Source organism: Gallinula chloropus (assembly GCF_964237585.1).
Source record: "Gallinula chloropus genome assembly, chromosome: 15".
Lineage (NCBI taxonomy): Eukaryota > Metazoa > Chordata > Aves > Gruiformes > Rallidae > Gallinula > Gallinula chloropus.
The window spans coordinates 2,375,474-2,445,869 of NC_140100.1; the positions used below are offsets into that span (position 1 = coordinate 2,375,474).

The following is a 70,396-nucleotide window of genomic DNA, read 5'->3' on the forward strand; positions in this document are numbered from 1 at the left end:
GACATGGATGTGTGTGCAGAAGAGTTGGGAAAGACGAAGCTCTGCAGCAGTGTCCCTGTGGTCTCTGATGGCTGGAAGACCTCGCAGGTCCACAGAGATGTACAGCAGCCTCTATTCTGAGTCTTCTCCCAGCCAGGCCCTTTGCAAACCTCAATCCCTCCACTTGCTGCACCCTTCCTCTCTGCTCCCACCTGTCAGCACCCTGCTCGTGTGATTGTTCACTTGGAGGGAAGAATGGCAGTGGGTAATGAGTGGAGACAGGAACTTATTCCCTGCCTGCATTAGAAAAGTCCCTTCTACCACCTCATTTCAATTTCTCTGTCTGTGAAATGGGAACTCAGGCAGCTTCGTGCATCCTTGACACACAGTTACTTAATTCTTACAAAATGCCAAGTGTTGGACAGCTGCTAAGCACCACCACTGTAGAATCCCAGGGAACAGTGTGTGAGAGCACGGTGATAAGGATGATTGTCCATTCACAGAGATGTGCTCACAGGAATGATGCTGTGAGGCTGCAGCATACCAGAGGGCAGGAAACAGGACCAGTACAGACACAGACATTTACAAAGCTTATTTTTGTTGAGGATCTGGAAATACGCTGCTATAAGCTGCCAAAGATGGATGCCGTCTAAGCTCACAATTTGAAGCATCTCCAGAAAATGTATGCACTTACAAAACTTCCACACACACAATTCAGAACTCAGGTTGAGCAAAATAACTAAATAAAGCAGGTACACCCAAGCATGAGAAAAGAAATGTCATAGCTACACCCAAGCAAAAAAAGAGTGGAAGTCTCCCGGCCTATCAGTTATATGCAAACCCAAGCTTTCTTCTTGGGAAAAAAAGCCTTAAAAATCCATTTTCTGTGTTTGCTGCCATCCAATCACAAAGCTAAAGCAGCAGGGAGACAGGAGGATTCTCTAGATGTCCAGTACAGGCCAACAGCAATGACAGCAGGGACACGGGGCCACGTTAGCTACAAGGAGAGTTTACAGAGAAGTCACAGATACCGAGCAGGATCAAACTGGCATCAGGGAAAATTGGTGGAAACGTGGACATTACCTTGCCCCATCCTTTCAGCTGTCCATCTCAGTCCTCCAACACTTCCATGGCTGGCCTGGCTCAATCCTCACTGCCACTGCAGACACTGCGTGTGCCGGCGCTGGGAAGCAGGTGGTTCTCGTCAGCAGTGAGTAAGGGTGAAGCTGCTGGTGCGCGGCCAGGGGCTGTAGTGTAGTGGAATAGACAGCAATAAATGGCGGTTGACGTCACCGGTGTATCAGTATTACTGTGCCGATAGAAGGATGTGGTGAGCAGAGGAGGCAATGAATGCGGGTCCAACCACCCACACGACACTACTGTATTGCTCTGCTCTCTTATGTGAGAAAGAGGTGGGAGAGCAGAGAAAAAAACTCACAAGCCTCAGATCTAAAAGGTCATCATGGGGCTGGTAGAGGTGTAGCCCTGCAGTGGGAGGTATCAGTGTCGAGGCATTAAGGGGTTAAGCCTCACTGCGTGTACCACATGGGACACTGCCAAGCACCACAGCGCTCTGCTTCCACCTGTCCCCACAATGGCCCTGCGACCAGGCAGCAGCACCTGGCCTCAGCCCACGGCCAGGGAGGTGGTCTGGCTCCTGCACAGGTGGAGGGGCTTCCCCCTACCCCGATCTCACCCCACAGCTCGTGTCTGGGGTGGGGCACAGCAGATTGCAAGGAGGGAGGGAAGGTCAGCTCATCTCTACATACCTTAAAAGAGGCTGTGAGGAGCACAGGGCATGCTCCTTGCATCCCTGCACAAGGGGGGGAAGGAGCAGCGCTGGAGAGGGGACTTGGCACACACAGCATGGTGTGGTGGCTGGGGGTGAAGAACAAGGAGCTGGAATAACCCCAGGAGGCTGCAGCAGGGGAGCAGGCACAGAGGCACTGGGTGCAGGGTGAGTGGGCTCTGTGCTCAGCCCCAAGACCTCCTGAGCTGAAGAGCCCACTGCTCCCACCACCCCACCGCCCAGCGAGAGGAGATGCAACGACCTGGCCCAGCCCAGCCCAGCCAGGCAGCCTGGGGCAGCAGATGGACAGGCAGCAGGGACCAGCTCTTACCCAGACCTCAGGGCTCCTCAGGTGGCTGCCAAGGAAGTTACAGGTACGGGACAGTCAGGCTGGGCAGTCTAAGCATGATACTGTCCTGGGTTTCGGCTGGGATAGAGTTTTCACAAGAAGCTGGGAGGGGACACAGCCAGGACAGCTGGCCCAGACTAGGCAAGGGGTATTCCATACCATATGACATCATGCTTAGTACAGAAAGGGAGAGCTGGCTGGGGAGGAGTCACCGCTCGGGGTGGGCTGAGCATCTGGGCAGTGAGCACAGTGCATTGTGTCCTGGTGTTACTTCCCTCTCCCTTCACTGTCCCAGTAAGCTGTTCTTAGCCCCACCCATGAGTCTTACCTTCATCTTCCAATTCTTCTCCCTGTCCCACCCCCCGGGCAGGGGAGGAGCAAGCGAGCAGCCATGTGGTGCTCAGCCACTGGCTGGGGCTAAAGCAAGACAAATACTTTTTCATAGTACGTAAAGAACAAAGTAACCCCCATCCTTCAGGTGAACAAGGATGCAGCAATCGCAGGCTGTAGAGGCCAGACGATTGTCAGAAGATGCTCAAAGCAGAAGGTCCTGGCTCCATTCAGCAGCAGCAGCTGTCTCTCTCTCCTGGGTAATTTGAAAATTAACCTGGAGCTTACAGCTTCCAGCATATATAACATCTGTTTGAACAGGAGAATCCAGGCATAACGGGGCGCCGATCCCAGTCTGGAGCAATGCATACACAGCCACAGGGCAGCTGCTGATGGCAGTGCAAAAGAGAGCAGCTCAGGTTTCCGTGCTGATACACAGGCAGGAGCAAGGTGAGGTGTCACTATGTCAGGGGAAGTTTCCAGGAGGTTGTAAGGCTGCCAATAACGTGCCCAAGTTTTCATTAAAGGAAGTAGGGTATTCTGGGCCACAAAGCAGGCCAGCAGGTCTAAACCAAAGCTACTGGAGTTAATACACAACAAAAGGATAAAAACACAGAATAACTGCAGCCTGAGCACTTCTACAAGTGAGTTTTCACTTGTAAGGAGTTCAGTTTGAGAGAGATGGGCATTTAGGTGTGATATTATTGCACGTTTCACAAGTGGTGTGGCTTGTGCCTGCCAGACTGTTGCTCTTTGGACTGATGACACTTGCTGCCCCTTCCTCTTCGCAAATAATGGTGTTGGACAGTCCCGTGTAGCCATGGAGCAAAAGCTGCAGCCCTGTCCTGCTCCTCTACCACCACAAGAGAGAGGTATTACTAACAGCCTGGGAAACATCTAGCTTCACTGCTCAGCCCAGCTGTCACCACCAGGTGCAGTGCGGGGTAGCACAGGGTCAGTCTCCACAGCCCGTAGGCAGCATCAGCCGAGACAAGACTTTTCTAGAAGCTTGGGCCTGACACCACACCTGTAAGTGTGCAGAGGGAAGATCTGCTCTGTCTCACAGAGACTCTGCTCCAAACACCACGAGCAGTAGCTGGTGGGCTTAGGAAGTGATCTTCTCCCTGTGTTCTAACAGTGCACAACCAGCCCACGGGCCAGCCCAGCCACCTGGCAGGCCAGGACAAGAGCCACCTGCCCTGGCCCAAATGGTCCAAAACACCCACTCACTGGGTGAGCCAGGGGCATGGAGCAAGTTGGGAGGGGGGTAGGAAGAGGGTGGTGGTGGTCAGCATGCCATCACCAAGAGCACACAGCTCTAGAGCTACTCTGGGCTGTGTGGGCACCGACTCCTCTGCAGCAGAGGTTCCACGGCACTTCAAGGCAGCTCAATCCAGCTCCCCAGGGTTAAGCACTTGGGGACCTGAAGCAGATGAACTGACATGGATTTATGCTGATCCAACTACTTTCACCCAGCTGGAACCTCAGCCCAGCCTGCAGTGGCAATACTCCCCAAGAGCCAAGTGCAGAGGGCACACCAGGGAAGGCTTGGGAGATTCCACTAAAGTTACTGATGACCCAAAAGCACTTTGCCATGACTGGAAGAAGGGCACCATCCATCTGTTTTTATCAGCAAGGATAAATACAGGCAGAGAAAATAACAATCAGAGCTGACAACTCCTTTCTCTAGAACAGAGAATTATTGACACCTGCAGTTACCAAGTTCATGATGTGGGGGAAAAAAACCCACACAAACAATACTACCTCTGTGTTTTTCTCCCTTCACAATGGAATTAAAACTATATCCTCAGCATCGTCAAAGATACAGACCTGGTGTAACTCCAGGGTCAAAGGCACCTTTACTCACTGGTGACATTTAGGAGGAAGATAATCATCCATTACGATAAATAATGAGTAAAAAATAGCTAGAGAACAGCTGAGACATGAGTAACAGTGTTCTACTGTAAGGGAAAGCAATAGAGGAAACCACCTCAAAGCTCAGGAAATGGGGTAAAATATGAATGAGCCAGGCAGAAGGCGGAGGTGTTAGTCAGCAAAGCAGCGGGTCGGAAAACAACAAAGCCCCCAGCTGGCAGCCCACGAGCTGGCACAGGATGCTGCAGAGAGGAGTGCATTGCTTTCCAGCTGGAGAAGAGAGACCCCACCATCCAGACCCCCTTGTGCCTTCACCAGGTGCCTCTCTGTAGCCAGCACTGGGCTCTTCCCCAGTACACGTCAAGTCTGCACCTATTCCAAAGGAAGGTCCTTGTAGCAGGGCATCACTTGGGCTGCTGCCAGAGGAAAAGGGCTTACCTTCACAGAGCTGTGACTATGTACGTCTTGCTCACACGGAGGGGATCGCACAGAGGCTCGTATCTTCTCTTAGGAAATCACCAGACACACGGTGGTGAACAGAAACAGGAATGACTGTGCTGGTGAATTCACCCTGACCATCTGGAACAGAAACCTACAGCTCTGCTCACTCGAACCCACTGCCCCCATCAGCACCACACAGAATGTTCCCAGAGCATCTCCAGAGATACTTTTCTACACTGTTTACACTCAGCCCCCAGGAAAGCACACTTTCCCCAGGACAGCCTATACACCGCCTTCTTCTGTGAGCCTCGACCCCTTTGGGTAGCCAGGAGGCAGTGCTCTCCTTCCTGACTCTGCCAGAGCCTGGCATCAGCCTTTTCTTGGCTGTTCAGCTCGTGTGTCCCATCCTCTTGTCCCTGCCCTACCGCAGCCATCCTCTCAGCCTGATCCCAGGCCACACCTGCTGTGCTTGTGCTTCCTACGAGCGCTGACTCCTCGTGAGGTCAGCCAATCCATCACACCTCCAGCAGTGCTCACCTGAGGCAGCTGTGCTGGCAGGACCCCCTCTGCTCCATCCAGGGCAGAAACCCACCTGCTCAGAGCCGACATCCATCCGTTGCTCCCAGGTCTCCGCTCGCGGGGGGCACCAAGCCCAGCGCTGCTGGCGTAGAGCGATGGCCGGCGGGCACCTCACCTGACCCTCCTGGAGCTTTGTTTTACCCCAGCTGCCCAACCCTGCAGGCCTCACCCACACTGCCTGGCCACAAGCGCTTCCCACAGGCCTTCCACACCAGGGGCTGGCGGTAGCAGCTGAGTGTGTGCCTCAGACAGCTTCTGGCGTCTAACAAGGGTGGAAAAACACACGAACTATGTTCAACCTCCCCCTGTGGAAGCACTTTGAAAGCAACAGCTAATGGCCCACACCGCATGCTGCCTCCATGTGGCAAGCGCCGAGCTGGAGGCGATGAGCGCCGGGCTGCGCACGGGCCCCGGCAGCCTTGCTGGCCCCATCCCAAACCCACAGAACATGCAGTCCTAACGCAGTTCGGGGCTGCTGCTGCTGCTAGCGGGGATGTGTCGTGTCTTCAGACGGCTGGGCGTGCAGGCCGGACAAACAGGCAGTTACGAGAAGCCCTTTGCAATTCGTTGGGGCGTATTAGCACGAGTGGAGATAAACAGGATTTTCACAGAAACCCATCGCTCCAAAGTAGCCAACGTTTCCAAGAATTCAAAATACTTTTCTGCCTAGAAAAGCCAGAAGCTTTTGTGAGACTTTCTCAAGGCAGTCCAAGCTGCGGGAAGCTGTGGCTTGGCTATGACACTGGTACAAGGTCACTGTAAGGCAGCAGAAGGCAGGAGCTTTTCTTTGAGGCTAAAAAGGCCAAAACATGGGGTTGTTGGCTCCTCTACAGCATACGGTCTTTGTGTGATGAAGCTGTGCTCAGCTAGAAGAGAAGCAATCTGCCTGTTGTTCCTACAAAACACAGGGCCTGGGGGATTCCATGTTCCACAGTGGCTTTGGTTGTGGTGCGAGGCTCTTGCTCAAACAAGGAAGCTGCCTGGGTGCCACAGTTGCTGTTCTGTGACCAGCTCTGCTTTGCCTGGTGCAACACCCCTCACCCTGCCCACAGACGTCTGCAGAAATTGGAAAGTGATGTGTGGGAGCAGCAAGAAGCTAAAACAACACAGGTAACATGAAAAGAGAGAAAATAATGGACAGCACTTGAATGTGCTGGTCCTTCACTCCTGGGAGCACAGCTGGAGGTTTTTAATACCAGTCATAAGAATACCAGAGGTGGCTGGTTAGGAGTGGGAAGAATCCCTGATGCTTCCAGAAGACAGCATCAACATGTTGGAGGGCCCCAGCCATGCAAGCACAAGCTAAACTGTGGGCACTAATTCCTGCCCTCATAGAGGAAACAAGGCACTTGATGGCTCTGGTGCCTCCCTCATGTTGCAGAGGAACATATTGTGAGCTGCTGGGGCACCTCAGGTAGGCACTGGGGGAACAGGCCACCCAGCAACGAACGGCCCTGCACAACCTTCAGGCTCAGAGCCTGCCAGACACACACGCTGGTTGGTGACCACAGCAGAGCCTGAGCCAGCCCAGGCCAGCTCCCAGAGACCTCTGCTGGCTGCTCACCAAGCACCAAGACCACTCAGTGCAGGGCTGACCATAGCCAGGGCAGACCTTGTTCTCACAGCAACTTGTTATAGAGCATCAAGACAAAAACCGAGGAGGGTTACACCCCTGAGCCAGGTGTGGAAATTCTACCCCCAGAAAGCAGCCCAGTGCCTGCTCACCCTGTTGTAACCGTGTGTGGGTGGCTCACTGCAAGTGAAACCAGCAGTGGCTGAGCTGGGGAGAAGCAGCCAACCTCAAACTCTTCAGTTTATGGCAAATTCCCCTATGCCTAAGAGCTGGGGAAACAGCAGGCAGGAAAGTCCCAGTGATATGTTAGTCACCATCTCAGTTAACCTTCAAGCAGAGGACAAACACCACACTGCTGTGAACGCCCTGTGCTTGTACAAGAGCACAGACAGGACCATGGAAGCACCTTCTCCATTCCTGAACTGGGACAGGAGCTCCTTTGGGCACTTGCCACACTCCATGGAGCGGGGCAGGTCTAATGCAGCATCCCTCTCAGAGACAGGCTGCAGTCCCAGGCTGGTGCAGTGCCAGCTCGTGCCATTGCGATTGCTTCTCTGCAGTCACAACGGCCGGGTTGGATAGGAAGTGTTCTGGCTAAGGGCAAGAAACCATCTGCTGCACCCCCATACAGCCAGATGTGCCCCAGCAGTCAGCTCCCCACTCTGTCCACCCAGAGCTGCAGCCAGCTTTGCTTTCCTTCTCTTTCATCTTGCAGTCTTGTTGGGAGAGGGGGGAAGGAAGGGGGGAGCAGAGGGTGGGGTGTAGAAAGTGGCCGTGGGTAGATTTCCATGTTGTAGAAAGCCACAGAAGGGACCGGATGGAAGCAGGGCAGCAGAAGGGATGACAGCAAAGCACCTTTGGCCAGGGACAGGATGGAAGCAGGGCAGCAGAAGGGATGACAGCAAAGGACCTTTGGCCAGAGTTGTAAAGTTCCTCTCAGCATTGCTTCCTCAGCTTGCCAGAGGAACGACTCCATCAGGACTTAGCAAACCGGTGCTGCTGCTGCTGGCTGTTGTTGGCTGCTCTGGGGAAACACAAGACTGCACAGTCAGCAATTTAGTAAGCTGTAGCTTTGGTTAAATGTGTTGGTGAGGCACCTGCGGAGTGTCCTCTTCCTCCCTCGGCTCTTTTCCCTTTGCTCGGGAGCAGCCTGCTCCCAGAGATGGGAGTCACAGAATCACAGAATATCCTGAGTTGGAAGGGACCCCTAAGGATCATCAAGTCCAACTCCTGGTTCCACACATGGCCAGCCAAGTCAGAGCATGTGACTGAGGGCATCATCCAGATGCTTCCTGAACTCCTGCAGCTGAAAACCAGACTGGTTCATTGGTCTCATTGCTCTGTCAGCAGGTTCATGCTGAGGTGTCGCTTGGCTTCTGAGCTCCTCACCACAGTTTAGTCAGGGGGTCCTTGAGGGCTGTGTGCCATGGCTGCAACATCCTAAAACCCCCAGTGGCATGACCTGGCTGCCTCAGCCACAGCAAAGAATGAAAGCAGTGGGTAATGCATGATCCTGATGCATCACCATGTGAGAGCCTGGAGCTGACCTTGTGCCCAGTGTCTGCAGAGGGGGTCAAATGAAGTGTCTGTGTGTGTGTACGTGCCTGAGCATCGCACGGGCACGCTCTCCCTGAGAATTACTCAAAACCTCCCATTCTTTGTGAAGGCAGCTGTATGCAAAATTACCCATTTTGGAAGCAGCTCCGTCAGAGCTAGAATCCAAACTGCACAGACCACACTCCCTGATGAGATTTCTACAGAAAAGACATGGCCAGGGGAAAGCAAACTGTCTTCACTCTCTATTCACTATAGAGATTTGTCACATAATGCCACAGGCTGAGATAAGCATTAGGGAGCAGGGTTTGGAAGTCACAACTCCCTCCTTTCATCCTCTCCCCCTCTGTTCTTTGGCCATGTCACTGCTAGAATGCAACACCTACAAGAACTTCCCTTAGTTTGTAGCTCCTGATGGCCAAGTACTCCAACATCCCTGCACCCTGCCTGAACAATGCAGGGTCCACAAGCAAGATGCAGGGACAAGTTATTAAAAAAGCTGACCCCTCCCTCACCCTAAATTAACTTGTCCATCCTCAAGCTCCTGCTCCGTAACAGTCTCACCTTCATCCTGTGGTTGTTTTCCACAGGCAATGACAAACCTTACAGCTGACAGGAATGCACCAACAGCTGTTCTGTATGGTATTTCCAAGGAGCTACCTTTGTTAGCAGAGAAGAGAAAGGAAAAAAGGCAAGGCAAGGCATACAAAGGGAAAGCAGCGTAAGGGAACCAGCTTCTCCTGAGCTGGGAATGCACCTGCCTTTCTCAGGAACCCATTTCACTCACGGTGAGTCAGGCTGCTAATCTTGGGAGGCAGCCAGGTGAAAAAGACGTGGAGGTGGAGTGATGGCAAGCAAGTAATAGATGGCTTTATAACTAGGCTAAAACTTGGCACAAGCCTCTACTTGCACTGCAGTCTTACAAAGCTAACCAAAAATCACAGAAAATACACTTATTACATGCCTGTCCTGGTAGGAGTCCTCCACTAGCTAGGACAGGACATGCTTGGAGGATCCCAGCCTCCAGGAACTAAGTTCATCTCTTGAAGCTGCCTTCGCAGTCACAGGCTGGTCCCTGGGAGGTGCAGCACAGGCCAGGGCACCTCGCTGGCGGGTCCAAGAGCCAGCCCCAGCTCAGCACTCCTGCACACTCCGGGCAGGTCATCATCTCTGGCCAGAAACCTGTCCCATGCAACCTACCTGCAGTTCACAGCCCGGGAACAGCTCCAGATGGCTAGAGCAGAGGTAGTGGAGGATGAACACAGACTTGGCTCCCACTGCAGTGCTGAACTGTGCTGTCTGCGGAGTGGGCGAGCTGGCCAGCTGCCCGGCCAGCCCATGTTTATCACCAGTTCTGGCGCAGGAGTAGGCTTCCCCCTTCTCCAAGTGTTACCAGTCTGCTTTCACCAGAGAAGGAAACTGAAGGGAGAGAAGAGGAAGAATGCCCACGTACAGCAAGGCATCCAGTGGCAATGAGCAGACAGGCGGGCACGGGTACATCGGACTAAAAAAGCCAAGGAAAGGCAGAGCGAAGCTGGGGCTCAGCAGAGAAGTGCTGCAGCGAACAGCTTTCCAGTCCTGGCCTGAGCAGAGCTCTCCTGGCTGCTCCAGCCAAGTTGAAGCCTTCCAGGAGGATTTCACAAAGAGCACGAGGGAGAGTGCAGGAGCAGAAGGGGAAGAAAGTCCCACTGGTGTCCCTGCGCCTCCCTTGGCGCTGCATAAACAGTGAGTAACCCATTCCAGGAGCTGCAGTAACCAGCCCAGGGCTCTCAGCTAGGCTTGTTTGGATTTGGGGAAGTGAGTGAGCTTACGCAGGAGGCAGCCCACGGCCTCTGGGCATCTTCCTGTTTCGCCACTTCAGTGCGGGGTGAGTTGGTGGGTCCTGGAAAGCCTCTTCCGCCTGTCTGCCTCACAGTCCTCCTGCCTCACCGCCTGAGAGCTGGTGTTAACTACAGCCCTGGCTGCCCTCGCACAAAGCAAGCCCATTCCTGATTGCATTACACCTCACCAGAGGGAAAACAAAATTCAACCTGGTATTTTCAGCGAAAGCAAATAAATAACACCTTCATCAGCACCTTAGCTGCAAACAGCAAGATCGTTCACTAGCTACCACCTAAGTGAAAGTGAGCTACAAAACACTGCCTGTGCAAACAGTAACTACCACATCTGAGGACAGACACTTACTGTGAGCCTCCTTCCAGGGCTCAAGTACCCTTTTCAACCTGCTGAAACCTCTACACTACTTGGCCAACCTGAACTTTGAAGAGATTTGCAGAACAAGAGTCTTTCTTACAAAACATACCAAACCAGTCTGTGCTTAGCATTATGGGGTTCCTTCTTTAGGAATGGCACTGCAAAGAGGGGCTCCTAAATAACACGAATGCACTTAGATATTTTAATACACGTATTCTTTAACAGCTCTTAATTCTTTTGTGCCACTGCCAGCACACTAGAGTTGAATTTGTCATACTGAAAAATGGTAACGCCCTAGAAAAGTTCAGAGTTTAGAGTAAAGCTTTTGGAACAATTATCCAGCAAGAAGTATATGCTACATTTAAGCTGCAGGCAGAATTCCCATTCCAACTGGACAAGAACAAGAAAAGGACAAGAAAAAACGCTCTATCAACTTAGGGAGTCTGACCATAAACTAGATGAACTTTCTGGGAAAACACTGTAGAAATGCCTGATTCCATTTCCAGCTGTCACAGTATGAAATAACTGCCTGCTTCCACAGAACAAGAAACCCATCATCAATAATAGAATTGCTTAAGCCCAAATAATGGTAATCTTTATTTCAGGTCTTAATTGAACAAGTATAGCAACATATACCTCACTGTGGGTCCAGGCACAGTCCCCCTCACGCACCACACCCATCCCCCACCCCAATAAATAACTTGTGGAAGCTGTGTGATGCTGTCAGGGCAAGTCAATCACCCTCCTTCTGACCTGCAGCTACATCCCACTTCCAGGTGTGTCAGCCCCTTCCACTTCGCTGCTGAGTGCTCCCCAAGCAACACACAGAGAGCCGGGGCAACAGCCGCAGGAGCTGTACCAAGAACTCCCACGTTTTGTGGCTCCTGATGACTTTCAGAGAGCAGCCACGAACAGAGAGACTTCAGCTCCAGCTTCAACCCTCGGTAAGAGTTGTAGCTGCAGTTGTTAGGTGCTCACAGCCAGGGGGCTGCCGGCCCTGCAGCAGGCATGAGTGTGAGAACACACTGGTTCTGTGTGTGAGCTGTGGCAGCCCTCACTTCAGGCAAGATGGGAAGAACAAACGTCTCAGTTTGCCACCCAGTTTATTTCCAGAGGCTGCTTCAGTTCAGTCTTGGCAAGCGGGGCTCGGCTACCTTCGCGTAGCACTTGTCCTCCTGGGAAAGGTCTCGTAGAGGTTTCATTTTTTAACTCATTCTTCCTATTGTTTTCCCTCACTAGTTCTACTGGTGTTTTTTTAACTCCAGGTGCCAGTCCAGACCCCTTGCTGTGAATGGTGTGAGAATCAGGATGGGGGCTATCCAAAAAAAGAGGAGGTGGCAGCTTGTCTGAAACCAGGAGCTCCAGAGGCTCTGCAGTTTTTCCTTCTATGCTGTCTAGTGATTCTTCTGGTAGGCTCTCTGCTGAGCCACACCTCCTGCTTACCGTGTGCTTGATCACCTCTTTATATTCCCCTGCATCTGCAAGTCTCCTCAAGCAGTTGTGCAGCTGGCAGTGCAGGTCAGTACTGAGCCTGGTGCTGCCGCTCTCTCGCACTCCTTCACCAGTGGAGTTAAAGCCGGTGAGTTTTGTCCCCTTTAGAGTTCTTTCTGAGCTGTTACAACCTTGACAGCTCAGCTCTAACAGATGCAACAGCTGTTCATCTCCGATGGTATCTGCATCACTGCTGTCGCTACGCAGCTCGTTAGAGTTGATGATCCAAAGGCTGCCATCACTGGGCCCTGTGATGCTGTTGTCGGAGGCTGGGACAAGGCTACAGTCACAATCACATACAGGTACATCCTGTGCAATCACACACAGGTCATCTGTCCTCTGGTCTGGTTCACAGACTATGGTATCTGGAGGTGCTTCTCTCAGATTCTTGTACAAAAGACGAATGAAGGGTTCATAAAGTGACCTAGATATCACCTCATTGTCACTGTCACAGTACGTACCATGACACTGAACTGCAGTATCAAAAGGTCGATAACCAGATGGCTGAGGTCCAGTGGGGCAAGAAATCACACCAGCTTTCTCCTGAACATTTTGATAGGTTATTTGCTTCTGTATTTCTTCCTCTGGTAGGAAAGTTGAAGCACTGTCATTTGCATGTGTGGAGAAAAGTGGAAGATCAGGATGCTCTGAAAATGTGTTCTGGAAATCAAGCTCAGTGCAGGGAGACCTGTAACACAGCTGATTGCCAGGGGGGCAGGAAATTTCATCTCTGCAGCTAAATTCCATTGATTCTGAAAACTGTGTTGAAGGTGATGGGGAGCTCACATCTTCCAAACACAGAGTCAGGCTACTGTTCGGCACTGATTGAGACATAAGGGTATCAAAGCTCTTGTAAGCAGAGCTATTTGGCTCCTTGAATTCAGACATGAGAATATCAAAGCTCTTGTAGGCAGAGCCACAGGGCTCCACAGATGGAGAGATAAGGGTGTCAAAGCTCTTGTAGGCTGAGCCACAGGACTCCACTGAAGGAGACAGAAGGGTGTCAAAGCTCTTGTAGGCTGAGCCACAGGACTCCACTGAAGGAGACAGAAGGGTGTCAAAGCTCTTGTAGGCTGAGCCACAGGAGTCCACAGATGGAGAGATAAGGGTGTCAAAGCTCTTATATGCAGAGCTACACAGCCCCATGGATGGAGACACATGAGTATCAAAACCCTCATGTGCAGGGTTATTTAAACTGTCTTTTTTGGTCTCAGAGGATGGTTTACTTGGAGATTCCTGGATCAGGACACAGGAGTCATGCTGACTTCCAGAACCGTATGGAAAGAGGCTTTGGTGAACTGTATCTTGAAAATCCCTTGCATCCAGAGAAGCAGAATTTACGCTGGAGCTGTGATACCCAGACTCAAAGGATTCTTCCGACTGTTCTGACTTCCTGCTGGCTGTACTGCAGTTGTAGTCATCTTGAGAGGTGTTGGTGAAAAGGGAGACTGTATGAGAAATGCCACATGGCTGCTGACTCTGGGCTGCACTTTCTTTTGGATTCTGCTGGGATGCATTTTCTGACTCCAGTTTCTCAAAGGCTTTCTTCTCACCTGTGATGAGGTCTGGGCCTATGTTGTCTTGCATGCTGCTTTCATCTGCCAGGAGGTTAATAAACATGCTAGCTAGTGTGTCGTTGTGTTCAGTGGGCTCTCTGAAAGCCCCGACACTGCTCTCACAAGGCTCAAATATGGTGATCTGGTCACTAGTCTCTTCCTGGCTCTCAGCCTCAATATCTGTTAAACATTCACAGATTTCAATAGACTCTTCAACCACAATTGTCTCAGGGGTTAAAACTGCACTGGTGCCTTTTGGAAACCACTCTCCAGACTTGCTGTGGCAACATTTCTCAACACTTCTGATGTTATCTTTTCCCTTGAAGTTTTGGCTTGTAAAACTTTGAGCCAGACAGTTCTTGCAACTTCTGTTTTTGGAAGTCAAAAGGAAAGGACAGTAAATGTTTATGTAACAGGAAACTATTTTATGCTGTACAGCAGGGTTGGTTTTTTTCCTTTATCTACTTACATTTGTTTTTCCATATGAGTCTGCTTCAAGTCATGGAAAGGGAACTTGATTTCATCAATGTAGCACAGAACTGAAGACTAATAGAGACACAAATGAGATTTAGGACACATGTGAATTGCATTTAGTATCCCCTGCACTAACCAGACAATAGTAAACTTACTACATGTTCTACTTTAGGTTATCAGGGAAAGGTATTTCTGTAAAGCCTTTAAAATTACCTTGACATTTTTTACAACCAAATGGCTCTTTGCTGGATTTGGGATTTGATCCCACCATTCTTTCTTCACCCTGCAAGGGAACAATTAAAATTGTTTGCTTTGACTACATTTTGGCTTCATCAATGTACACTTCCCTCCTCTGTGCCTCTCTCCCTCTTAGCCATCTGCATTGCAGCAACAGGAAGCACTCTTTCTGGGCATCTCCAAGTGCTGCTTTTCATTAGCCTAGTGCAAAGCCACTCAAGCTTGGTGCGTGACTGCTCTGCACAGCCACAGGCACATGTTCTTCTAATCGTGTTTGAAATGATGTGTGAGACAGATAGGATCCCACTTTCACATTGCCACTAAAAAATATTTAAAAATAAATACAGCTATTTAAGCATCACTGCTGAAACTCCAGGGAAGACTCAAACTGACAGAACCTCTAATAACTGCAGCCTGTTTTGGATACTATAACAAGCCCATTCTAGTAAGATTGATAGAGAATCTTCTGTTATCTATTCAGAAAATGACAGAGTGAAACTGATTCGTGTCTATAAGATGTTTGCTCAGGGAGAGCAAGATAAAGGTGATGAGAAAAACCAAAGCTTTAGATTCCTGAACAACTAAACCTGCAGCTAATAAACAGCAATACAGAAACCCGTGCTAACTGGTACTGTATAAATCCCACAAACAGTGTGATACTTACTTGGTAAAACAGAAGTAACAAATGACAAATACTGCCATGATCAGTATGCAGGATACAGGAACAGCCATCTGCAGAATGTCTTCAGCTGTTACTTGGTAATCTGTTAAATAAACACACACATTTGCATGCCTATGTGCATATAAATACAAGCACTGGCAATACCAAATTCATTGCTCTTCTTCTGCACGTTAAAAACGCTCCTTTAGAGGATGTGGAATAAAGCCTCAAGCAGATAAACAGGTCACATACACAGCTGGCAGCGGGGATGGTGTGTGCTGTGTCTGACAGGTCAGTGCAGGTCCTGCACTCAGTTCCTGTGGGACAGCCACACATACTGTGAGGCCATTTGTCAGGTCTCTGGGACAGTCCCTAAAATGGCATCATCATCTCTGTAGTGCAACTATGCTTCTTGTCCCCTCTGTTGCTCTTACAAACCCTCAGCCCTCTCCAATGGTTCAAGAATCACTTTACTTGCAACCTAAGTGTCTTGTTCATTTACACCCAATTGTTCTTACATCAATATTGTTCTTTAGTTTTAAGTATCTCTTTGCCTTCCCCAGTGTCCACTTCATACAATATTTATAGGAAAAAAACACATCCTCCTTCAGCCTTTTCTTCACAAGGCTGAACAATCCAACTCTGCCCAGCCTTCTCTTCCCCAGGTTCCCCAGCCTTCTCTTCCCCAGGTTCCCCAGCCTTCTCTTCCCCAGGTTCCCCAGCCGCTGCCCTTTTTAGTCTATTTGGAAGCATTTACAGCTATATCACAGTACATTCAAAAGGGTAATGATTTCATAACTCTGCTCTGAGAGAAGAGCAGTGGGCTATACATGATGTGATTTATAAAACTATACCATCTTTTTACCAAGCTGCTAATTGTTACAACACTTACCAGAGTGAAATTCCACTCCTTCACTCCACTCGCTCCAGTAGGCTGGGTAGTCTGTATAGATACACCTTACACTTGCAATGTAATCATAGCCTCTCCTCAAGGAGCTGGCAATGATTTCAAAGCTTTTTGCCTGGTAGTTAATTGTTTTTACAGAAACCTGAAAATAAAGCAAGAAAGTTCACTTTATGAGACAAGGGGGTGTCGACAGCAATTAAATAGCACCAGTGTTATGTGTTTAGGTGACCTTTCAGAAAGGAGCAAGAGAATGACAGTATACCTCATCCGCTGTGTGTGGTATCACATTTTGCTGTGGTATTTGTGACAAGCCACCACACACGACCTTCCCTAGCAGAAGCAACCCAGCCCTAAGGGGCTGGACTGTTCAGAGGGTGTCTGAAATCCTCCCAGTGCGCCAGAGTCATGAACAGCCTCCAGCTTCCTGATGTCTAAGGGGCAAATTAAATTCAGGGAACAGAAGCATTGTATCTTTGGTCTCTGCCCTGCCCCCTGTGAGCAGCAGACCATTTTGGGGTGGCAGTCAGAAGAGTTTCAACCCTTTAAAGCCCTGCTGAACCACCTTAGGGCAACGTGATCTGCGGCAAGTGCATGATCAGGAACATCATGGGACTTGCTGGCCCTTACACTATTATTCATTAAATTGTTTTGAAACTTTTCAGAAAGTTTTTTAAACCTGAAAGCTCCAGAGAGACAGAAAATGAAGAGACTGGCTGTCTCTTACCTCTGTTGGGTGCTGCTTCCTCCAGTATTTCACTTCATAGATGACCGTCTGTCCAGAGAGCAGGGATAGAGGAGAGTAGCTCTCCTCCCAGCTCAGATTGAAATTACCATTTTCAATTTTCTCAATGGCAAGATTTTTGGGGGCCCTTGGTTTAACTGTATGTTAAAAAATACAATTAAGGAGAACATGGCAATGGGAAAGCACCAGTGGAGAGAAGCAGAGAGACAGACATTCACCAGAGACCAGAATCTCATTGCAGTCAATGCATTTAGCCCTTTTCACCATGCTGCAGCACAAGGATAGAGAGGCCAAAACAGAGAAACTGCAATGTATTCCCTTAACAAGCACTGACTCTTCAAGCTGGTTGAACAACTGCAAGTTCAACCTTTTGGTGCACTGGATGCAGCTTTCAGCCTGGAAAAACCCAACCACCTGTGCCCTCACAATCACATGCTGTGCTGTGGAGTAGGTGCAGTGCTTGTGACAGCTTTGCAGCCAGGCTGTCCTGGCTACCTGTCTCTCAAACTGATGCAGGGTCCAGCCTGTTCTGCTGATAAGCAGCAATTACGTATTCTGAAAAGAACAGGCTCGTTAATGCTTCCCTAAGGTGTGCCACTGACTTCTCTGAGCGTTCAAGGTGACCAGTCTTGTGAACAAGCATACTGTTCTAAACAAACTGGGTGCCTAGAGAGACACGTAAACTGATGCTCCATCCTGTGAAAAAGCAGCCTCATTAACTGTTTATCACTGGTTGTTACAATCACTGTAAAAGGGGAAAAAAAAATCACAATTCAAGGGGAAAAATCACAGTAAGATGGAGACAGGAATGGAAGAAATTTCACTAGAGACAGCTTAGTCTTTCTAGAAACCATTCCTCTTTGTCTTTGAATTCTACAGCGACAAGTGAAATGCATTAAAGACATGCCACAGTCCCCAAACTGCTGCTGGCAGAAAAGGTACAGCTGGAGGAAGAACCACTCTCTGCTTGCCCCATTGCTTTTTCCTTAAGATTCTACTCCAGAATCAGGTTTCTAAACCAAATGGATTTTGCATGTAAGCCAGCACGGCACTTTCCACACCTCCGATGAGGAAAAACTGCTCCAGTGACATGAATGAGGAGTTTGCTAGGATTGCAAAGCCAGGAATCAGATGTCATGGTGACACAGTAAACAGTTTCTTACCAATCAGGGCAGGTGTAACACTGTAATTCCACATATCAATAGTCCCATTGAACTGTAGAGATAGAACATAGGTGAGGCCTGATACAAAGTAGTCCGCATGTATTGTGCAAGTGCACTTTGAACTGTCTTTTCTGTTCTCCGGGAAACACACACCAGTTCTGAAAAACAGGCAGAAAGTGGTATGGTGTTCAGAGACTGTGGCACCCTGTTTCTTGAAAAGGTGAAATCAAGCTTGCTTATGTGCAGAGCTAATCACATCTGACACGAACAAGCTCAGTTCCCAGAAGTGTTTAGCCCAAACAAACCCAAACCATAACTGAGCTCCCTCAAATTCCCAAACAACCCACCCTCCCCAAACATCACTTGACTCAGGATTGATCCCAAGAGGAAAAATTAACACCTTTTGCCTCACTTCAACCTCTGAAGGAGCAGACTGAGAGCTTGCTAGTATAAGAACAGGTTGACTACAGTGCGCAAAGTGAGGTTGTTTGGATGCCTGTGTGCAGAAATGGTATGGAGAGCAACAGGAGTTAGACTGTACACAGAGATAATCACCTGGGCTCAAGGGAAACCTTTCATGCAGGTTACAGACTGTTAAATCAGGTAATATTTCTCCTGAAGGAGGTAAAATTCCACATGAAATGAAGGTTGGGTAAACTTAGGAAAGCCCTACAACTTCTACAAGTGGGACTTAATCACACTGTGCTAAGAACACAGGTCTCTGAACAGAGCATGCTGTTAATTGCAACCACCCATTTTCCTCCTGGCAAGAAAAATAACCTAAATGACATTTTGACCCAGACATCTACGGGTAGTGGGATGATATCAAAGCTGATAACGGCTACAGGACAGAAGAAGTTCCAGCAGCGATAACGTAACATCTTATTCACACTTACGATGAAAGTAAAGGTTCCACGCTGTAGTGGAGCAAGAATTCTTTGGAGCAATCAGTTTGTGCAGGCACCTTCCAGTGACAAACCAGTTCTGTGTCATAGTCAGTGAAGCACACAAATTCCTGTACATGTCCTGCAGCCGTAACTAGGGAGGAGCAGCACACGATGAGAAGCAAGAGAACCAAAAGAATAAATCTGAGTAAGCAGAAACATTAACTTTCCCTCTAAACAGAGCTCCTAACCCCTTATAAATTAAGTGAAAGCATTGGGTTTTTGCATGTTCTGGGTAAATGGAGAGAGATATGCATCATCAAATGTCTCCACCTTTCTGGAGACAACATCTATGGTTTTGAAGAGGAAGAAGGTCTGCACGGTGAACAGAGTCTTCCAAGCACAGAGCTGTCAGAATCAGATTTTCTATCTAAAACAATTAAAACAGCATCATCCCACACGTTAAATACAACAGGTTCAGAAGCCAAAATGCAGATAATTAACAGAATCAGACCGAAGTCATTGCCTACAGGCATGTAGTTATGCTTTATGTGCTTTATTCTGAGCTTCCCAAAGACATGCCCTCTGCCTCCCAGAGCAGTTCCCTATTGCCCAGATCTTCCTGTCACAGGCTTTCTTCTGGTACAGACCTTTTCTTAATTTCACTCAGTATTTCCTGTTCTGTCTTCTACTTTTCATTGTTATGAAAGTGTTTGGAGACATGAAGAGATTTAGTGTCACATCTTTGCAGGCACTGAGAGGGTGCAGAAAAACCCAAGGTCTCTGTGCTCCTGATGTTTGTGTTTACAATCTCTTTCTCTGGCAGTGTTTAAGGACTGTCCCCCCATTTGTCTAAGTATCTTTGTCAGAACTGGAAAAGGAAATGGAATACATGATCCTCCTAGCCTCATTATTTCAATGCACTCTGTAAGTGAAACAAGGAACAGGAGGAGCTACGTGACTGTAAGGTCAGGCTGTTATTAGGACTAACAGCATTCCAAATATGGGATGTGGTCATTATCATCCCAGACAATTGTTTGACTTCTCTGTTACTGGGAATTACTAACAATATCTCCCTTTTCTTGTACTAGTTTTAAAGCCTTCTCTCCTGCTCTACATTTCAATTGCCCATAAAAAACTGAATAGCTTTGGCTGGTTTTTGGAATCCTACTAATTGGTATTTTTCCAATTGTCTCCCAAGGGATTCTGCTAGGTTTCCTGCAGCAATTACACAAGGTCCATGTAAAGTCATGCTTTCATTTCTCTATAGCAAGTACATAATCTTGTTTACATGGCCCAGCACATTACTAACTCTCCATTCTTGTCATTTACATTGCAAATTTGAGATGACGTTGGGAACAATTCAGATCCGGTTGGGTGCCTGTCCTTCCCCCCTGCCGCTTCACAGACACACACAATCCCAGGGACCTCCAGAGATCATCGGGTCCAACCCCCTGCCAGAGCAGGGTCCCCAGGACAGGTCACACAGGTCGGTATCCAGGCAGGGCTGGAATATCTCCAGAGAAGGAGACTCCACACCCCTGGGCAGCCTGTCCCAGGGCTCTGTCACCCTCACCAGGAAGAAGTTCTTCTGCATGTTGGTGTGGAACTTCCCGTGCTCCAACTTGAGGCCATCGCCCCTTGTCCTGTCCCCACAGACACTGAGAAGAGGCTGCCCATTTCCCCTGTATCCCACACTTCAGATATTTATAAACATTATTCAGATCTCCTCCCAGTCTTCTTTTCTCAAGGCTGAACAGCCCCAGTTCACTGAGCCTTCATCATCTTTGTGGCCCTCCACTGGACTCCTTCCAGGAGATCCCTGTCTTTTTTGTACAGGGAAGCCCAGAACTGGATACAGTAGTCCAGGTGAGACCTGATCAGGGTAGAGTAGAGGGGGATGATCACCTCCTTTGACCTGCTGGCCATGGTCCAATGCACCCCAGGATCCCATTTGCCTTCTTGGGCTTATTCTTTCCAATGGGTAACTAAATTTCAGATTATTCATCCCAAGCAAAAAAATTCATTGTCAAAAGTACCTAATTTCGTTTTATCCTTCCTACTTTTCTGAAATCCACTTATGCTGTTTATTCTGGTGCAACTTCTGCACGCTCTGACACAGCACAGTGTCTGCAAGTGTAATAAAACACGATTCAGAGCACGTCAGATGCCTTTTGGTGGATGTAACACATAACATAAACAGGACCTACCACCAGACCCACAGTACTTCAACAAAAAGGTGACTCACAGTAACACCTTAGTATTGTCAGTGTCTTACACCTTCGTTAAAATTCACACATCACTTTCACCTGCCTTTGTAAAAGGCCTCCCACAAAACCTACTGCCAGCCAGCCCTGGACCACTTGAGTAAACTCTGTAACCTTAGTGAGTGTCACTGACACCAAGGAGGATGTACAGCAACATCCAGCAACCATTTAAAAATTCTATAAAAATCATAATCTAAATTATCTAGTTTGTTGACTGATTATAAACCTAGAACTGACTATGGGTTTGTTAAGAGTTCAGATATCTAAAAAATGCCTTGTTTTAGTTTAGTTACTAAAGCTAGACATTTATCTTGTAGATAAGAACTACCACTCATATCCTCTCTGGATGGCAGCACCACATTTAGTTCCATTTTGTTCTGCATGGTCCCTGATTCTTCAAAAAACACCCAAGACCACCAGAAGAGCAGCAAGTTAAAGATTAAAATTCCGCAATGCTGGAACTGTCACATCGCTCATTTATTTTAAAAGAGTCATTATGTATTTACCCTATTGCTATTGTTTATACTTAATTTGTATTTTTGTTGTTAGGGGTTTTTTTTTCCTACTTTAAGATACACTTTTAAAAGAAGTAATAATCTTTAAGCCCTTTAAAGATGAACATCACTATTTTTCAATCTGTTAATGACAGTACACTTACAAGAATATTTCAGTGAAATTAAGCTCTTCTTGCTGTGCTAAACTATGATGATTAGCAGCTTTATCTTGCCTTTCAGTGCCCTGATATCTTTCCAGAACTCTGAATTATCTTCTGTATTCTTTGCCTGTGACTTTTTCCCTTTTCCATCTTTGGTACACTGTAATTTTTGGGGGTTTTTCTTTTTTTTTTGTAAACATCAGATGTTTGAGAATTTCCTTGTGAAACCACACACAGTATAGAGTTTGTTTTCAGTTCACATAGTTAAAAAGGGAACTGAAATGCTGGATTTCTTTTTTTAACCCTCAACTAGAATATCACACTGAAGAAACCTCAAACTTATAGTTAACTACTCGAAAAATACCTTCAAAATTAAGCCTTGAGAAAGATCATTTACAGAAAATGTGGGATCACCTAGATCAGATGGCCCAGCCGATGTGCTCTTTATACCTAAATCCTAAAAGCAAATTAAAAACAAACAACCAACCCCCAACACCCGATCAACTACTGTGGAACTACTTAAAAACTGCAGAAAGCAAAATGTAAGAGTCATTTTTGCAGAAAATTAAAAACACATTGTCAGAAATTATGATTTTATCTACCTAGTTTTTATGATGTGTGATTATAAAGATTTAATGCAGCTACAAAAAGGGTGAACACACAGGACACTGCATGCCCATCCCCTGCCCCTGTTCAGGGACCAGTCAGAGCGTGACACGTCTGTCGGCGAGTGTCGGCAGGCTCTGAATCCAGCAACGTACACACTCTGGGCAGTGCAAAGTGACAGCTGCCCTTGAACAGCAGATCAATGGGCTTCGTGTCATGAGTGTAGCTCCCTCCTGGTCCAGCACAGCCAACAGTGGCAGTTAGGAAAATAAGCAAATGAGAGACTGGTGCTTTCTACTCTTGATGCCCCTGGGTCATCACCTCATTTGCAGCAAGGTGTCAAATAGAGATTAGATAACGGGGAAGCAGGGACATTAGTTTCCAAGCCTCAGTTTCCTTCCTGCAAATTCCTACTTTTTCTTGCCCACGTGTAAAAGGTTAATAAAATAAAAAGAAAAAACCCTCACAACTTATTCTAATACACATGTACTTCTGACATTTGAAGTTACACATTTTATATTAATTAATGGCAATAGCGTTGCCTACTAGTCATGGAAAATGCTGTTGATGAAAAACATCAGCATTGACAAACATACCTTCGTTGGTTGCATATGAAAAGAAAAGGATCCACAGGGTATGAGGTACAGCACTTGAGAGTCTTGCCATCATTGACACTGGCCAGGTTCAGGAGGACAAGCTGTGCTGAAATTCTGCCGAAAGACAACAGCAGTGTAAGCCAACATCAGTGCCCCAGTTAAGGTAAGGGTGTAGTTCTTCCTACCATGAGAACAGATGTTAGGATTCAGATCCCCTGCAGTGCCTGATCCCCCTAAAGTTAGCTCATGGAACAATGAGAAGTGTAGAAGAATAAGGATAATACAAATGAGCTAGAAGACCTTTCTGCCAAGTTTAAATTGTGGAGGATACTCTACTGACATTGGCTGTGGACCTACTCTTCTCAGCTCCTACAAGAGCTAGTATGTGAGATATTAAAAGGGTAAGCACTGGACCAAAATCACTACCAACATTTCATTAAAGCCCTATTTAAGGGCTTTAATTTAAGAATTAAAGAATTTAAGAATTGTCAGATCTATTGACTAAATTTTCCCCGAGTCCCAGTACCCTAGGTAGTATCATCCTCTTGAAAATGCTTTTGTCAAAGACCTCTGAGCCTTGCTTCAAGAGAATTCATTAAAACAACAAATAATTAGAGAGAAGTCATAAACCACATACCTAATCATGATCTAACCAGCACAACTTCAGAGAAGGAAAACTATGCAGCTTTTACGCACGAGAATCCTTTAAGCATAGCAAAGCCACGGAAGTAAATTGAAAACAGAGGAAATAATTCATTTAAGACTTTCAAAGAAACTTATTTGCCCAAGATTCTTTTGCTGATGCAGTGCAGCTGCTTAGGGGAATAGCACATTCTGCTACCAGCTTCATCACTACAAATGTACACGACGCAGTTCAAATCCGGTAAATTTGTAGCTGAAGTCATGCCAACAAATGGAATCACGACCGCTCTGCATTCAGTATGAGGACAAAACTTGCTCAGCAGCACACTTAATACACAACCCTTTTGTCTCTTATGCTCTTGGTGCTTTCTAATCACCCTGTCTGGACTCGGTGCTCTTTGTACCTGTGTGCTACAGTCGCTCTGCTTACAACTACCAAGTTCCCAGGAGACAGGTTATGTTTCATATCAAAACCTCACGATTCTCTCTGTGTGACTGAGTAAAGAAGAGAGAACTTCTGAGATGATCTCCCTTAGGAGGAGAGTGGTGTCAGGCTTTCTGCAGAAGTTTGGTGAGATTTTGAAGCAGAAGAGCCCACTCAAAGGTACTTGTTCACGGAGGTTCAGTAACACCCCCTGCTCCTACTACAGCAGAACAACCTTTGATGCTTTTCTTGGATTTGAGTTCCACCAGCACACAAGACAAAAGGAACTGGCAAGGGATCAGCAGCTCTACTGCAGTCTAAACTTGTTAAGTGAGTAGCTTAGGAAGAATTTAAAGACCTTTTGTAAGGATGCATGTGTGCACTGTATACATGTAAGGATGTGCAGCCTCAAAGGCACGCTACCAAAGCCCTGTCCTCTCAAATAACTCCTCTCTGAAACTGGGAAGAGTCTCAAGCTCAGCTGCTGAATATTTGCTGGCCAATCTTCAAACAGAACAAACAAGTGAGGCAACTGCCAAACTCTCAGTTGAGTGAGGGACAGAAAGATCACCCTTTTATAGACCACCACATGTTTTATTGATAAATACACCTAAATAAATCAAACTATTGTGAAATACAGCAACAGAATGTTGATTTTTTCCAGTATATTTAGAAGCACTAGCACTTCACTTCTGATCAGTCTCCACTGCAGGATGTCAGATTCAGCTCCAAGGCAATTACCTCATGATCTGAGTTTCTGTGCTTGTCCAAAAAAAATCACATTTAACGATACTGTATTCCTTCCAGTCCCACATACACGACTAACTACTCTTTAAAACAAGCTTCTAAAGATTAAATTTGGAATATTTCCACTTTAGGGCTTAAAAGATAAGAACACTGTTAGTGAAAATAAAAGAAAAGATTAGAATGGAAACTCTTTTGTGACCTTTTCTGAGGCAGTTCCTGCTCATCTAGTAACACAGAACATACTTGAAAGACAAATTTCTCATAAATGCTCAGGAAAACTATTACTCAAGAGCTGAGCATTTCACATTTTGGGAACAGAGTAAACGTGACTGAGAACAGTAACAATTTTTTTTGAAAAGAACACTTGTGCCTTTTCTGCTGCTCAGGAAAAGAAAAAAAAAAAGAAAAAAAGAGGAAACTGCCCCAGCATGAACAAAAAAAAATCCTTCCTCTTTTCCTGAAATTCCCAAGAGAGGAAGCATTTGCTTTCCAGTCCATCAGTAATGCTGTCGCATGACTAGAGTTCCAAGAAACTCTTAAAACTTTGGCAGAGAATCCTGTATCACAAAAGCCTGTATGAATCATCAGATGGCAAAAACATCTCCCCCATAGGGGAAAAGATGTGCACATGTTGATGAAAATGGAGTTAATCCACAGCCCTGTGAAACTGCAAACTTTTGAGCATTCTTAAATAAAGAGCAGAGGTCTGTAAGTCCAAAGCAAAGGGAGAAGATTTTAAAATGGTAATAGCTTTCCTGTCTGCCAGCTCCTAAGTTTGTCTTTATATCAGAGAATGAAATACCAATCTTTAAAAAGTATAGAACATACAGAGAATACTAGAATCACAGTAATCCAAATACACCTGAGGAAGGTAAGGTGTAAAACACCCGACTTCCCAAAACTATGGAAGAAATTTCTGCTGAGGCTAAAAGCAGGTCAGTGGGGCTGCTGGCACAGGTCACCCATGGTGATCGCTCAGCAGTTCTGTCTCTTGGGGGAAAAAAAAAGAAAAAGTGATGGAAAAGATTTCCTTTGCTATTAAGAAAAGCAGCAACAACTTCTGGTCTGGGTTTATGAATAGATTGGGGTGACATTTCACCTACAGGCATCATTTGCAAAACTGTTACGCTCAAAGGGCAACTCATGCCCGACCGACAGGCAATAATAGTCTCTACATAAGACTGCTCAGTTTACCCTTGCTGCAACCGTACAGGGGAAGGATCCCTCCCTGTTTTAAAACTGTCTCTTTTAAAAATTGAAGTGCACCTTGAATTATTCTTTCTGGTTTGAAACACTGGCTGTAGCTGGAGACTGAAATGAGATAAGCAGTATACTGCAAAAAAAAGCAGTTGTTCATCAACTGATTTAGTATCAAAATTTGAAAAGAAAAAAGTATGGAGTATTTTAACCTGGTTTTATTGCTGCTTTTAACTGTTTCTCAGGTTTGTTTGTTTTTTTTTTAGTGCCCATACTAAACGGCAGACCTACAGGAATGTAACTCACAGTAACTACTCCTTGACATGCAATGTGACTATCAGGGTCTCAGACAAAGGGACTTTTCACAAGAATCTGGAAGCTGAGGAGGTTTAGATGAAATGCCAGACTGAAAAATATTTGGAAGTTCCAATAATTAAGGGCGGCAACTTTGCTCACCGAAGGGCCACGAGATAAAATTCAAAAGTTCCCCCTTGGTGTTATCTGATCCATTCCCATATGCTTTTTGCCAGTTAGTTAATACACCCTTGTGTTAACGTTACCTCTTCTTGCCAAGAGGAAAGCACTGACCATGACCAAATCCTGAGATTATGGATTCTTTAGCGAGAAATGGCGAGAAAGGGCATAAACCAGGTATTGCTGCTTACTGAACACAGCAACTCCCGCACCATCCCGTGACCACTGAAAAAGGAATTTAAATCCAGAAGGGTGGATTTTAAAGGAGCAAGACGTTATTTTTCATTCGTTTTGAGTAATTTCCCTAAGGTTTCAGTGTCATCCTTGCTCCACAAGTTCCTCCGCACGGTTTGGGGGTACCAACCGTCACTCTAACGGCGGTACCGGAGCGGGATAAACCCCTTCTCAAAACCATGACAAGCGCCTCCCAAAGCCAGCAGATGGGTTCTCTTCAAAAACACCGAAACCGGACATTTGCGTTATTTGGGACTTTAGCTGCGGTTTCCGCATTCCAATGTGTTTTCACAGGGAGATGACAGCAGCAAAGGGCACAGCGAGCTGTCACCCGCGCCCCGCACGCCGCCTGACAGCCCTGCGAGGCAGCTCCGGGTGTTTTCCAACTCGGAACCGGCAGGAATTCTGGGAACGGCTGGATTTGGACACGCTGGGGGAAAAAAAAACTGCCAGAAAAGTACAAAGCGCGCTGAGCGAGCGGGGCAGGTGATGCTGCCTTTCGGCCCCCGGCTCCCGGAGTTTGGAGTCGGCGGGGCTCAAGCTCCCCTGTAGTCCCCGGGGCGGCTTTTAAAGACCGAAAGAGGAGCGGCGGGTTCGGGTAGAAGAGCGGCCCCGGCTCGGCGAGCACGGGCAGAGGTCCGGTCCTGCCGGCTCCCCGCCGGGTCTCCAGGGGAATTTCTGGGAATTACGCCGCTTGCGCCTTAAAAGCGTCACACGGCGGCCCTCAGGTAAACAAGCTCAAGGCAGCAAAAGGCTTCTCCGCCGAGGACAGGGCTCTCCGCGCCTCGCAGGCTCCAGCCCCGAGCCGCAACCCGCGAGAGGAGCCGGAGCTGAGCGGCACCAGCACCCCGCGGGATGCTCCGGTACCGGCCGAGCGCTCCCCCGCTCCCCGCCCCCGCGTTTCGGGAACCTCCCGCCCTCCGCCCCAGCCCAGAATCCTACAAGAGCAGGAACTGGAATTCGGCGCGTCCCGTCCCGTCCCGCCGCCAGCCCCCGGGACACGCCAGCCCGGGCCGCGCCCCCGCCCGCCGGCACCGCCGCCGCCAGCGGGGCCGGGAGCGCGGAGGAGCCCCGGTGAGGCGGGCGGCGCGAATCGTACAAACTCAGCTCGGTAGTTCATAAAAAGGAGACGTTCCTCCCGGAGGTACCTTGCCTGGCTTCGGTCCGCGCCGGGACGAGGCGGTCTCTGCGGGTCCTGCGTCCTTTGCCCCGCCGCAGGTCGCTTCCCCGCCGGCTGCCCTGCCCGGCCCGGCCCAGCCCAGCCCGGCCTGACCCGGCGGAAGCGGCTGCCGGGCGCACCCCGTCCCGCCGCTCCCTCCGGCTGCGCCGCTGCCGGCGCGACGCCGCCTACTCCGGGCTGAGGCGGCCGAGCACGCGCATCCCTGCGCGGGGCGGGGGCAGGCGGGGCCCGGTCCGGCCCCCGGGGCGGGGAAGAGCCGCCGCGCTGCCGGGGCTCTCAGGAGGACGGTAGGGGCACGAACTCCGCGGCGCCTGACCGGCACCAGCCCCGCCCCACCCCCCCAGCGCCCTTCCCGGCCACCTCCGTCAGAGCCGCCAACCACCCCGCAGCACGGCCCGGGCGGGGCCGCCATACGAGCGAGGGGCGGGCACTGCCGGCCCCGGCCCGCTGCCGAGCCGATCGATGGCAGGCGGTGGCAGCGATCGCCGAGCAGTCGAGCGCGGGGGGCAGCGGGGCTAGGGGCCGGCGGGTGAGGCGGCCCGGGGATTGAACGGGGTCGGGGCCCGGGCGGTGTGAGGCCGAGGGGCAGGTCGGCCTCGCAGGGGAGGGGGCGAGGGCTCGGGGCGGCGGGGAGGGAGCGGTTTTCTCGGGCGGTCGCCCGTTGCTTCGCTAAGGCCGATCGGGGGGTGATGTGGCGGTGGCCGGGCTGTGCCGGAGGCTCGGTGAGCCTGAGGGAGTGAAGCTCCCGCGGGAGGAGGACCCTGAGGAGAAAGCGTCTCCCTGGAGCTCTGCGGCCTTACCGGCGCCGGGGGCGGCTCGGCAGGCCGGGGAGCGCCCGGGCCTTCCCTGGGGCGGCGGGAGCGGCGAAGGGCAGCGCGGGGATCCGCGTCCCCCAGCCCGGGGGGGGGGGGGGGGGGGCGGAATGGAGGTGCGGGGCTTGGAGCCCAACGCCGGCTCTTCTCAGCGGGGTCCGTTTGGACCTTGGGCCGGGAGAGGCCGGGGGAGCTTCCTCTTTCTTGTGAACTGGTAACGATGAGTCAAGGAAGGGCTTGAGGTGATTGTGTGTAATCCCGGTGTCCTGTTTAAAGGCGGGTGTTGTGTCTGAAGCAGGTTGTGCTCTGGTCAGGCTGTGTAGCTGACGGGTGTTCCGTTGCCTGGTGCACAAACCCCACTGCTGTGCATGCTTTGGGTGCAGGACAGCACAGTGCCGGCGTTGTGCCACTAAAACCAGTCGGACTTTGCCTTCTGCATCCTTCTCCTACAACCCTGCAGTTAGTCACTAGCTGTATCCTAAGAACAACCCGGGGAGGATCTGCTTTCTCCCCCTGTTCGGTGTTAAGAGCTGGAATACGCTTGGAATATGTGTTGTTAATTTGTATCAACGTGTGCATTAATCCTGGCTTACATCTCTTGCAGCGCCTGAAGCCTGGGGAATACTGTGATGGCTGCTCAGATGACTGATGCTCATCGACAGTTCCTGCAGGTCCTGATGTCTCATGGGATAATGGAAGGATCAGAGGCCAGGAAATTACACAGGCACTGCTGTGAAATCCATAAAGGTGTGTCTCTCTGAGAAGAAGTAGGGAGATGGAACAACCCTTTTGTGGTTTTTTTTTTTTCCTCCTGGTCCAGTTTACAAATTCTTAAGAGTTCTGAAAAGCATACACCATCTTAACAAAAAGTTTAAAAACTTGGTTTCTGTGAGTGTTCTCTATTAAAAGATAAAATAACACAGCAGTGAAGAAACTTCAGTTCTAATCAGGTCAGACTCACACAGAGCACTTTTTATTTTGGTAAAGGTAGTTTTTATAGGTTAAAAAAACCCTAATCATTGACACTGATAGTGCTGAAATTTCCACAATGTTTTCCTTCATACTTATTTGGAAAGATTTCCTTTGGAATTTAATATGAAGTGTGTGCTGCTTCCCATCTTGAGTAAGTCAGTGGTCACATCTGGTTAGTTTTAACATCTGCTCTGCCACGCTCAATCTTACAGCCCGTGTAACAACAGTCTGGTTGTGTACTGTCAAATTTGTCTGAGAGTCCTGTTCAGACTTAAATAGTACAGAAATACGTAGTCAGCTTGATAAGGACTTGTTTTCAGAGATCTCCTTACAGATCAGAGATCTGTATTTCATCTTCACTAATCTTGAAAATGTGGGTACAGGCTGCAATAAAGCAGGAATGAGTAATGTGTTTGGCACTAGTTAATCAGTAGGTGTGAGACGTGAGATGTGTCAGTTGCTGATTCCCAGAAAATAGTGAAAAAATAAAATTTGTCCATTTTAATCTTTCCCTTATTTATGAGAAAATGTAAAGAGGACAAGAATGTGTAAGAACAAAAAGTGCTGCTTAAAAGGAAACACCCAAATACTGTGCACATTAGTGATCTGAAGCCATTGCTCTGGGAAGGCAGGTCACTCCAGTGAATTCTTTAATTGCACGTTTCTGACATTAATTTGCACTGTGTATGTCTCCAGTTATTTTCTAGTTCTTTAGCATTTACAACTTTAAAAGCCTTCTCAACAGTTATTTAAAGGTTTTAATCAGTTCAGGATTTCTCTGTGAGTCTGGTGAGAGATGAACTGGTAACTGCAGGGGAACTGAAGTGGCTGCTGGTGGCTACACAGGACAATAACTTGAGCATCACCAGGTCTGACTGTTCTTTCTCTCTGATAAAGAGACCAGTCACTGATGCACACAACCTGTTGTGAGCTCCGTCTTGCTTTGTTGCCACAAGCAGAATCCTTTCTGGGTGATGGCACAATATATTTGCATATTTTCAGTAGCTAAAAGGAGAGAGAGCCTGTAGGTTTTCAAATTCCCCTGAGCCAAAAGAGCTTGTTGCAACACCTGCCCAAATTTCTGACTGGAAAAATAGAAATGTGGAAACGTGATGTTGTTTTTTACAGGATTACTCCTGTCCTTGTGAGAACCAAGCTGCTGTGGTTTGTGAAAAACATTGCCATAAATGCTAGAGATGGCCTGAGCCAATAGCATGGTTACAATGAGTTTATTTTGTGTGAAGAACCTTGAGAAAAAAACCCGACCTTTATGGCTAGATCATGTTTACAGTAGGCAGGATCAGCAAGAGTTAAGAGTTGTTACCCATTAAGAAGTTTTATGTAATAGAGGAACTTAGAAAAAATGGTTCCATTGCAGGTGCTGCCTGCCAAGTACTTGATTATTTCTTCTGCATAGTGAGGGTAGATGTGCAATGGAAAACTTTGTGAAATGACACAGGTAGAGTGTGGGAGTTTTACCCGTTACGTTTTTATTAAATGCTCTACCTAGGAAGGCTCTTTGACACCTTGGGAGGCAAAAGGATGTTGAACTTGACTCACTGAGTGGAACACTGCTCTGCCCCGTTAGTTTTATGAACAAAATAACCAGTTATTTGGCAAACTCATCCTTCTTAGGGACATAGTCAACAAGATTGTGGTAATTTTTATGAGGGAACTCAGCCTGGCTGGACTTGCACCTAGATGAAGTTTTGATTTTGATGTGGCTTCTTCAAATACATCATGCTGCTTAGTGCCATCTGAATAACAATTTTTGAATTGGATCAAAACTAATGTTACTAAAAATAGCTTATTTGAATTAATTCCTTTCTCCTGCAGATTGTAGGCCTTGCTTACCAAGGCTGTATCCTGCCTATGACATTGGTTTCCTTAAATACAAAAAGAATAAAAAAGCTGCATCAAATGACAGTCACACAGTAACCAGCCTGTGCAGCCTCTGAGCAAGGTGATCTGAAAACTTTCCCTCCTGGCATTTAGCACATACTCCTGCTCTGGTTTATTTAAAAACCCTAATCCTTCTGGCCATGAGACACCTTTTTTGTTTGCTTGGGGTTTTTTTTGTGTATCACATGCACATTTCATGTTTGTGGGTAAGTATCTGTGCTACAATTTGCACACAGCTGTGAAGGAAAAGCTCCAAACATCCAACAAAATGCCTCACAAAATGACTACAAAGTGTACAATTCCAGGAGGATGCAGATTGCAGACTTGTTGAGGGAGGTTATTATAATTGATTATACTTTTTTACTGGAATCCCTTAATGCTTGCAGTTTCTGTCTGCATTGTATTCTGGCTTCTCCAGTTATGAAACACATTACAGTAAAAACTTTGGTGCACCATTAAAGACATCTTGCAGGTCTCCAGCATTACATAGCAGCTGAAGTGCCATGACATTCTCAGCATCATTTCTGGGGTGCCTTTGTGTGTTGTCTGTGGGTGCAAGTTTGCTGTTCCTTTGTGTAGTGAGGGAAAGGATACCATCCCAGTTGGCTACTGTTGGATTGCTTTCACAGACACTGTCTGTGGGAGGAGAGCATACAGAGTATTAGTCTGACCCTGACCCCACCCTGAAATGAGGAAACTAAAAATAGGGGAACTTGTTAATGTTTGTACTTCCTTCCAAGCTAGCTGGAGTTCATAGAATCATCATACACTGGTTTAGGTTGGAAGGGACCTCAAAGCCCATCCAGTGCCACCCTGTGCCATGGGCAGGGACACCCTCCACTATCCCAGGGTGCCTAAAGCCCCATCCAACCTGGCCTTGAACCCTGCTTTCCATAATAGCACTTCTTTTCTCTTTCCTTTGTTTTTTTCCTTTCTCCTTTCCTCCCCCCTTTCTTCTCCTTTTTTTTCCCCCTTCCCCCTGCTTTTTCCCCTTTTTATCCCTTTTTCCCCCCTTTCCTCCCCTTTCCCCCCCATAGTTTATGCTTGCCTGTTGACAGACCCACTAAATAAATGATACATGAGAAACAGGGATTCACAGAATAGACAAGCATTTTTGCTTGACTGTTTTTATATGTCTTGTAGTATTTATTATTCTAGAAAGAGCCCCAGCAGCTGCTCCTGTGTGACCCAGTGTGCTCATTATGCTTTTTTGTCTGCAAAGTTCAGCTAGAGCTTAGGGGAATTTTTGTTATCTGTGGTGGAATTTGCAGATAACCATCTGTTTGAAGTCTGTGTTCTATGTTACAAGAGAAATGTTTGCATTGCAAAACAACAGAAAAATATGCTGTTTTGTTGTTCGATGCTTTGCCCTATAGTGCATCAATTATGTCCAAACTAGCAAATGAAAACGTGGGACTTGGCTCCTCAGACCAGGTATTTTTGTGTAGACAGGGAGAAGTATCACAGAGCACTGGCAGAAAAGGGACGGGGGAAGATGAGTGAGAGTTTAAACAGTGAGATCACACAATTCATCAGCAGTGCTTTGTGAACCCTTGTAAAGAAATGCACTTCAGTTATTCCTCTTGCTTGTGAGAGGAGTGAATGGTGAGATGAGTGTTTCTGGTGGATGGCTGTACTTTCTCCCATCTCATCTGCATGGTAATGCTGATGACTGGTTCAGGAAGCCATGCTCCTGCTAGGCTTAGTAGTAGCCTTGTATCTTGCCACACTGCTACTCACTCTACAGAGACTTGTCTGGCTTTACTGTGAATTTTTATCTACTTATCCATGGAGTTTAAGGGCAGAACAAAGTAATCCATCTATTTCTGTCCCCCATGTAACACAGGCCAGGTTTTCTGCTTCGTGTTTTTTGCTGTGTTGTCAGGTGACTTGTAGCTGGATTGAAACGTAAAATGTAGAGAAGCTTATCAATTACTCAGATGTTCTGTAGAAAAGCTTATCAATTACTCACTCAGATGTTCTGGTAATGAAGACTATCTCTTGGGTCAAAGTTCAGTACTCCCTGTGTTAAGACAACTGAAAAACAGTTGGATGGGTCAGTCTCAAGTTGTATGGAACCAGCACTGTTGCAGAGCATCAGTTATCACTCAGGTAGTGGTTAGTGCTTACACTTAAAACTGGAGTTTCTGAGGCCTTACTGAAGTTCAGTAGAATTTTTCAAGTTCATCAACGTTGCAGTGCTGGTGAAAATCCATCTGCACTGTTGGAGTAACTTGAGTATTCCCCCCCCCCAAAGCTCCTTTGCTGTCTGATCACTTGTGTTCTAGTTTGTTGTGTTGCAGTATGCTGCTGGAAGCAGGAACTTTTCTTCCCAGTGATTGTATTTTTCATGGGAAGGCTGAAACAGATTGTAGATGTGTGTGTAGGAAGAGGTTTAATGTGAATGACTTCATGTGAATTTTAGATCATGTAAAGCAGGATACATACAAAAACATTGACAGCGACTGACGTAGTCTAGTCCATAGTTCAAATGTCATTAAGCTGTCTGGGGCAGGGATTGCCTGGTTTTATGTATTTATGTGTAATACCCAGTACCAGAAGGAAGTGATTTGGCTTGGCTTTAGTGTTGTTTAACAGAAGAAAAAAAAAAGAGAAAAGAAAGCATTGTGCAACTTGTCACTTCAAAAGAACTGTTTCATAGAGAGAGATAAGTTATCTCCTTCTGTGTCTGAAATTGTAAATTGAGCAACTTTTTAGATGTTAAAATTTGTTTTGGTGTGGTCTTTCACCCATTCATTTTTTATGGAGAGTTTATATCCCTTTGTTGACAGAAGATGTACTAAAGCAGCCATTCATCTCACATTAGTTGCAGCTGCTGTACAGAATATTCTGCTGTTATCTTTCATCTTACCCTCTTTCAGATCTGCTGTTAAGGCTCCCTGCCTTTGTATGCAGAGTGTTTCTTGCTGACAGGTGCCAGGCAGGTGGCACAATTGGACAAAATTATGTTTACTTAAATATGATACATATTTTATTATTCCTCTTGCTGTTTGTTGGTTTTGTTCACTTCAGGAGTCTCATGTATCAGTCTTACGAATCATGAAGTTTGTGGGTAGGAGCATCCTGTGATGGGTTTGTGTTGTTCAAAATAGTATAGTGAGGTTTTGAGAGTGGGACCTCTGAAGCTGGTACACAAGCCATTGACTCACAGCTAAGAGTCCTGAATTCGTGACAGCAGGTAGTATTTTTGAGTCATCAGTGATTTTTTTTCCAGAAGTTTTGAGTTGTTACTTACCTCTGTTTTTTAAACCTCACGCTGCTGAAATCATTGGGAGCTTTGCCACTGACATCACCTTGTTTTGGAAGGAAACTCTGGAGGGCGTGTGCTGTGGCTGTGCGAGAAAGAGCTTCCCCCAATGACTCCAGAGTCCATCTCAGTCGTGTCTCTGACAGAACTTCTGCTGGTGTTTAATCTGTTTGCAGAGCATGACACAAGCTTGTACCACAGTGCTGGAGTTTAAGGGTTTCTGGTATGTAACCTGATCATTTACATGCCATTGATGCGTGCAACAGAACCCAAAGAAACAAGGAATCCCATGTGCCTGAATGAAAGCAAAGGAGTGTATTTTAGTATTGTGCACAGTGATTTTTTCCTGGTCATGGTTTATTTTCAATTCAGCTTCGTTCAAGTCCCTGTAATTAATGGATTAATGTGGTGGGTTCCCTGCAGTGAGGCAGAATGCCTGGACTCTAGCTCTGGGCTCTGACGTTCAAGGTGCTGAGCTGCTTTGAAGGCTTCTGGTCTGCAGCACATGACAATGATGCATCTGCTGGGCACAACAGACCTGTCTGAATTCTGCCTCACTAACTTTTAGCTCTTTTACCTTGGAAAAAGAACTTGCAGTAGATAAAAGGGGCAGCCTGACACGCGGCTCGTTGGGCGGTTTATGGATGTGCCTTTCCTGTTTTACTTTCAGCCTACTATGCTCACGATAAACTGGATGAGTTCATCAGCACCATCAACAGGCACCTGCAGCCCTTGTTCATGCAGATCCGGAAGGGAATGTCGGAAGGTGACGGGACAGCACATTACGCCTTGGTGAGTGTGTGACGTGCTGCCATCGCCTGGCGTGCCTGGGGCTGTGCCACTGGTGCAGGGGCAGCTGCTGGGGAAGTGGGAGGATGAAGAGGAACACGGCAGCAAGGACCACAGCAGCATCTGATTCACTTGGCACGGGCGTTGCTGAAGTGCAGAAGGGAGATCTGCTTTTTCACAGGAGGATTTCAAGAGGGATTTTTAAGCTTAAAAACACGTTAGTTTTCTTTCTTTCTCACTCCAAAACCAACCTAGAATAAAAGCATGGCTAAGGAGTGGCCTTTAAAGTTTCCTGATGGGTTCTGAAATGCACATGTCAAAGAGGGAGGTTATAGAGTTAATTCCAGAAGACCATACAGGAGGTGTTCTGACATTTGCTGCTGCTTTTAACCTTACTGGGTCATTTTGACAGTTAAGTTGAGCTACTAGTAAACAGCAGTAGTTTGTGCAATAAGAATAGGAAATACCAGTACCTGTTTTTCACAGTCTAACAAATACCCTAACACACTCACTGCTACTGTCCAGCACAGTGTCCTGTGCAACATACCAGTTGTACTATATTCTACAGTAGTTCTGTGGGGGGCAGAGGGGACAGTTTTGACTGTGCAGAGGCAGCTGGGGAGAATGTGGCTGGAAGACCAGGGGTTGTAAAGAAAGGGCTCAAGTACCATCAAGTCCCATCTTTAAGGAATGGTGTTTCTGTTAATTGTAAAATGATGTATTCTTCCCCCAGAGGATCTCTTACAATTTATGGTGTAGAAACACAACAGCATTTTGGTTTCAGTTCAAGTATTGTATTTTTTTTGTAGGTGAATCTGGCAGAAACTGAAATAACTAAAATGGCATCTGACTACACAGAAAATGAGTTAGAATTGTTCAGAAAAACAGTAAGTATGTCAGTTGCTAGTAAATCACATTACTGGTGAAAGTACCATCTTTAAATGAATGGGAATGGAAGTGAATGGAGATGTGGTTAAGGAACTTGTTGCCATCATAGCTGAGTTTATCCCAAATTGAATGAGGGGGACGGGGATGGTCATGTACGCGAGTACTGAGTGCCTGCTGGAAGTCAGGTATCAGTAGGCTGAAGTCAGCAATGGGGGACTGCTCCTTGGAGTCAGTGATTTGATGTGTCTGCTTTCAATTAAACACCTGTCCTTGGGGTGGTCAGTAGTGATTACTGGGTTTTTCACTGGCTTCACTAGTTTAGTAATGTACAGTAGATTTCAATGCTAATAGCAGGCAAGTTGGATTTGCTGATTTGAATGGAAACATTTGTCTTGTTATTCCCTACCCAATTCTGTGCTTAATAAGCTTGTCAAAATGCTGCTTTTTAAACAAGAAAACATACAAAATTTTTTTCAAGTTCATGTAGAACTGTGGGGGCTGAGATTGCAGGACATTTGCTATTTCTTATCAACAACCATTGCTGTGAGTTCTGATGGTAGCTGTGTATCTTGCATGGTTTAGTCAGTTGTTCTCATAGTGTCTTGAACTTTGAGGACTGAATTTCTCCAGACATCAGACTTTAAGTACCTTTTTTGGCACACTCATTAAAATACATGTTCCTGTATAAGCTGGGAAGAGTTGTACTGATTGCTCTGCAACAGCTGCAAAAGTCTTACCTGCACAGACAGTACCCAGAGATCTCCCTGCCCTCCCCCATTACTGGTGAAGCACCTCCACAGCCATATCAGCACTGCAGAGATGTCATGGCACATGTCACTACTGGCATAACATCTCTGCACTGTGCTCTGTCACAGTGAGCAGCAGGCACGTTTTCAATGAGAGAGTCCTGGAAATTGGTAATGCTGCTTTCAAGTGCCGGGTAGGCTCAGCAGTACTAATGATTCCAGAGGGGACAAACTCAGGTTTAGTAGTGAGAAGTATTTCCTCAAAAGAACCTTGATAAAGAGCACATAAAAAGAAACACATGCCACCCCCTGAGTATACACAAGGGTTGCTGAATTGTGCTTCATGTAGACAGCACTGCACAGTTCTACTTGTGGAAATGCTTTCTTGGCAAAGATTAAAACTCTGAAGGTAACAATAGTTGTTTCAGCATCTGGCCTTTGCTGTAAAGTTCTGGTTCAAACCATACACTGTAGTACCTCTGATATGTATTGATGCTGAAGAAGTTGTGTGTTACTATAAGGTGTGTCTAATGGCTTGTGGTTTCTTTAATAGTTAAAAATGTTTCTTTTTATAGATGGACCTAATAATTTTATCAGAAAATGGCTTTGCCTCTTCTACGGACATCTTAAACCTTGCTGACCAACTTAAGACAAAGAAAATGAAGAAAAAGGAAGCAGAACAAGTGCTGAAAGTTTTTGTGGAGGATAAATGGCTCTCTGAGGTAACTGCTGTATCTTGTCAAGTGTTTATATAGTAATAGATCCAGCTGTTACTTTCTTATGGATGTGATGGCTGAAACTGGAACTGTTCTTTAATGAACGATGGCTAAAATTGTTTTGTGAGACCTATGCTCATTGGTGCTCTGATGATTTTTGCAGAAACAGTAGTATATTTACAAGGAAAAAGCCCCTGGGTAGGTCTCTACAGAACGCTGCTGCCATGTCTTGTACCCACACTAGGGCTGTGTGTGTACAGCCCTGCCTTGCGACACACAGACCTCCTGTGCACACAGCAGCCTGGCACACTGAACGCCCAGAACAAGAGCTGGGGGAAGCTCTTCAGATGCTGTTAGCTACATTTAGAATATCCTGAAAATCAGTGAGGCCAAACATGCTGAAAACTCCTGTACCCGATATGTGTGGGCCACTGGGCACATTTTTAAACCCCTTTTCCTTCATGAGGGAGAAATTGATGAGCTTACCACACTGACACTGCACTTGCTTGACAAGACAAGTGATACCTCAATCCCTTTTCTCCTGGATTCATTGTGTCTTAGTTCTCCAACCTACTCCACACATTTACTTACATTAGTCATTAAGCAGAGATTTTCAAAGATGCCTCAAGGAGTAAAGGCCTCATTTTGCTGAAAACCAGTGGAATTTCTGCTTATGTGCAAATGGTGGGTTCCAAAACTGCATGTCTCTTGAGGAGAGCGTGCTTGCTCATCTCTACCTTCCAAGTACTACATCTCTGTTAAAGATGCAAGGTCTTTGTTCTGATCCTCTAAACAAATGCTACTTCAAAAGCATTTTGGCTTTGTGTTACAGCAGTGTCAGCATTAGTTTCACAATGACAGGGAGAAGTGGCTATGGAATGCTTGCTAGCAGGTGCTTAGGGAAGTCAAACAAGGTAAAAGGAATTAAATTCCTCCTCTCACCACTTGTTTTCGTAGAGAAATGGAGAATATACTCTGCATACTCGCTGCATAATTGAGATGGAACAATACATTCTCAGCAACTACCAAGATCTGGCAAAGAAGTGTACCATCTGCCACAGCCTTGCCATCCAGGTAACGTTTGTTTTATTACCTCTGTAGGCACCTGCTGATGTACTTGTGTGCTCGCAGCTAGAGCTTGTGATGCTTTCCTTTGAGCAGTAGGCAGGCACTGAAAAATTCTGGTCTTGTGATGATGCCCATGCATATAAAGAAAACATTATTTTTTTTAAATGTAGTTATTTTGTCTTTTGTCTTTGGAAAAAAAATCCTTGTCTTGGAGCAGTATCTCCAAGTATAAACTTGGAGAAAGTGAAGTCACCCAGTGAGGAACATTATCGTGCTGTCTTGCTTTCCAGAGCCAGCAGGAAACGCTAGTGCTGAACTCTTCTCCTTAAGCAGGCCTAACAGTTCAGTGTCAGCTGTTTTATCTTTGGGCTGCTCCAAGAGCAGTCTTCATGGGACACACATGCATCTTTAGTCCTGGGATTTTGGTGCCGGAATTCCTCATGTCTTGGAGTTCAGATGAGCATGTATGTTTACATCATGCTAAACCACTAATAGCTGGAAAGTTACTGGTTTAGTCTTGCATAAGTAGTTACAACTGGAACTCCTATTCCAAAACTACTACATTCTCCTGACCTTCCCAGCTAACATGCTTCCATGTTAGTTTATCCATCCCAACTGGTCTTTACCATACCCAAATAGTTCAGTGTTGTCCATATAGGAAAACTATTTCCTAGCTTCCAGGAAAATACCTCATTTTATCATTTCCCAGCTTTAACTTTTGAGTATCCACCAGCTGTGTACTGTGTGAACCACTCTTTGGAATGAAGTGTTGCTTATCTGTTGCCCTTTGTAGCAGCTAGCTATATGTTAAATTGAAGGACAGGCAGGAAAGATTTTTCATTTTTATTAACACTTCTGATTTCAGAGCCAAGTATGTGAATCCTGTGGAATTGTAATGCATTTACCTTGTGTCAGAAAGTACTTTAAGGCTCAGACTGAACTGCGCTGTCCACACTGTAATGATTTCTGGTCCTGCGAAATTCCAGGTACGAAGAAACCTATTGAAAACCAACTGCCTGTCCTAACCCAAGAGAATGGGCTGTGATGGCACTGCCTGCATTATTTGTAACTGTAGTTGAGTATCAGTTATTTCTGACTTCACTTGCAATCATACATGGGCAAGAGGGAGCCCTGGAAGTGCACAGAGTATGGCTTAAGGTCACCAGCAGATCCTGCGTGTATTGTTTCTAGCACCACTGAAGTGTGGCAGTGGTGGGTGGGCAGGGAGCAGGGGAAAGGACACAACACATGACACTAACCCTTCTGGAAATACCGAGCTTCTGAGAATAGATCACAGTCTCTTGGAATTCCTTTACTTAGGGAATCTGGGCATTCTGAACAGGAACCTAGGAGTACACACAGTATTTTTAAAATCTGGAGGTGAGACACAAAAGAGGAGGATGCTGTGTAATTTATTAACCTTCCGTTTTCCTCACAGGTATGAGTCAGACGGACTCCCCGTCACCACTGAAAAGAGGGAGAATGGAAAAGCGCTCCTCTCTCAGCTCTAGGTGATGCTAGCAAAACTTGGTTGCAGCAAAATCTGCCCCTCCTACAGAATAGCCAGACTGTATTGTATTCATTAGCCACAGCCTACTTGTTTTTCCTGAAGTTTTAAGAATCTTAAAATAAAATTCTCATTGACCCTCCTGATCTCCTCCTTCACAGTTATGCCTGCACAGCTTTCTTGGAGGCTGTTCTGTTTACATAGTTCTCCAAATTCTTGGGTTGGGACTCAGTGTATGTTGGGAGTGGAAGATGCAAATAGTTTTAGTCAGTCTTGCAAGCTGATCTATGCAGGCAAACTATTCCAAACTGCCTGTCTCAGCAAGGGTGTTCCCTGTTTGTACAGCTACATGTGCAGAACTGAAAATGAAACCTGTTACTAGCACCACAGGGCTTCCAAGCAGGTGAAAAAATCAACGCAGCACTTGAGGTCTCCGCACTAAGAAGGGTGACTGAATTATCTCATCGAGGACTAGAGTCTGAAACTTGCCATTGGCACTGTCCCTTCTTTAGACACAGGAGAGTTCATCTGACATAAGGCCAGGGCACGAGCAGCTATACTCAATAACAGAGGGAATATTCCCACAATCAACACAATTGTGAAGGACTAGGGCAAGACTTTTGGGGCAATGCCAGCTTATGTCTGCAATGTTGAAAAGGTTATCATCTAAAGATTCTTTTAGTTCTTGGTTCTGGCACTTCACTCTCCAGTTTTATGTAAAGGTGCTTTTTCCTTCAAGAGTGAATGGTAACAAGACAAGGAATATAGTGCCAGGTACCAGAATGGAATGGCAGCATCTCTTTTCCTTGGTAGAAACTTGTGACGCTGCAGAAGGCAGTGTCAGCAGCTCAGCTAATAGTTAATCAAAGTATGATTAAGTTTAGGTTTATTTAACTGCAATTAAACTATGGATTGACTAAAATTTGTTATGTTCTCAGGCCTCAGCAGTAGTAATTTTTTCCATACAGGAGACTGGCAGCTAGCTTTGTATTTGGGGTTTTTTAAACCAGACATAGTGAACCTTTGGGTAGCACCCCCCCTCACTGTTTCTGTAACTCCCATTTTTACTGCTATTAAATCCAAGCAGAAGGTAACACTAACCTGATATTCCAAACACAGTTGGAAGCAGAGTCCTGGCTGAGCCCACACTTAGTGCTGTTCCCAATGCACACACACATACAAGATGCTGACCTAACAGATGTGCTTTGTGTGGAGTTAGAAACATCCACAAAAACAGAGTGGCTGTAGCATCTTCCTTCCATTTACCCATCCAGATTCTTTCCCCATGCTGAAGCAAGAGTTTGTTTCTTCAATCCACCTCTACCCTCTGGATAGAGAAGAACATTCTCATGCTTACAAGGAATTCTCTTGTGAGAAGATGCCAGATGCTACTTCAGGTTTTTAATCGATGTTACAGTGGTAATGGACTTCATTCATGCATCCCTCAGAGCTATGACCACCAGAAACTGACAGAGAAACTGATATCAAGAGATCGTACATAGTGCCAGTATTTAACTGGAATGAACAGAACCTGTCCAGGCATCAGAATACAGGACTGAAATGCTGCCTTCCTGAAATTGGGAAACTTCTCTAAGTCAGGATCTTCCACGTCCACCTATAAAAAAAACCCCAAAACAATCATCAATAGACCATTTTTACCCAAATGTGCTTTGATAAAGTAATACTGCTGATATTAAGATTTCAGGCAACCACTTACCTGACTGGTATTGTGAAGAATTTGGCTTTCATGTGGGTACAGGTTTTCTGAATCTTCTGGTGAATACAGCTGGATATACTTTCTTCCAAACACCTGTATCACAATATTACAAGGAATGTTTTCCATCTGTCATTAACCTGCACCTTACTGGAAACTGTGGGCTGTAGCCAGCATTTAGCAGTAAAGTGTATCTGATTACAAGAACCATCACTGTCTCTGTTGGTAATAAACAGACACTGCTGTAATGAAGAGTTAAGCTAAATCAGACTGTTGGAATTCAAGTACTTGTTCCCTTGGAGCAGATAAAAATCTGAAATACCAGGAAATGCCTTTAACCAAATCACTTTAAATTCAAAGTGAAGGCACACAGTTTATACAGTGTTATTTGGGCTCTCTGTAGCTAGAAAGTAACTAGAACTGAGAACAGGCAGGTTTTCCTCAGCGCAGTTCACATCAGCACAGAGTGAGGGCTAAGCTTCCACACCCTCCTTTAGCTGTGCTGTCTGTGATAGTCATTAGATCAATTCTTTCACTGCAGCACTTAGCTGAAAGGCCAGAATTCCTACGGCAAGCTTCAGGTCAGTCAGTCCACTTATGTGGAGCTGCCAGTGTCAGTGCCAAGAAACAGCAGAATAAGCCAGTCAGAGCTGATTCCTGCACTGATGCCTGAGGAATGCCCTCAGGGGACCCTGGGTGAACACTCACGCTGCTTGGGCCAGGATCTAAGGTTTCTTCAAGGGCCAAGCACTACAGCTACAGTGTTAATGGGATGTGTAGAGTAAGTACAGTACAAACCTGGGCTAAAAAATTCTGCTGAGGATCCTGATGAAGAGGTGAGATGGTGCCTTTTGGACCAAACCAAGCGTTAATGGTGATGTCATCTTCTTCCCCTTCCCCCAGGCAGCAGTAGTCAGGGATACTGATATCCTCCTTCAGTTCTGGGATCTACTCTCATAAAGAAACATTAAAAAGGGTATGTACTGGCTTGCCAGAGTTATGGAAGTCAGAGAACAGAGAAGCAAGGCTTGACACAAAGAAAACAAGTGACCTGCTTGTCCAGTAAGGGCAGGAGAGAAGTAGCTGAACTGCTGGGAATCTGCAGGAAATGTCCTCACACTTTCTGTCCTAGCAAGCAGATTCTGTTGGAAGGAGAGGTGGGACAAAGAAGGGTTTCTCATTCTTCCCTTTTGCTTTAGCAGAAACCAGAGAAACCCACATGATTAAGTAGGTTTGCTAATCATGGAGAAGGAGCAGCTGAGCTGTAACACACTAAGCCTGCTTCTCCATGAGATTCCTCTTTATGTCTCCCACCAACCTAATCTTTGGTCAACTGGAATGACAGTTCAGAATACAGCAAATGTATCTCCACAGAAGACTATTTCCCATCCAGATCTCTTCCCTGACTTACACATTCTTTGGGGAACATGCCTCTTTCCAGGTGATATCCCCATAAATATGTGCTACACTGTACCCAGACAGCACTAAGATTGAAAGCCTTCATCCCCAAAAAGGTTTTGTTTCTGTGTCTTTCAGCCAACTGGAACAACCCCCTCCCTCTGTTCCTTCAAACTGTGGGCACAGAAACTTTAGAAATGCTGAGAATTCTCCACAAGCCCTTCTGTCTAGTGGAGCTGACATCCTCAGAGCCAACTTGTGCTACAAAGGGAACACTTGACAGCAGAAAGATAAAAACATTCACTCAGTTTTACCTGATCAAAAAGCTGGTGCTGGGCCAGGTATCCTACGCTGTTCTGAAATTACAGCAGAGAACAAGCACAGTGACGTATCGGGTTAAGACTTCTCAGGCAGTTAATGTACTTTGGGGTAACATCCGTTTCCAACATCCTACTTCAGAGTAAGAGGATTGTTTCAAGAGCTGACTACTATACGGGGTCCCCTGAATCAGTAACTTCCAGCCTCACTGAGATTGTAAGGCTGGTGATACCCCCCCACACACACCAAACTATCCAGCTCGAGTCATTGGAAGAAGCCTAGCTGTAATCCTATGGGGTCTGGACAGTTCAGCTGTCAGTCCTGTGACAGCTCTTTCTGTCCTGCTGGCACACAGACTAGTTCACCCTCACTCCCCATGAAAGTAAAAGGACATTCAATTGCTAATAAACTTTTAATTTGTTTTACCTGGCAGCACATGAATTTGGATCTTGATCCTAAATGTCATTAAGCAGTTTAATAACTGAGAGGAACAAAACTGGCTGAGGATCCCTTATCCTTAGACTCCACCGTTCAGGCATTGGCTGCAGACAGTACCTATCTATTCACCAAATTCCAGCTGCTCTACATCTGATTACATACAAAAATCAAGCCTACCTATCGTTCCTATAACCATTTGCAGCTTCAGATCTTGGAAATACATCAAACCTTTTCATTCACCTCTAAGCATGTTTGTTCTAAGCAGACACTGTACCAGTAACACACTGCAGTGTTTGGAGATGAATCAAAAGGAGAGGAACAGACCTCATTGGCAATGTACTGGTTGATGAAGTCACTGACAGTCATGAGCTTCTGGGACCATTCCTCGTCTGTGTATCGGGTCCCCAGCTCCACGGGGACGGTGCGGCACCCTGCGACTTGACAAAAATAGTCCACACTGAAATAAAGAAACTTCTGTTACCTTCTTATGCCGCTGCTCTAACCTGGAATGTAAGGCCATCACTCCAAACCAATCTTTTGGAGTAATAAAATTCTACTACTGTGAGTTTATTCTCTAAAACACACCAACCAGAGACAAAAAATAGCAGAAAAGAATGCCAGCAGCAGAAAACAAGCAGCCAAGTTTGTTTAGTTTTGCCTGTTTTGTTTTAAAACCTTGCTTACCTCAGTTAACTATTGTTTCTTTAGCTAAGGGGATTTAAGCTGTTTGTGTCTCTTAACTGGGGATGGCTGATCTATTTGTCTACTTGACTGACTGCCTAGGGGTGGCTGATGATTGCTGCCTACTGCCACATTTTCCAAATAAAATGATGTACTTTTTTGTCATTAATGCAACTCTCAGTCACTGATGAGTTCTGTATACAGGTGCCAATAATATCCATCCTGGCTAAAGTCAGAGGAATTACTTTGACTGGTGGCATTAACAACCATACTATCAAAACAGAAAAGTTAATTGTTTTAAGTGTCTGAAGTTAAGCAGTGAAGAACCTTCCCTCAAAAAAAGTCAGGGCCCTATGAAATAACAAGTGTTTTCAGTTAATGTCAATTTACCCTTGGCTGTGGGATGAAAGTAATTGCTCAAACTAAGCATGAGTGTATCTTCCCCTTTTCTAAGGAATCGTAAGCTGACGAAGAATCGATTCTCAGTACTGGAAGTGTTGGCTCCACTGCACACATTACACAAGCAGTGCAGTGTCATTACTCACACCTGGATGGTGGTGTCTGAAACTCAGCACCCAAGCGTGGCACTGAACAAACAGCAGTGCTCCTATGAGTGGATGAAAAAGCCAGTCACACTCATAGAATCACACAATGGGCTGGGTTGGAGGGGACCCCAAGGGTCACAGAGCTCCAAGCCCCCGACACAGGCAGGGCCACCAACCTCCAGGCCTGGAGCTACACAAGGTTGCCCAGGGCCCCATCCAACCTGGCCTTGGACACCCCCAGGGACGGGACATCCACTCAGGCACCTCAGCCCTCACCGTGCAGTGCTCTGCACGGCTCCACGTGCTTCCCTCATCCGTGGGGCACCTTCTGCAAAGCCACACGGCAGCAGGAAGGTGCTGCCAATAAAAGTCACTCTGAATGACACCTCTATGCTCTACAGGGCACCAAGATACCCGACACAGCATTATCAGGGCAGGGAAGACACTTATTTCTCACCTCCACTTTGTCATGCACGGCCAGTGGTCAGTAATCCCCTCCAAGACCACAGGCTTCTGTGGAATCAGGTAGTTGTCTCTGAAATGCTCCAGCGAAGGGCGGTGGAGGTGTGGCAGCGCATCTCCTGGCCGCACAACAGGGACTGGAGGGGGGTCGATCCGCACCCTCTGGAACAGACACGTCCTCGTCCGACACCTGCCAGCCGGGGCCTCCTCCGCCGCCTCCCCGCGTACTCTCCAGCTCGGGGAAGCCCGAGGCCTCCCCGGCAGCGGGAGAACGGGGGAAGAGGCTCGGGGAGGCCTCGGGGCGGGGCCGCGAGGACAAGGCGGGACAGGGGCGGGGGTAGCCAGGGGCGAGGGCGCGGGGGCCAGGTCGCCTCAGGGCGGCGGGCGGTACCTTGGCGTTCCGTTGGGCTGCGGCGCGCCGCTTCCCGCGGGGCAGCTGCGCCTGCAGGACCCGGACGAGGCGGGCGAGGACGTTGTCCAGGACGGAGGCGCCCATGAGCAGCCCCATGTCGCAGAGGCGGACGGCCGGCGCCAGCGGGCGGCCAGCGGCGACCTCGGCCAGCGCCCCGAAGAGGCAGCCGTAGGTGTAGACCTGCCGCCAGGCCTTGCTGATCTCCCGCCACGGGCCCGCGTTCAGCTTCTCCCAGGAGTAGTCGCGCACGATGTCGCCCAGGCGCCGCAGCCCCTCCGTCGCCTCCCGGTCGGGCCGGCCCGCCGCGCCGTAGAGCAGCCGGCGGGCTCGCCGCAGCAACGGCGGGATACAGTCCTCCACCTCGCCGCTCAGCGCCAAGGTCAGTCCCTCCTCGGCGTCCGGCAGCAACGCCCGCACCTCCGCCCAAAGCTCGGGGCCGGCGGCCGGGCCCTCCGCGTCCCCAGGCGCCGCCATGGCAGCGCGCCTCAGCCGGCTGCCGGGCCTGCGCGGGGCGGGCCCGACCTGTGCTCCGCGCCGCTCCCCGCGGGGCCGGTCCGGTGCGCGGCTCCGCCTTGCGTGTGCCGGGCGAGCCCGGGCCAGCTCCGCCCCAGCGGCTGCGGAAGCAGCGCCGGCGTCTCGTAGAGAGAGAGCGGAGCTGCCGGGGAGATCGCGGCCGAGGCGGAGCGTCCCCGCGGCCCTCCCACCCGCGGCGGCGGCGGGGCCTCCCCGGTGGTCCCGGCGGCGGCTACCGGGGTCGCTCCCTCCGTCACGGCCGCACGTCCCCGGTGGCTGCCGGCAGCGGGCGCGGGGGCTGCAGGCTCTCCTGGGCGCTTTCCGGCTCTCCTTGCCCGGGAGTGCCGCGCTGTTGCAGGCCGCTGCCCCCGGGCGCGGCTGTGGAGGGAGCGGTCTCGCCCCCGCTGCCTCCCCCTTGTGTGTGTGTGAGGCCTTGATGCCGCTGCAGGTTCTCGTCCCGCCGTGTAAGGGGCTGAATGGAAACCTGGATTAAAACCAGCCGTTTCCTCAGCGTAGTTCTGGCCCGGATCAGCCTCGTCAGCCTTGGTTCCTCGAGTGCCTGTGCTCTTACAGCAGGGAGCAGGGCCGTGCCTGTGGGTGGCACGGCTGGTGTTTTGCTGGGTGAAAGTCTCTATGGAAAAAAAAAGCTAAAGGAGGGAAGGTTTAGATTGGATATTAGGGAGAAGTTTTTTACAGAAAGAGTGGTGAGGGGCTGGAACAGGCTGCCCAGAGAAGTAGTAGATTCCCCGTCCCTGGGGGTGTTCAAGGCCGGGTTGGATGGGGCCCTGGGCGGCCTTGTGTAGCTCCAGGCCTGGAGGTTGGTGTCCGTGCCTGTGGCAGGGGGTTGGAGCTCTGTGATCCCTGGTGTCCCTTCCAACCCAGACCATTCTATGATTCTATGATCGAGACTGACTTTTGGCTCCACTCACTCCCAGTGAGCCTCTTGCAACGCAAACAGCCGCATCGACCAGTAGCCTCACTGGAAGTGAATGGCTGATGCGGCTGTTGGCGTTGCAGCGGAACATTTACATCCAGTGCAGTTTTCTTCCTGCTGATGTGGTGACTGTACGGCGATGGTGTGAGGAAGAGGGCTGGTCTGACTTGAGAAATCCCTCCGTTCCGAAGTGGGGCAGCTGTTAACAAGTAGCTGGCTCTTGGTAGACAGGGAGATACTCTAATCAAAGTTGATCTTAAGTATTGGAAAGAAAGCCTGTCTGGGACCCTGCATGCTGCTCTGAGTAACGTGAGAAGTGTCAGGGATGCACGCTGCCGTGAGACGATGCCCTTTAGGTGGTTAATGCTGCATGTTTTTAATACATGCTTAAGACATGCTTCCTGTATGGAACATGCACCTCAATCTTCTGAACATGACATCTCACAGCCCCAGCTGGCTCTGGTAGCATCCCCTGAACATGTTCTCAGTACTTAATATTCGACTGCAAAGAAACTAACGTTTTACTTAAAATTCAGCAACTCTGAGGAATGTCTTAACATCACAAATCAAAATCTAAAGCACCATAACAAGAAATAAGCTATGTGTAACTCCTGAAAGATTTTAAAAGTGCTGCATGCCGGGGGTTGAAATCTTCAGACTTGATGCAAAATCTTACGTTGACAGAAGAAGTTAAAATCCTCACCTTTCCTACCCAGAGAACACACTCTGCTCTGTCCCAGGCTCAGTTGCTAGTGTTTTCAAAAAAAAAAAAAAAAGGTGATTTGAGTCCTCCTGTCACTGCTGCTGCTTGTGACTCCCAGTACCCCCTTCCCAGCTGCCTTGTTTGAACGACTTTCTCCTCTCCTGTCACACTTCAGACGTGCTGCATTGGCTTATCATGCTGGCCCGTCTATCCTCTGTCTTCCAACTGCCTTTCTCTTGGCACTCTCAATCCGTCCTGTGACTGTGTGATTTTAGCACATTCATTTAGAATTTTTTCCTCCTTGATTGCTAAATGTTAATATATGCTGCTATAGGAGAAAGTATTTAACTGGCAAGGAAAACTTCTTGCTAGACCCTGTGTCCCTGTGTGTAATTTATGGTGCTAGCAAGTGTCCTTAGTCTGGTGCTTACTGACTGTCCAATTTTTTATTGCTGTTTATATAACATGTTATTCCTCTTTAAGTTGGTTAATCCAATTCTTTGTAAATCATAGTTTTCCCAGTTTAAATATTAGGAATATTGTCACAAGTTGCATTTTGAAGATTTGGATTTTCTTGCTGGTATTTGAAATAAACCCAAGTTCCTAAGGTGTAATCTCTAGTGCAGTGGTGGGGCATTAAAGCCCTGATGAGCTGTATCAGTTTAACTGCAGGTGAAATCCAACGGGGAGTAGACTTTACAGTCTTTAGGGAGGTTCAGTGTTTCTCTTTGGAAGACAATGATTTGTAGTCAGTCATATTTTGGTACCATGGTTTGAATGCTGATACAACATTGGTGGTCTTGTAAGGGCTGAGCTGTGTATCTGCTAATAAGGAGAGGTTTTCAGGTGTGTATTAAATCTTTTTGTCATGTCTTTGGCAATTAGTCTAGGAGGAAAATCCCCTAAAAGCTCACAATATCAAAACTGAGTCTTAGCAATTTGGTTGAAATTGTCTTTGCTGGAAAAAACCCCACCCCAGATTTGGGGAAGCTGAACAGGGAAGTTTCGCTGTCAGAGTAGTTAGTCTTGCAGTACACCTGCACTAGTTCTGAAGTGTCTCTGAGCTGATGCAGATGCTGTTTTTGTGAGCTGCCTGATCGTGGAAGTAGGTGACTTCAGTGCTGGACATTTCCATTTTAAGTCAACAAGGGACAACTGAATTCTCGTAGCCAACAAAGAAAGATTATTGTCATCAGTGTCACCTGCAGAAATTGATGTGAAAAAGAGTTCTGCTTCCCTGCAGATTATGCCACCACCACTAAAACTCGTGCTGTTTTCATTAGAAGTAATTTTTTTTAAAGACTGTTGAAGCCAAGCTGCCTGACCCTGCAGAAAGATACCATTTTTAAAGCATGGAGGAAAAGTTGGTACCCAGACTTACTCCTTGCTGCTTCCTGTGGTAGAGTTTTGTTGTTCTCTTTTATATTCTGTGTATTTTCAACCCTGCACCAGGCAGCTCGCTTTCTCCTAGCACTGACATTCAAAAATAAATTACTTATTTAAAAAACCCAAATAAACAGGCACACAATTAAGAGAGATAATAAAAGTCTGATAAACCATCTGTATTTCTCTCTTCTCTTTACAGTCATAGATTCCAGGACCCACTGTTACTTGAAGTTACCTTGTCTGCCGCAGGTGGAAAAGTGATTAGTTAAACCAAATGTAAAAAAAAAATGCTCTGTATCTTATTTTGCCTCTGTCTTCATTGGAAAGAGCAGGTGTTTGGCCTGTTTGGAATGTAATTATTTATTTGTAGTAATAGTCCCTTTTACACCACTCTTTCCTCGTTTACTAATTTGAATTAATGAGCAAAGTCCTGCGATTGTTTTTGGATTTCATTAAAATGACATCAAGACACATGCTCAGTGATTCACCACTTGAGTCCTAAGCAGGACATTTTTACTAGGTGGATCAATTTTTAAAATGACAGCATCTGCTTGCTTGTACACATTTATTTATGATTCTTCCCCAGGCGAGTATAGCAGGAGTCTGGTGAGTAATAACCAGCTGTTGGAATTAGCAAATAGGGAAAGCAGTGATTTGATCTGTGAAGGAGTGTGGGAGCCCAGGCCAGAAGTAATAAAAACCAAACAGATGCCCCAAACACATAAACCCAAGTAGGGACGTGTAAATGACTTGCACTGCCGGTGGGCAAAATAGTGTCAGATGGGGTGACTTTGTCTGGGGTGTTTGTTAAAGGTACAAAACCCTCCCCACCACCGCCTCACGGACAGCGGTCCAGAGAGCGCCCTGGACTGGGCAGTGCAGGGCCAGCCTGGGCACTGGTGGCAAGTGTGGCAGCTCTTTCGGGTGGATTCAGTCAGTTCCCTCTCCAAATATTAGGGGAATGGGCAAGAAGGGATACAAGTGTGAGCAGAGGGCTATTGGACACCTGGTGTGCTGTGGCTTGGGGCCTTTTGGGCGCTCTCAGGAGGCGCGTTCTTACACTGAGTAGTTTCTTGGGCAATCACTGCAGGAGCAAAACAGCAGCACCAAAGGTTTTCCATCTCCTTGGGACTATAGGCTGCCACTTGGCTCCTCAGGAACTCCATGTCCCTTTGGCAGCCTGGCACACTGGAATTACCCTGGGAAATGGTCTGTTTCCTCCTTATCCAAAGTCATCAGAAGGTGCTTTCGGTGTCAATTCTGCCTTTATCCCAACGCTGGGTGAGACCAGTCCTGTTGCAGCTTGATGGGGAAAGCCAGTCCTGAGAATTGCTGTTTCCTTCCACTGTGACTTTTGGCAGTGATGGTTTCCTAAGCTGGAATTAACACTGTGCTGATCAGAGTTACTGTGGTTGCTCTTAAATAAAAACAAATTCATGGCAACAAATGAAAAATTTATATTCTTGACACATTCCTTTCCCATTTTGTAAAGAAGATGATAAATCAAGGTGGACCTATGGAAGTTACTTGGAAACTTTAATAGCATTTCATAACATTTTGATGGTTATCACAATACTTTCTAAATCCTGTTTCTTCAGAAATATTAAATTTATATACAGTTAATAAGCTTACACTCCAGCTTGCCATTAGGCTGGCATCAATTGTGTCTCCAAGGTGTGTAAAGGAGGGACTCTACCTCTAAATGGTATTACTTGGCCAGTTATTTGTACAAAGGAAAGAGGGTCTACCAGTAACTGAGTGGGATATTAAAGAGGAGGGCTCTGAATCATGACAGGTGAACATAGATCCAGAATTTGATGTTGCCTTTGCCAGCAGAAAGCATAAAAGTTCAACCTGCAACAGGAAGCTTTGCAGTCCAGGGTGTGAGGAGTGCAGGGGACCTTGCAGAGATCCAGGGTTTGAAGGCACATTTTTAACAAACAGGTATTTTTATGAGGAGTAATAGTTGCAGCTGTGGAGTTAGGGGCCGACGGGCTTCTGCTGTAAATAAACTTCTCCAGCCACCCTGGGAATGATTCCCTCAGTGTGTTAGCAGAGGCAGCTGCATTTTCGATGCTGCCACCCTCCGTGGGAAGTGCTGAGCCCTGAGTGCTGCAGGAGAGAGGGGAGGCAGCTGAGTAGCAGCTGGTAATTTATTCTTCATAACGTCTTTTGGGGTTCCAGTGCTTGTCGCTCTGCTCTCTTTATTAGGCTTGTACATTGTCACAGAAAACAAACTACTTACAGGCCAGGTTTTTAATTATTTGTTTCCTAAACTAACTCAGATTTTTGATACTGTGGGAGGACATGATCAGTGTTTGCACAGTAAATCACACAGGATTTAAAGGTAATGGTGTAGCCAATCTTACAGAAGAATTTCAGGCAGAATATCTTACCAGGTTATTAGCAGCTTTACAATCTTTTCTTCTAGTGGAAGCAAAATGAGTGGCAGATACAAGCACTGTTTTCCTAGGAAAGCAGCTCTTTCTCTGACTACACAAAGGTTTAATGCCTGCTAGTATTTATTTCTGTTTCAATTATATATGCATTTAGCTGTATCTATTGGTTGTGTATCAGCCACGTTATATTTTATCATGTTAATTGCCAGTACAGTGCTCTCACATTGCATATCATTAATTATTGTGGTGTTAGAGATTAATTTTCATTTATCTTGAAAAATACAAGTGGTCTCCTCTACTGTCTTGTAAGAACATACACTGCATTTAAAGCAATCTTACTGTTAATTTTACTGACATTGTAAAACTACTGCAAGGTTAATTACTCCAATTACTTAATAAGCAAGGATAGAATCAACAGTAAAAAAGTATCGTGGTTGGAGGTTCATGTATTAAAGTAAATGTTATATGTGCATTTAATTTTTGTCCCCCAGGTTTAGATTCTGCTGCAAAAACTGGCAGATTTCCAGCTGGAACTTAAAATCCTGGTTAGTGTTACTGGTTTCCCCATTCACAAAGAAAACCTTCCTATAGCCAAGGGCCTTTGTGCTCAGTTAGCAGGCTGTGGGTATGGCTCAGCATCCTTGGTCAGTATTTCCAGTAGCTGATCTAAGCCAAACTGGCATCTGCAGACCCTTCATTCTGCAAAGAGAGAGAAAGCTCTTTAGTTTGATGTTGGTGCTGTGGCAGTGTCCCCACAGGACCGGGTCCAGTGGCAGCCACAGGCACACAAGGTGCTGTGCTGCTGAGGGCACCTGAAGCTCTGCCATGCCAGGGTTCCTGGCCACGTGCTGGCAGTCCCTGCTGCTTATGGTTGTGGTGCTTCTGTGAGGTGATGGCAACCGATTCCATTCTCCATCCATCTGCATCAGGAAGATGCTCTTGTGGTTGGCTTGGGTAGTGTCTTGGCAGCAGAGGAGTGCTGGTCAGTGTTAGCAGTGACCTTCTCCAGGGCAGGGTGAAGGAGAGGAGAGGCTGGTATCTTCCATGAGCAGTATGTTTATTTAACCTTCCCCAGTGACCCCCTCCCCCCCCCCCCCCCAAAAAAAAAGGTAAAATGGAAGGTAACCTGCCTGATGCCTTAGATGGGAGAGTAAATTGGTGACTGCCATCAGATTGTTTGTTATCATGGCTGACTCTAATTTTTCCACTACAGGGGATGGTTGGTTGTCTCCCCCTTTGCAAGAACAAAAGCATGAACACATAAGACTTTAAAGACTTTGTATGCCACACCTCGCTGCTTTTTCTGCTCCCATGGACAGGAGATGAATGATTCTGCTTAATAAGATGTACAGAATTAATTGTTCTACAACAAGAGTTATTTTCCTGAGATAAGCAAGGTCTTCCTGCTGGAGAGTAACACAGCCCTGCATCTCTTTTGTATCTGGGAGCTGAGTGTAATTGTACAGCGCCAGTGTAATGACGGGTATGTCTGTATCAACCTGTTCCCTGCATTGTGTTTTTATCTCTGCCATCTGCTCTGCTGAGAGTGGCAGCTGCCAGGTCTCACAAATAGCTCTGTCATGTACTTTCCATGTAGAACAACATATTGTCATAATTTCTCTGATATTACTAGATGGAGTAACTTTAAGCGAGGAAAGGTGACATTTTGTGTGGCACTTTGGAGTGCATTTCATTGCAGCGTGTGTAGGACACACAGTGTTCTTTCTGGAGCAGGCTGTAACAGCACACCCAGTTCTACTTTGAGAAATCACTGGAAACCGCTTATTTTTCCAAAAACATTATGTAACCTCCATCTGGGGTATATGTGTCAGTGCTGAGATGCAATTAAGACATAGTCAGTATTAGTATTGCTTACATACAGAGCCTCAGTTACCTTTGCTGGATGGAAATTACATAAGTTAGGCTATTTTTAAAATTTAGTAGGTTTTTGGGGGTTTTTTTTGCTTATATCAACTTGAATCTCCTGCATATTTGCAAACATGTTCAGACAGCTCCTTCAACATTAACAGAAACAAAATTTTTACAAAAAAATTTAAAAAAACCTATGTTTATGGCAGTAAATACTCTTTTTGTTGTCCCTGCTGGACCTGAGGTAGGAGATGTCACTTTAGATTGGGTATAATTCTACCAGGTGTCCAGCCTAAGCTGATCTCTGGGATCCCTTGAGTTGTTTGAAAGAGAGGGATGCATCCCAGGCTGAGATGAGATACTTAGGGCAGACAAACAAGTGGAATACATTGTACTCTGTGGGTGTCTGTTTCTCTCCCCAGGCTGTGGAAGGAAGCTGAAAACCTACCCTAGATGGTCACTTTGCCTTTTCAGCAGATAAATGCAGGTGCAGTGAATCACATGAATGAACATGTGCCAACACGTCCTCTTCTTCCCAGTGCCTGCACCAAGTATAGGCAAACATTTGGTGCAATCCACCTTCACAGATGTCTCTCCTTAAAAGTGGTGAGGTGCATCCTCTTTTCCAGGTTCATCCCACTCTTTTGGATGTGGCCTTAGCACAGATTTTACTACACAGGTAGTCCCAGTGATTTCTAGAACAAGTTCCTGGCTTGTCTTTCCATCATAGTCCCTATTGCTGCTTGCAAGGGATGAACAGCAAGGAAGGAAGGAAAATGGGGTGTAATTCAGAGAATATCCCTGTCTCTTGCAATATACCTGTCTCATACACCTGTGTTGTAAAACTGGGATGCCAGATCTGTCTGCCTACTGAGAAGATTTACAAGGAAAACTGATTTGGGGTATTTCTTCTGGCTGAGGAGCATTGATGAGAAACAGCCTTTCTGACAGAGAAAAAAAAAACCCACAACAGTTGTGATAAAGAAGGTGGAATATTTATTCTTGATTCTTGTATCATTTTCTTTTTCAAGTGTGGTAGCCTGTAAAATGCTGAACAGATGATCCACACTATGAAGGATGGGGGTAAGGAAGCAGCTTGCTTGCTCATCGGCCTGTTTGGAACGGGGTGGTTGGGGGAAAGCTTCTCTGACGCCAGCGTGGAAGAAAGCCAGGGCATGGCTCCTTCAGGTTTCTCTGCATCATCGAAAAGGATGTGTAGCTTTGGGACGTCATTGCTAGCCAAGCAGAGGCTGTTTGAGTAATGAATGGTGTTCTCCCAATGGCAAACAGAAATTCAGGCCAGAGAAAAGTCTCTTGGCGTTTAAATGAAGGCATACACTCCAGGAATGTAAGGCTCACCTGTCATTTCCAGAGCTGGGAAAGGCTCTTGGCACTGATCCTGAGCACACACCAGATCACCTTTTTATCCCAAGGAGGGGAAGTGTCATTTTCATTAACCACGCTTTATATATGTACGTATCTTAAGAGGACGAATATATAAAAACCAATTTCTTTTCTTCCTCCCAAGACTTAGAAATCTGATTTGAAAATTCTGTCTGATTTGTCCCCCAGATTGGGGCTGTAAATGCTGCATGAATTTGTTTTTGTGCTCTGTTTTAAGTGTATTTAGAAATGTACACAGCTATTTGTGTTCATACATCACATTCTTATTAATGAGCACAATGTAATTGTTGGTTGCATTGACTTTATGTTTCTATGGATGTTTTTAAAAGATATTTTGAAGGCTTTGCTGCAGTTTGCATGTGCTTCAGAAATTAAATTTAGTCTGTGATTTTATTACCCTTTTTATTTAATTTATCTTAACTGTTGCTTTCAAGCTGTGAACCAGCTGTTGACTTTGAAAAAACATTGTTCAATTTGAAAGGAGCATTTTAAAGCTTAATGTAATGGCTGTAAGTAATCACTACAGCAATTATATTCTCTGGTGTTGTGCGTCACTATAATAATATTGGAGGTTGCGAGAAAATGCAGGAGAGAAACGCATCGAGCCCAGACTTCTCAGTTTTGCCTGTGATGCCCAGCATCTCTCTCTTTTGTATGTAGCTTGGTGTCACTGCTTGAATTGTGGCAGAAAGACTGAAACTCTGTGCTGTCGTGGCTCCATGCGTGCCTGACAGGAATCAGGGATGCTTCAGAGCATTGCTCTGTTGTTCTTCTCAGACTGGACAAGTCTTTTCCTTTCTCCATACAGAGGTGGACACTTGCTGTAGTGACAGAAGCCCCTGCTGCTCTGCCAACTTCCAAGGTGTTGCACTTGGCATAGAGTGGGATTTTGGTTTTGACTCCTCTTGAGCAGCTGTGTATCCAGCAAAGCTCCTCACAGAGCACAGAGAGAGTGGCCAGGGCAGGAGTGCTTGGTGTCCTGCAAAGTCAGGTCATGCTGCCCTTCTACTCTGGAAGTGAGCAGCTGCTTGCCATAGGGAGGAGAATGAATATAAAAGTTAAGGGTGTATTTTCATCCACATTCTGAGAAGGAACATCCTATAGGTTTCTTTGTGAGCACCTCTAGTGCTCCAGCAGGCTGGAGCTCTTGGATAAGATAAGGGAAGCAGCATGCACTCTGGGTCCCTCCTGGTTGTAACTAATTGTGAAAATGCCATGAGGCTCCCTCTGCCTTGGAAACTCCCTCCATGATTTTAAAAGGAATGGGCTACATTTCAGAGTGAGTCACCTAGCTATGCTTTGCACACAGCTTGTGTTTGGAAATCCTGGAATACACTGGTAGTCCACCAGATCACTCAACTGTGCAGGACCATGCCACTTCTCACTTTTTTCCGCTTACCAAGCTAAACTGTTGGTTCCTGTCAGCAGCTGTATGACGCAGTAATGCAGCTGGGGAAGTCCCAGGAGGAAGCCCAGACTCAGCAAGATACTAAAGGCTTCCCCAAATTTACTTTGTAGCAGGGTCCTTCAGAGTAAGGATGTAAGGGCAGCAAGATCTGAGCCGATGGGATATAGGGACAGTAACAAGAAGGGCAAGCGTGCCGGGAGCTGGAGGCATTGAGAACTTGAACAGGCTCAGTACTGAGGCAAAATTGCTGGTGGTTGGTTACTGTGGTCTTACAGGAAGCCTAGATGATGTGTTTGGAAGTGTTTTTTGTGATGGCACTTGTAATGGATGGTAGTCATGGTGATAGGATTGGGATGATCCCCTACTAAGAGGCAGTCCTGCTTTGGTGTGATAGCACTCAGCTGGAATGACCTGTGCTTCACCTTACAGGAAAGAAGTATGGGAGTAGAAGTATCAGTTTGTGCAGTATGTGACTCTGACGTCTGCAGGAAAATGAACTTCATGTCATTTCCCATTTCTCCTCCTGTGTGTGGTGTACAGGGAAGCAAAAGCACTGGTACAGATCTAGGTGTGCTTCAGAGATCAGGTGTGTCCCTTCCAGACAGCTCTGGGAGAGGCTGGGCTGCCGAGCCTGGGCTTGGCACGGAGGGATACAGGCAGAATCCTCACTGTGACAGTGTGACATGTGAATTACATTACATACATATATGTATGTGTGTATAGATTAGACATTCAGAGAAGGTAACTGCTGGGATGGAGACAGACACGGAACAGCGTGTTCTGGAAAGTTAAAAGCTTAGCCAGCGTCCCAAGGTATTTTTTAATGTAGCAGAATGAAATTCCTTTGGGTGCAGCAAATGAGACACATAAAGTGTAATGCCCTGTGAAATCACAAAGAGCCACTTTCAACAGATGGAAAAAACAACTTTAATACAAAAACAAAAATTGATAGACTCTGCCTTTGATAATCCAAATACCAGGTTACACTTTAACAGGATCCATTACTGTCTATAAAGTATATTTCAGTTGTTAAATGTACTTGCTGGTTTGTCACTATATAGAATTTAAAGTGATGAATCCTATATTCTTCTGTCTTCTTCACTCTAAGAAATTAAACAGCGTTGGTGACAAATGGCTCCCAAGTTACACATGTGGTTTCAGCCTGCTGCACCTGTGCCGCCGTTTGGAGCGTGGAAACGACCCCCTGGTTTAGAAGCTGGTTTTAGGGGTCCCCCACAGGGGATGTCAAGAGCTGTGTGTGGACACTGTGCCAAGGGCTGCACTGCAGACTGGGACCCTCAAGCCACAGAGCTCTCCTGTGTCCCGGAGAGGGGGGGTAGAAGAAATGGATTTATACATTCCACTTGGATTTCCAGAAAGAATTTGTCAAGGTCGCTTGAGAAAGGCTTCTAAATGAAGCAAGCAGCTATGGTGTGAGAGGACAGATGCCCAAGTGGGCACATTTAGGGGTAAATGGCTGGTTTTCATAGTGAAGGGAGGTCACTGGAGGGATCCCGTGGGGCTCAGTGCTTCAGCTGTCCAACGTCCTCGTACGTGGTCTGCAGAGAAGGACGAGCGATGGCAGTGTGTCTGCTGGCAGCTCTCAGTATGCAGGGCACTACAAACAGGAGTTCACTGCAGAGTGCTGTGGAAACTCTAGTGTGAGTGACTGACCTGATGTAGAGAACTAGAAAGTGATTAGTAGAAGGAACAAAATAGGTAACAGGATTATGTCCTCGTGTGAGTTCCTGGTGCTGTACACCTCAGGTACTCCGTGCAGCGCTGTTTCCTCATTGCAGAGAGCAAAGAATTGAATAGAGCATGTTAGACAAGAGAGACAAAGATGATCAGAGATCTGGAATGGCTTCTCTATGAGGAGAGCTTTGCCTTGGAAAAAGAGACGATTAAAATGAATATATGTGCATAAAATCCCGTGGAATAGGAAGGATGAGGAAGAAATGACTGTTTGCTGTCTCTGTTCATGAAGGAGCTGGGGGTGGAAGGGAGGACAAGGCAATGTGTATGTCAAAGCAAAAAAAAGAGGAGGGGGGGTACTTACACTGTGCGTACTGAAACTGTGGAACCCCTTGTGCCAGGGTGTTGAAGGTGCCAAAAGTTTCCAAAAATGAAAGCATAAAATTGGGGAAGAAAAATCCATTTGTGGATATTAAATACCACAGCCCCAGACCGCTCTGACTCAGAGGGATTCCGAGCGGTGTGCCCATGGCTAGAGCTTGGGCTAGAGCTCCTGTGTGCTTTCCTAGCCCTTACATTCTTCTCTAGGTACTTTTCCCCTGTCTGTTGTCAAAGGCAGGATATTGGGCTGAACGGGCTTTAGGTTTGAACACGTGGCCACTCTTACATGTCTGTTACCCTAAATTTGATGCATTTTGGGTAAGAAATTGCATATGACATAGGTTTACACTTATGGCTGATATTTTTTTACTGTTGTTTTATTTACCCCTAAGATGTGCTGTGGGCTCATCAGAGAGAACTGCAGCCTTAGGCTGTGATGTGTTTGGTCTTGCAGGGGCAGTTGTATTGCCAGCAGTGGCAGTCTGATATAAAGACAGGAGCCACGTGCCTTCTTGGGTGGCTGTCAGGTTCCACTGGAGACCGGTTGGCAAGCCCCTGGTCTGGGGGTGTTTTCCTAACTCACTGGGGACGCAGGAGAAAGGGGAAGTGGAGGGTGTCAAGGTTCCATTCCGAGTTCTCTGCAAGCCAGTCAGTGAGGCCTGGGGAATGTTCATGGGGGCTTCTGTGCAGAGGATGGGGCTCTAATCTCTGCATGTTTGGGTGAGTGTGCTTAATGCCTGCAGAAGGCGAGAGCAGCCTGCTGCCACGAAGGAACCCAGGTGGCTGGGAGCTTGTGGCCCTTGGAGATGGAAATTTTGAACAAGATGAGCAGACACTGATTCCAGTCTCCAGGGAGATGGAAATTTTGGAGATAAGCAGACACTGATTCCAGTCTCCACCGTTCCCATCCCTTCACACACTTGGTTGCTCACTGTAGCATGAGAGTCATGGGGCAGAGTTCAGGGCTTCCTCTCACCCCGTGGCAGCGTTGCTGTCGGGATGGAGCCAGCTCCCAGCTTTTCCTCTGCAGGGATCTTCCCATTTACATGCCTCAGAAATAATTCCTGTGAATTTAATTAATCACAGTTTACATGGTAATAACCCTTGGAATATTTTTTATGGGTAAATAATGTGTATCCCCTGCTGTGGGGGGTGTCTGCTGGGTCCAACATTCAATTATTACATAATCTACTTCCCATTAAATGATCAGAGAGTGAGACCAAAGGAAACTAACAGCAGCGGGAATAATTAGCAGCTACTTTATGTCTGGGGCACGGATGTACCTTCTTAATGCTTGTTCAGAAGCCCTTGCAGTTAAGGAGCGTGGTGGATTTTGGTGCTGTTGTGCCAGTGCTGCAGAGGGAGTGTCCGGCTGGCAGCGCGGTGCTGGGCACAGAGACCTCCATACCAGGAGCTTTATTCCCAGAGAAGTTCCATGTGAATGAGGCTTCTGCATCCCTGGTACCTGGTGGAGTCCAGTTGCTTTCCTTGCTGCATGCCTGACTGCAAGGCGTGCACAAGGGGCCTGACAGTGCCTGGCTGCAAGTCTCTGTCCCTCTTCCTTGTCAGCACAGCATGGGAAGCTGGAAAGTCCTTGACTTAGTATAAGCAACAACTTAGCAACAACTGGGAAGCATGGGTGTGTTACCAACAGTGCTCTCACAGTAAATCCAAACCGCAGCACTGTTAGTAGGAAGCAAATTAACTCTGTCCCAGCTGAAACCAAGACAGTCTGGAACAGAGCACAGTTGGGCAGTCAGGACTTCACGTCTGTCCTGGGGAGTTACCAGCCCCATGCTCCATGCACCAGACAAGCCTGTCTGAGCAGTGGTCCAGGAGCTGTCCCGTCACTGCAGGGCTGGCTGATAGCCCTGAGAAGGGTGACACCTCAACCCCACTAACAGCCACATCCACCATCACACCACACAGAGGGAGAACTGCCCTGAAGTGAGGTGATACCTGTCTGGGAAGTGCTTGCTCAGGGGCATGCTCCAGTCCCTGCACAGTGATTACCCTAGGCACCAGTTGATGCTTCCTTATCCTCCCTTCTCTTCACTATTTTTGCTTTTATTTAATGTTATATACTCTGTTGTAATTACTTCTCTAATCTGTAATGTTGCTGCCTGCCTGACTCCCCCAGCTCCTGGGCGCCTTCAGGACTAGCGCTGTAAACAAGTCATGCTGTCTCTCAACAGCAAGGTTCCTGCTGAAATAGTTCCTTAAATAAATAAAAGGCAAATTGGATACTGGAAGAGAACTTTAAATAACATCTGAATTCCTAGGGAACTACATCTTACATCTCTGTTAGGGACAAATGGGTTCAACATAAGTAATAATCCTCTGGAATGAAAAATAAAGAAACTGCTCACCAGCCTCTGTGGGCTGGAATGAGAGTAGACTTGGGTGATAAATAAAAGCAAAATGCAAAGATGTCCCTGGGTGGCAGATGGAGCAAAAGATTTAAACATCATTGGACTATAAATGCATGATCTCTGAGATGTGCCATAGCTTGTTTCCTGATAGCTGCTTTGGATGTGATGGGTCTAGCTTCTTCCTCATGTGTAACGGGAAGAAGCTAAAAGACAGCATTACTGGCAGCCCTCTGCAACACATGCTAGACCATGACCTTCCCAGATGGAGTTGTGCCTTTCAAACACAGCCTTATCATGCTGAATCCCAGCTCTTGAGTAGAACACAACTAGTTGAAATTCTCCCAGAGACTTTCTGGCCTTTCCCCATGCTGCTGTAATGCTAAAATCCTCCCTTGATCCTACTTCATCTGGTCTCCTCATGTTTGTGTTTTGATTGCTGTGTCCCTGCTGTTCGATACTCACCCCTTCTCCACACCCACCTCAGCAGTCCCTGAGTGGACAAGCCCCGGAGAGGCGTGTGCATCGGCTCTGGCAATTCTTCTTCTCCTGCATGACATGCCCATCCGTCTGGTTCTGGGGCAGCTTACTGCTGTCACTGGGTGGACCCACTGCTTTGTCACTGGATGCTGTACTTCCCCAGCTATAAAGTCCTCTGTCAAAGTAGGAAGGCACCAGTGTTTCAAGTCCATGAGTGATCAAGCAGCTGAGCTCACTGTGGTGTGTGATGATGTGCTGCCAGGGAACCCCCAGGCGTGTCCCATCCACTGCGTCAGGACGTGAAGCAGGGAGTATGGCTTTTGCTATCCTGCATCTCCTTCCATCTGTCTGCTCCCCCGTTATGGGCAGGGGGTATGGCTACTGCCACTGCTGTCCTACTCTTCATCTTCCTTCATCTCCTGGGTGCACCTTCTTCCTGAAGAAAAGCTGATTCTTGCTCCTGTGAGCCTGAGACGAAGATGAGCACATTTAGTGACATAGAAAAATTATTTCTGTTTGAGAAGCGCTTTATCTTTGCTAAAATGAACTTCTTGATGTGCCTGTTGATGAAAACCAGCCCGAATTATTCCCGGCGCAGCGGGGCTGTGCGGCACCCTGGCAGTGATTTAGTAGCGGTTCCTGAAGAGGGCAGCATGGATTAGCTGATGCTTCTTCACCTGGCATTGCACTTGGTATTCCAGCCATGTCCGAGGCAGAGCTAGTGAAATGTAAAAGAGCATTGAAGGAATTGGTAGTAAAACTCTTGGCTGTGTGATAAGATGCCCGGGCTGAGCTGAGTTAGCCCCGTTCCTGTTACTACCGGAGAACATGACTCTTCTCCGCAGTTGTGCTGCCTGCCACAGGCTGATGGGAAATGCCTGGTCCCACTCTGCTGCCCAGGGGAGAAAAGCACGTGTAGGAAACCCCCCACTGTTCTCACTGACCCCACATACAGGGTGGGTTTGGAGACTCCAGAGGTGGGGGCAGGTTGCTAATTGCTGGTGGTGTACTCAGCTCCGAGGGATGTTCACACAGTTACCCAATGAAACACAAATCCCCTGCTTGCCAGTGAAGTACTTTTTTACTAAGAGGAAGACACTGGGAGACCTAAGGGAAGGGATCAGCTTAGTTAATGAATCCTGAGACTTTGGTGCCTGATGGCCTTATACAGGTGATGAATGAACAGCTCGAAGCTGAAACCAGGATGGGCTTAAGCACACAACAAGCCTGGAAAGTCATGTGGAAGTACTTGTGACATCCACATTAATACCAGATGAACTAATCAGGATTAATGTTAGTGGGAGTAATACCAGTGGATATCACAATGATTAGACTATTATAATAATGAATTTTCCAGGGAGGATGATGACAGGTGATTTATATACTGTACAGGTATTTCTTCTGTGTAGCCAGATGATAAGCAACTCTGGCACTTTATTGCAAGAAGTTGGGACTTTTCCTTACTCCTGAAGTTGACTTCAAGAATGTGGACAGCTCTCTTCTAACTAGTTAGTTGGCCAGAAAGATCCTGGACAGGAAGGGAGGGAGGGCTGCGTAGAGGAAGAAGCTGCTGGCATTTCATTCCCAAACTGCTTGGAGAGAGCTGTCATGAGACTAGCCCTGAGATGCTTCCTGTCCTCTCTGGGAGAAATGAGAATGAGAAATGACTGCTCACTTATCACCAAGCTCTACTTTTGTGCTATACAGGTGTTGGTTGCTTTCTGTGCCAGTATTCAGAAGAAACATATCCAGTGGAATATAAACGTCTGTGGTAACAGAGGTTTCATATGGTGTGTGTATGTACAGTGTTTGGTCAAGACTGCCATCATCTAACTGTGCTGGGAGTCACTGTCATGTGTCATAGTGATTGCACAGACAAAATGAGGGACCTAAGGTAGTAAGAAAAGGTAGCTGCAGTCTTGCATACATGGCATTTCATCCTGCACCATTTTCCCCATGTCTCTGCTAAGCACTGACTGTAGCTGTTGCCATGTAGGCTGCACAGTCACTTCTCCATAGACTTTGCACCATCTCTGTAGGCTGCCAAGAGGTAAGGAGTGATGGCATTCTTGTGCAAAGCCTGTTCTGCCAGTGTGTGGTCAGCTAGTTCAGAAGAAACAACAACTTCTCTGGAATGGAAATGAGAGGACAGGGAAGCTAGCTTGCTGAGGATGCAGAAATGATGCAGCATTTGAAAGTCCCATGGTAGATATTGAAGCTCTTTTATTGATTTGTTGACACAGTGACCAGGGCAGCAACAGATGAAATTCTTTCTTTTCCTTTCTCCTCCTGAGTTGTGGGATACCTGGATCCTTTCCAGAGTCCCATCATTCTGAACTTTAGAACCTATACTCTTATTATCAATATTGGTGGTGTTGTTTCTTCAATATAGGCCTGAAAAAATGAAAATAAGTTCAGAGCATTTTCAACATTGAATTTTCATTACGGGTATTTCAGCTGCTCCCTTCTCAGTGAGGATTGTTCCTTTGCACACAGCAGACACTGTGTGCTCTGCCCACTAAGACCTGCACAGCTTATCAGGGAGAGTGCCACAGGTGCTGAGCAAACCTCATTCATTCTGATTCCTGCAGCCGGTTAGAGTTGAATAGAGAGTCAAAAAGCCAAGGCTGACACTTCTGCCTAAAAATTAAATGTCACATGTTTCAACTGTACTTGTTTTAGGGTAGAATGAGATCGGGGCAGCACCATTCAGGTAACAAAGTCCCACGTGCCCTTTTGTTTTCACACTGAGAAATAACTTTGGGACAAGTTTCCAGATGAAAGCAGCAAAAAAACCCCAAACTTGTGGGATTTTTTTCCTTTGTTTTTGTGATTCCTGAGCAAGCACAGCAGTCTGCCACAGGAAAGAATGCTCTGCAGCAGATTGGTGGTCTCTTTTTTTCCCTTTGTAAATGGTGTCATTCCTTTCCTGTCACCATAATCCTCAGTCTCCTGGTGATGATGGGCGTTTGTTAGAGCCCTGTCCAGAAGAGATGGTGAGGTCAGACCATAATCTGTCAGAGAAGTTGTGTCCTGAGCCAGTGCTGGTTGTCCACCCACACATCCATCTGGGAACAGGGTGGGCATGAGGGGGGCTGGCCAGGTGTGACCTTGTGCTGGTTGTGCCTCTTATTTCGGTGTGTTTGAAGCAATCAACATGAAAAGCTGGTTCAGCAGTGTTAGTCTGGAAATGTTTGCCACCCTGGGCACGTGCACCTGGGGTGACTGAGTTACCACTGGTACACCAGAGAACTTTATTAGGTGCTGTTTAGATGCACCAACATATTTATATGAAAAGTGCTCCCCCCATTGGTACTTCTGTTTTATTTTTAACAACCCATATCATGAGGGGCAGCTGGCAATCTACATTGCAGCAGGACTGTGCTATGCTGTGCTGCCATGTGAATGCTGAAATACCCCCCAGGTTCTTCTGCAGACTTACTCAGGTGACCGTCTTTACATGCAGCTCTGAGGGTCTCTTGGCCAGGTCCAGAGTGGGAGGGAATGCAGGCCAGACTTGATTACTAATTACCTGCATTCTGAATTTACTCTATTTAAGGCTCGAATTCATCTGGTTTTAACACTGTGATTAGATTTTGCAGATACCTCACTGATATGCAAATGCCAGGCTGGGAAGTAGCCTCACGCCCACGGAGAGCTTCTGGGCCGTGGCTGTTCCCGGTGGAAGGGGTCCTGCTGTGACCACGGGTGTTCTCAACAGGCAGTGAGTGCTTGGTCTTGACAGGCTTGGGGCTTGACAGTGCCCTTTCAGAGAGATTCTGTCTTTGCTTAACCTCCTTCATAGCGCTTTCTGAACTGTATTGCTGTGCTGCAGAATTAAATGCCTGATTCGGTCCTAGATTAACTCGGTCTCTCCTTCAAAATGTAGACTGAGGAAGGATCTCTGCTGGGGAAATCAAACAGAGAGCCCTGGTGCGTGATAAAGACATCCGGGAACATGTTGTGTCATCCTGCTGAAGCATGTTAGGTCCCCTGTCACCAGCTAAAGATCAAACTACTGCATTCAGCTCATTTGTTTCGGAAGTAAAATAGGAATAGGTGGACACTGCCCAGACAAGAGTGAAGCTGGTATAATTTACACCTGCTGTGAAGCTAGTTCCTTGCCCTGGCTTCTTGTGTGCCCTGCACACTGGTCAGAGGAGCAGTTGAGCTTTTGCTCGGGCGTGTGTGAAATGTGGTAATTTTGTTGAGTCCTGGATTCCGAGAGCAGCAGCACTGCCCTGGGGCTGGGCTGGGAGAGCTCACTACTTCTGCCACCAGAACCCCATTAACTAGAAAGGAGATAAAATGGTTTGTAAAGCAAGGTCATGCCAGTTCTGTCTTCTGTACTGTCAGTTTGTCAGGCACGGGCACGAGACAGTGTTCATACGGGAGTGACACGTGTCTCTCCCTGCTGTGCGTCCCTGGGATGAGGTGACAGTACAGAACAGCTGCACTAACCATGACACTGACAGTCTTTTGAGTTTGGTAGATTAAAGAAGAGGAAAGGAAGGGCATGTACACTGATCATCTTAAAAGCAGGTGAGAAGGGGGAGATGGATACAGGGAGCACCGGGGTGTCCACTGGGGTCTCCAGAAACTCTGCAAAGCTCTGCCTTTGGAGGACAAGAAAGGAATTGTCCTCAGTCAGCTCCTGCATAGAGCTCTGTTTCCATTTCTCTGCGTGAATTCACATTTTCTTCCAGTGTCTTTGGGAGCAATTTCTGTAGCCTGTTTGCATAGCAGGGCTCAGTTCCTGCCCTACCGGCAGCTGCCTAAGTCACCAGGGGCCTGGGGAGAAGAGGTTCTGCAGCCAGCAGAGCAGGTCAGGGCCACATGAGCAGGGCAACTCCATGCATCTCCTACGGGCAGAGGTAGTAAAGGCCATGGCTCTGATCATAATGGCTGAGTAAGGCCGGGAGGCAAGATGAGACCATCCAGCCAGGGAGCAGTGAATGTCTTTGCGATGTGTAATTGGCTTGTGGCTCCAAAGAGCCTTTTCCCTAACTGCTGATGGTCTCGTCTGCCCTCGACTCCTGATCCTTGCATCTGCCCTTACTGGCCTTCTGCTTTTGTTCTCTTTTTCAGCTAATCACTCGCTGTCTTCTGTCTCTTGATCCTGCCATGTAAAACATACTGGCTGTACGTAATAAAGTCAGTGAGATTTCTACTCAGACATGCCATGTCAGAACAACCAGTGGAGGCTGAGCAAGCCAAAGTCAGCCTGTAATTAACACCTCCTATGGAAGTGCAGCAAGGTTGTCAGTGCACAGGGCACAGGAGCATGCCCTTCCCCACAGGCCAGCTCCCTGGCACTTGGCTTGGCTTGCAGGAGCCACAGTTTTGTTGGTGGCACATCTTCCTTCGTAAGGAGATGCAGGGTGACAACTTGAGCTTGGTGTCTGCTGGCTGTTTTAAGACAGGCTGCGCTGCAGGCTGCTTCCAGGTGTCCTCGGGAAGAGGCTGAGTGTGACACCTTAAGCCATCTACTTCTCAGAATTAAACTGGTCTTGCCCTGTAAGCTCCAAGTAGACTCTTCCCAGTGTGTTCAAACCTGCGTGACTTCTGAGGCTGCAGACCTTGGTCTATTTTCTGTGTGGTGTTATTTTCTAGTGAGTTTTTCTGTAGATAGAGCATTGTGCTAAGATAATTAAAACAAACAGTGGTTCTTGATACAAAAAATAGTCTTTGCACATCAAAATTATCCCAATATTATCTCCTGCAGAAGATTAAACCCCAGGCACTGTGAGCATCATCAGTTTCCCTTATTGTGTAATTGAGCTGAAACTTGAACAAGGTGTTAGTGCTTGTTATGGGGCTGGGTCCTCCTGCATGCTCCACACTCTGTGGAACCCCAGGCATGGCACATCCCCTGGGGTCTTGGTGTGTGGTACGCAAGGGCCAGTTAGTTGCTGTGCCACAAGTGCAGAGGAGGTGTCCAGGCTGCCAGCGGATGCTACCCATGCCCATTGGGGTAGCAGTTCATGTCTCTCTGCAGGCCCTAATTCTGCACAGTCTGATCATGGTACTGGTAAAGGTGTTAAAGCATGCCCTTCTGCATGAGTTCTGCAATGTGGATCTCTCAGACTGCTCCCTGCCTGGAGATGTTCATGCTTGGAAACCCAGCTTTCAGCACTATGTGGTACTGGCCTGACAAACTGTCCCAAACTCCTCATCACGGAGTTCTGGGACTACTTTCTCCCTCTGCCTCCTGCACCAGAGGGATTCTTCAGGGTCTCTTTCCTTTGTTGAAATCCAGTGGTTGTTTCTTTCTCTCCACTGGTTCCCAGGTCACAGAATCACAGAATCACTATGTTGGAAAAGACCTTTGAGATCACTGAGTCCAACCATGCCGCTGACCTTTTTGGCTTCTGTTGTTGGTCCCCAAAAAGCTGAAGAAGCAGCCAAAGAGTAAGAAGAGTTTTCAGCAGAACAGAAGTGAACCTATTGATTAAATTAATGAGAAACCTCGACTCCACTACAGCATATCAAAGCCAGGTCAAGGCATCTTTTAAACTTTACAAACATGACTTTGCTCTTCCAAGGCTAAATCCACACCCCAAACTCTTGTACAAGTAACAAACTTCTCTGGGGATTTTCACGTTCCCCCCCTGCCCATGTTCTTGTGCATCTCGCAGGACAGGCACTTCAGGGACAGCAGCTAGACCAGGAGAGATGGATGCTGTTTGACTTGCAGCCCTTGTGAAAAACACTCATGACAATGCCCTAATTATCAATTTGTCCAGTCCCAGGTTTCGTGACAGGGCAGTGGAGAGCTCTGGGGAACCTGCAGCTGTTCTGTGTAGTCAGTTCTGAAACCACCGTTTGAATGAACCCTGGGCTCCTGAATGCTCGTGATGCACTGCACAGGTAGAATTACTCTGAGCCCTAGGTGCAGGGCTTGCCTGAAATGGGCCATGTGGCTGAGTTTGGGGTCAAGTATCAGGAGCAGATTGTCAGAATGTGGCATGTGAAGACCCCAGGGCTCAATTTCCTAGAGCTGTTCTCTTTGCACGGAGACCAGAGAGCACATTGCATCCCCTTCCTGCTCTCTGAGCCCTTGCATTCATCACAGTCAGTGCTTCACTGAAGGTTATAGGATATCATCTTCCTCTGGTTCAGAGGTTTACTCCTTGCCAACGGGAAATTTCCAGCCTTGGTGTGGGCTGGTTGCCTCCCTCTTCTGTAGGCTGTAGACTCAGAAAGAGATGTTCATATTTTAAATATGGTGCAATGACATCAATAGTAATAATTATTGCATGCATCAAAGCTTTGGAGATTAGCCATGGATCATGCATCTAAATGGCAAATGGTTATAATAGCTCCATACGTGAAACATCAAAGTCTGAGGAAACGTTGCTCTGTTATAAAAAATACATCAGAATGATCATTCCACTCCAAGCAAAGTGCAGAACTGTAGACGTGCATGGAACAAATGCAACACATTTCATACTCATTTGGGTGTTTCAAGTATGGGAAAAATTGATTCCACAGCTCCAATTACCAATCCCCATCAAGTGAAGACTGTATTGAAATTATGAGATTTCACACAATATTAGGCTTAAGTTGACTCCTCCTTGTGAAAATGTATTTATAATTAGGGCCTAGAAAAGCAAGAAACTGTATTTGGGCTTTTAATTTTTCATATGCTCCCTGGCAGAGAAAGAAGTGGCTGAGATTACATAAAATTCTGAAAACCATGATGTTTCAAGTATCCTTTTGCTGAATTGAAATAGCTTTCTCGTAGATTAAAGGCACTGCACTGTTGTTTTCTTTGTTAGGAGAAAAGTATTTGAAACTGAGAACAGCACAGGCTCTCTCTGCTGAGCCTGGGGACAGCTGCTGGGAGAAGCAAATGCAAAACAGTCGCAAGAACAACAGAACCTCTGAACTCAGCAACTGAAATTTCCAATTACAGACGTGCTGCTGTTTCTCCTCCCTCATCACAGCTGTTTAGCTTGATCACTCCCCCAGCCCCAGTGGGACGACCAGCGTGGAGGATGCTGTGCCACGCACGCTCCGGCAGCCAAATCAAAGGCCCAGCCAAGCCTGTGCCTCAGCGATGAGTCTGGAGAAAATCAGAGGCCCTCATTAAAGTTTCAGAAAAACCTAACTGGTATGAGGACAGCATTCAAAAAATGTATTTGGGGAAAACAAATATTGTTTTAACTCTATTAATAATTAATGTGTTGCCAGCAGAGATCCTCATAGCATTGAGGGAATTGAAAATTAAAGGCACAAAGACACTACTTTAAGAAAACATCTTGATAAATAATTAATATGGCATAGGCCTACTGGAATCTGAAGAGTGTAGGTTTTAGCTTGTCTTGTCAAACCTATGCTTTCTAATACCACAGCTTCTTCCAGAATGAGAGCGTGGTCATTTTCATTTTATATCCACAAAAGCTCTGGTTGTTTAT

The 70,396-nt window shown here is 46.9% G+C and overlaps 3 protein-coding genes across 4 annotated transcripts; 1 reads left to right on the top strand and 2 right to left on the bottom strand.

Annotated features, from left to right (window-relative positions):
- Window positions 1–11,245: 11,245 nt before the first annotated feature.
- Window positions 11,246–27,893, bottom strand: IL4R (interleukin 4 receptor). Its single transcript, XM_084271164.1, has 10 exons — window positions 27,768–27,893; window positions 22,902–23,015; window positions 18,790–18,931; window positions 17,894–18,051; window positions 16,713–16,867; window positions 15,974–16,130; window positions 15,085–15,184; window positions 14,397–14,466; window positions 14,179–14,255; window positions 11,246–14,077 (listed from the first exon to the last, which is right to left on the bottom strand). Exons 2-10 carry the CDS (start codon window positions 22,972–22,974, stop codon window positions 11,749–11,751), a joined length of 3,261 nt encoding a protein of 1,086 aa, XP_084127290.1. The 5' UTR covers window positions 22,975–23,015; window positions 27,768–27,893; the 3' UTR covers window positions 11,246–11,748.
- Window positions 27,894–28,219: 326 nt separating this feature from the next.
- Window positions 28,220–40,609, top strand: NSMCE1 (NSE1 homolog, SMC5-SMC6 complex component). Of its 2 annotated transcripts, XM_084271136.1 has the most exons (8): window positions 28,220–28,328; window positions 29,216–29,358; window positions 35,424–35,545; window positions 36,352–36,429; window positions 37,752–37,898; window positions 38,850–38,966; window positions 39,826–39,946; window positions 40,399–40,609. In XM_084271136.1, the coding sequence occupies exons 2-8, from the start codon at window positions 29,241–29,243 to the stop codon at window positions 40,473–40,475; spliced, it is 780 nt and encodes a 259-aa protein (XP_084127262.1). In that variant the 5' UTR covers window positions 28,220–28,328; window positions 29,216–29,240; the 3' UTR covers window positions 40,476–40,609. The 2 variants fall into 2 exon arrangements, with proteins under 2 accessions (XP_084127262.1, XP_084127263.1); XM_084271137.1 differs by lacking the exon at window positions 28,220–28,328 and having other exon boundaries at window positions 29,157–29,358.
- Window positions 40,610–41,858: 1,249 nt separating this feature from the next.
- On the bottom strand, window positions 41,859–46,909 carry KDM8 (lysine demethylase 8; the record flags this gene model as incomplete). Its single annotated transcript, XM_084271092.1, has 7 exons — window positions 41,859–42,082; window positions 42,185–42,277; window positions 42,980–43,129; window positions 43,894–43,935; window positions 44,660–44,792; window positions 46,019–46,185; window positions 46,415–46,909. 7 exons carry the CDS (start codon window positions 46,907–46,909, stop codon window positions 41,918–41,920), a joined length of 1,245 nt encoding a protein of 414 aa, XP_084127218.1. The 3' UTR covers window positions 41,859–41,917.
- Between the last annotated feature and the right edge of the window lie 23,487 nt (window positions 46,910–70,396).

Coding starts and splice junctions, on each gene's coding strand:
- NSMCE1 (XM_084271136.1), top strand. CDS start 29,241: ATGGCTGCTCAGATGACTGATGCTCATCGACAGTTCCTGCAGGTCCTG. Junction 37,899..38,849: donor AGGATAAATGGCTCTCTGAG/GTAACTGCTGTA, acceptor TTGTTTTCGTAG/AGAAATGGAGAATATACTCT. Junction 38,967..39,825: donor GCCACAGCCTTGCCATCCAG/GTAACGTTTGTT, acceptor TTCTGATTTCAG/AGCCAAGTATGTGAATCCTG.
- IL4R (XM_084271164.1), bottom strand. CDS start 22,974: ATGATGGCAAGACTCTCAAGTGCTGTACCTCATACCCTGTGGATCCTT. Junction 18,932..22,901: donor TTCATATGCAACCAACGAAG/GTATGTTTGTCA, acceptor GCTCCTCCCTAG/TTACGGCTGCAGGACATGTA. Junction 14,256..14,396: donor TGGTTGTAAAAAATGTCAAG/GTAATTTTAAAG, acceptor TGTCTCTATTAG/TCTTCAGTTCTGTGCTACAT.